Source organism: Impatiens glandulifera, chromosome 4, assembly GCF_907164915.1.
Source record: "Impatiens glandulifera chromosome 4, dImpGla2.1, whole genome shotgun sequence".
Lineage (NCBI taxonomy): Eukaryota > Viridiplantae > Streptophyta > Magnoliopsida > Ericales > Balsaminaceae > Impatiens > Impatiens glandulifera.
The window spans coordinates 17906160-17978248 of record NC_061865.1 but is presented as its reverse complement, the minus strand read 5'-3'; the positions used below and the strand labels follow the sequence as shown (position 1 = coordinate 17978248).

The following is a 72089-nucleotide window of genomic DNA, read 5'->3' as shown; positions in this document are numbered from 1 at the left end:
TCGCTTGGTCGGGTCTGATAAGGGGTTAGCCAATGATTTACTCTTGGCTGGGTCTGAAAAAGATAATTGAGTTGCTCACATAAGCCCTGGTGCTACTCACGTTTCTAGTCATACAATTTCTCCCTCTGTCGGTCCTAATAGATAGGATGATAACTCTACAATCAAAGTTATGAGCCACCAGTCGAATTAAAAGAACCAAAGCATGGATGTTGATTTGGAATCAGACGATAGCACCGACTATGATGAAACAATAATATGTGACCTTGAATATCATAAGTCCATGAAGAAGATGTCAGCAGCAAAGATCAAATCAAAAGTAAAGGGGCATAGTTCTTACAAAACAAGTGCTGAAATTGAAAGGATCCGTCAAGTAACAAGATCGAATAATTCTAAAACAGCTAAAAAGGGTAAGAATGGATCGAAAATCAAATAAAGGAAAAACATGAAGGCAAATAACTCAAGTTCCAAGAAGAATGCTGAAGTAAATCCCAAGGAACCCGTGATGCCCGAGGCTTACCCTAAGATATTGAACATGGGTGCGTTTTCTCCACTCGTTAATCTGAATCCTAAAATTCCAATTGATAGCATTCAAAAGAGGAAAATTGGTACACAAGAGAAGAGAACTTAAGGGGATATTCTAAAGAAGATTGAAGCAATTAAAGGTAACGGTTTTGTGGGAAATACAAGGGTTAGATGGGCCAAATAGAACAAACAAGTCAGGAAAGATAGCAACCCTGAAACAGTCATCTCCTCAGCTCCTCCTACTACTGCAATTCCTAACAAAGAAAATACTCAGGATGATAACAAGGATTTTACTGCTGGTCCAACGCGGTCAATAAGGAAAAACTAAATAGCAAATTTGGAAGGACTGAGAAACCAAATGAAGAAACTATTTTCCAAGTTAATAAACAAGAGATGACGACGCCCTAGGAAAGAAATGATCAATTGAATGCTCAGTTCAACAGTCACTATCTAAAGAATTGGAATCTCTTCAAAAAAGACCATTATTATAAAGTGATCAAGTGGACGATTGACGTCATGAAGGAAATTTTGAAATATAATAAAACAAAGGTGTATACAATCATTAGCAACCAAAAAAAAAACCTGGCAAGAAAGAAATATGTGGAATGAAAATGACATGAACAATTTAGAAAAAGGAAAATTCCAGATAGACACCTTATACCCAAAGGTAATTACACTTTATCATTCGCACCAATTTGAGCTCCCACCAGAAATTGAAGAAAAATGCATAAATGCATGGGAGTTTGTCATAGTTGGTCACTTTATGGGTAACATGAAGACACCATTTACTGAAGTTAAAAGAATGTTGATGGGTCAGTGGGAATCCTATGGTCTAGAGAGGATCACAATCAATGATCACGAATTCTACTTTCTATCCTTCAGGAATGGAATCGATATAAAGTCGATAATAAAGAGCGAATATACCTTTATCAGAGGAAAAAGATTCAAGCTGTACAAGTGGAGTGAGGAATTTAATACTAATCATAGACCGCCTGAAATTGAACAAATCTGGGTGAATCTCAAGAATGTTCCACCACACCTGTGCAGCCCAATGGGCCTGGACTATGTTTCAAGTATTATAGGAAAACTACTTATGTTTGACCCTACAATGGAAAGCTACAGCGTGCATCTGTGGCCAGAGTTAGTGTCGAATTCCATCCAAGTAGCTCTCTTCCAATCAATCTTGAACTTATAGATAGATTGGTAAATTTATTTGACATTGGAGTACAATACGAATAGAAACCAAATCGATGTATATGGTGTAGCACTTTCACACACGCTACGAATAAATGTCCAGTCAATAATAATCTAAAATCGAAGGCCAATAACAACGCTCAGGAAGGCGGTATCAATGACTATAACCAGGCTTAGGTTGAGAGAAATGTGAACAGGTCTAAACTTAACAGCAATGAACGCACTGAAAATGATAGGATGGGCAACCAAAAGCAAGAACAAATAAGGGTAAGGAAGAAGATAGGAAAAAAAATAAAGTGGGTAAGGGTACAAGCTGGCCCTGCTAATGATAATCTTATCGGTCATGTTCAGGGCACCGGTCCTAAGGATTCTGTTTTCTCAAGAATAGGTCCTGTTCAAAACGTCGGTCCTGGTCAAGTGAATAGGTCCTGATAAAGCTGGACATAGCCACACCGGTCCTAGAGCTTCTCATAATACTACTGTACCTAGCCATATTGACCATGTTAAGTTTGGTCCTAGACTTGCTGATCCTGATACTACCCAAACTACCGGAGTTGCTACTACCAATTTTGATGAAAAAGGTGCAACCATTGCTTGTCCCGAGTATATTGGTCCTGATACTAGCACAAGTCATAATATTGTGGATGATACTATTGTTGGTCCTAACTCCACTAGTCCCAATACTAATTAAAGAATTGGTCTTGATGCAACTATAGGTCTTGGTTCTAAAGTTTCTAGAATTCAAAGATTTATAGGACGGGGAATACTTGGCCCATATGAAACAAGAAAAATTGGGTATGATGGCACTCTAATAGGTCGTGAGTCCACTCTTCACAATTCCAGGAATGCAGGAACCAAAAAAATAATGTCATTAGAATTCGAAATGACCCGATCCATGGGCTTAGAGCCACCTTCCGAGATAATGAAAAGGAGAATCCTGGACAAAAAAACATTGAAAAACTAACAAGCAATAAGAAAGATTTTGAGAATGGACTAGGAAATCTTGGGTTTTGTGAAATCAAAAGATCAAGTGCAGAAGAAGACAATTTGGTCTTGAATAAGGCAGTGAGCCTTGGTTTTGAAGTAGAGCGAATTAAAATCGATAAAAAACATGAGTCCAATAGTGAAGAGGTTCAAAGTCAGAAAAGATCTACTAAAGAAGAACATGCTGAAAATTGAAGACAAAGCAAAAAGATCCTGGATCTAGAAGTCACTAACTGTATAACGGGAGAAGATGAGATCTATGTGAGGCAACCCCCACTCAATGACTATAGTATTCCATGTAATCAAGCTATAGCCATTGAGGATAACGAGGAAAGTGATGCTTACAATTCTCTGATGAAGAGGTCTAGGACAATTTAGAAAGTTAGGAACCCAACACTTATATCCATTCATTAATATAGTGACATGGAACATAAGGGGACTCAATGACCCTCTGAAATGCAAAGAAATCAGGAGGATCATTGAGAACAGAAGATCACTATTATGGGTATTCTTGAGACAAAAGTCAAAAGCCGGAACGTTGAGAAGGTTAGAAAGCTGTGTATTGATAGCAGCTGAGAAATTATTCACAAATCAAATGACAAAACAGACAAAATCTGGGTTATCTGGGATAATAAAGTTGCGAAGGTCAGAGCTCTTTTTTAAAATGATCAAGTCAAAATATAGATTACTAATGCATTTTATTAACTTTTACAGTATTTACTTAAAGAGTAATGATAGGGGAGCGAAAGATTCGTAGCGAATAAGGCAGCGAACAACGTGGAGCGCTGATTAGACTTGCTGACTCGGTATATGTTTATTTTTTTTCTTTTATCTTGGTTAATAATTTTCTCTCTCTTTCCACTACATACATTTTATCTCTCTGTATTAAATAAGACACATTCAATAAAAAAAATCAATTATTATTATTAAAAAACACTTAATAATTTAAAAAACACTTAACAATTTTTATTATTATAAATATTCTTTTTTAAATTATTGTATATGTCATTATAAACACGCATTTTAATTATTTATCTCTCTTTATTTTCTTTTATTTACATATAAGAGAACTAGATGAAGATGGGTCATAATGCACATCATTTTTGTTATCTTTCACTCCATTTTAAATTGGACCACTAGGAGACAAATTTTTAACTACTAACATGATTCAACTGAAACCACAAATTATTAATATTCAAGATAGATACAACTCAAATCACAAACAACTAATATTCAACCTAAATAAAAAAAACCACTAACAGAGAATAACTAACCTGATGTGCTATTAGTTGAATGTTGTAGAGTGAGCTTTTGTAGTTGATTGATCATTATGTAGTTGATTGAGCTTCAATAGTTGATTGAGTTTCTAATAAATCACATGCATGAAAAGAAAGAGACTTTTAAAGAGAGAAAAGAGATAAACAATAATTAAGAGTTTAAAAAAAGAGAATCAATCAGTTGATTAAAATACTTAATAATTTTATTTTTTTTATTATTAATATATTTTATTAAATTAATTGAATCAATTCTTTAGTTAATTGAATTAAAAAAAATATATTTTTTATTCTCTTATATATAAATTTTAAGTAACACAATGATTTATTATTTATTTTAATTTGAGTTATTTTTATTATTAAAATTAAATTTTAATTTTTTCAATAAATAAAAGAAAATAAACTATTGAGAGAGATAAATAATTAAAATGCGTGTTTATAGTAGCATATATAATAATTTAAAAAAGAATATTTATAATAATAAAAATTATTAAGTGTTTTTTAATAATAACAATTGATTTTTTTTATTGAATGTGTCTTATTTAATACAGAGAGGTAAAATGTAAGTAGGGGAAAGAGAGAGAAAATTATTAACGAAGATAAAAAAAAAACATATACCAAGTCAGCAAGTCTAATCAGCGCTCCACATTGTTTGCTGCCCCATTCCTCATTCGCTACGAATCCTCCCCCTATCATTACTCTTACCTAAAAAAAAAGAAAATATTATAGATTTGATTACTACTAAATTGAAATAATACTAGTTACTAATTTCATTACAATAATCATGTCTAATTGGATATTCTTAAAATTAAATCTTTACAAACATGTGGTCAAGAACTAACCCTAAATATAATATCCTCAAACCCTTTAATAGAGATTTTCATAAAGCTGTAAAAATAAATATACTCTTATAGCCTAGTGGAGGTGGATATTCTCGGTCTTCCTGCTGTCTTAGGTTCGAGTTCGTTAAATGGAAAGTTTCGCTCGGTTAGTTAATTGGTTAATTGTATTTGATTGTTATATGTTTAACCCGCGGAGATTAGTAGCTGTCCAGAAAAGAAGCGGAATCCGGCGTTAAAAAAGAAAAGTTGTAAAAACAAACCCTAATTTGATTTTAAATTCGTAAGCTTTCAAATTTCTAGACACTTTCAGTTCTCGAATATTTCATAATTCATTTTTTGAAAAAGGTCAATGAATTAAAATCATACTAGTTAATTTCAGATTTAATTTTGTGTTTCTGATTATAATTCTTCGTGTAAATTTCTTTTTCGTTCATCTGTAAAATGGCTAAAAATGGAGAAGGTGAGAAACGATAGATTGTGGAGGATAGAGTAGACAACACAAATGTTCACATCTAGCATTGGGAAGAGACCAAATGTATTGACAGGTCCAAGAATCTTCTATCCAAGCTCCCATCTACGTATCAAGTCCAAAAAGACGGTGCAACATATGTTAACATTCTCTTATTTATTAATATAATTTATTTTTTTATGAGCAAGTTTATTTATATATATATATAAATCCTAAATTCTAAACCTTAAATTCTAAACTCTAAATTCTAAACCTTAAACCTTAAACTCTATATCCTAAACTATAAACCCTTTTATATATATATTTATAAAAAAGAAGAATAGTTGATTAGATTTTTAACGATGGTAATAATGTGTGAAGTGAGAACACTGGAGACTTTTATTATATTTAATATTTTTAATTTGTTTATTTATTTAAAATCATCCTAAATAATAGAATACAAATTTTATATAAAAAATGTATTTTCATGCACGTTAGTAGTAGCATTCCCTTGTTAGTAGGAACTTCTTTATAATCACCTAAAATAATATTATATCCAATTAATAAATTTTAATTTAAGGATCAATTTAATTTGACCAAATTATACCGCCAAAATAATTTAAAATCCACCTATATTTATGGAATATTTCTTTTAGGATTAATTTTATTTTTAAATTAATAATATCCTAAATGATTAAGATATTCATTAGTTTATATAAGTACTTCTATTCGTTTCTTCATTTTCAAGTATCATTCATCTCTCCTTCATTCATCAATTTTTAGATTTCTTTTCTCTTATTCTCTCGTTTATTCATTGGCTTCGAGATATCTCTCTTCAATCTCGTGTTCATTCATCGACTTCGACATCTCTCCCATGGGAAATCTGTTGGTGTTCCTTGCCATTGCGGGCGGGTTTTAAATTCCGGGTAAACGGGTCAGGGTTTTCTTTTAGAAAACGGGTTAGAGTATAAATACATTTTTTGGGTATTTTTCTCATAACAGAGCAAATAGAGAGAGAGTGAATTACAGATCTAGGGTTTTCTGGTTTCCTTCTTCTTCTTGTTCTTTGGCTGATCCAGAGTGAGAGATTGGGAGAGCTTTTGATTGTGGAGTAGTCCAATCATTCCTAGTGTAATCACTTCTTTCATTTGAGAGCAGGGCTGTAAGTTTCTACTATTGACATTTGTTTGATTTAGTGAAACTTATCCCTCCCGTGGACGTAGGTCGATTTTGACCGAACCACGTATATTGTGTTGTCGTTTATTGCTTTGTGTTATTTCAGTTCTTGGTAATCTGTTTATCGTCATAGACGATTTGGAATCTGATTTGCTACAGGTTTTGATTTCTAAGAAGATCCATAGTTTTGCTGTTGCAAAACCCAACAGTGGTATCAGAGCAGTATTAATTGGTTATCTGTTTTAACATTGGAGCAGGGCATAGTGCTTTGCTGGTTATTTGGCGAAATTCATAGAAGAGATCAATTGGTTTCTCTGCTGGTGTTTTTGTCAGTTGTTAAGGCAGTAATAATGGGGAAATCTAGACCTGATATGGTGAGTCTAAATGGTACAAACTACAGGCAATGGAAACTGATGATCAGTGATCTGTTAGTTTCAGATGATTTGAATGAAGCAATTGAAAATGAGGGTGTTAGACCTGAGACTACAAAAGAGGCTGATTGGAAAAAGATAGATAGAAAGGCCTGCAGCTTTATTCGTTCCTGGGTTGGTGTAAATGTTGTGCACCATGTTGAGAATGAAACTACAGCGTATGGTGTGTGGAGCAAACTTGAAGCTCTCTATGCTGGGAGGTCAGCAGGGAATAAAGTAGCACTGGTACGAAGGCTGGTGAATCTGAAGTACATTGATAATAAATCAATTGCTGAGCACTTGAATGAATTTCAAAATATTTTGAATCAGCTGAGTAGTATGAAGATAAACTTTGATGATGAGGTGCAAGCACTTTTAGTCCTTGGATCTTTGCCTGCAAGTTGGGAGACACTTATTATCACTCTCAGCAACTCAGCACCAAATGGTAAAGTCAACATGGCATTTGTCACCAGTTCCTTACTTGATGAGGAGAATCGAAAGGGGGATAAACTCTCTAAGTCTGATATGTTGGTGGCTGATAGAGGAAGATCAAAAGATAATAGAAGTGGTTCGAGCAGGGGAAAGTCTAGAAGCAAGTCTAGAGCTCCAAAGAAGGATGGTGCTTGCCATTACTGTGGCAAAATGGGTCACTGGAAAAATGAGTGCTGGAAATTTAAAAATGATAAAGCTAAGGGTACAGTGAAGCCCAGAGAAAAGAAAGAACAGAGTGCAGATACATCTGCTTATGCTTCAGATGGTGAACTGACATATACTTCTAACTGTCAAGACTCCTGTCTTAGCACATCTTCAAATGAAACAGCATGGATTGTTGACACAGGTGCCTCATTCCATATTACTCCACACAAAGGTTACTTCCAGTCTTACAAAGCTGGTGATTATGGTGAGGTTCGCATGGGTAACAGTGGTGTGTCCAAGATAGTTGGTCTTGGTGATGTTAGAATCGAGACAAACATGGGTTGTTTCCTGACATTGAGAGATGTAAGACATGTTCCTGATTTAAGAATGAATTTGATTTCAGTAGGTATGCTTGATGATGGAGGCTACCATAATGTTTTCAGTGGTGGAGCATGGAAGCTAAGCAAGGGTTCATTGGTTGTTGCACGGGGTAAGAAATGTTGTTCCTTATACAAGACAAATTTGAAAATTGTCTATGATGCAGCATATTCTGTTTTGATGGAATCATCCTCTGAGTTGTGGCACAAGAGATTAGGTCACATTAGTGAAAAGGGGCTGAATGTTTTGATCAAGAGGAATGAGCTGCTGAATCTCAAGGATGTTCATCTTGAAAATTGTGAACATTGCTTGAAGGGTAAGCATAACAGAGTCTCCTTCAGTAAGTCAAAAGTGGAACTGAAGAAGAATGTCCTTGAACTGGTCCATACAGATGTTTGTGGTCCTATGAAGATTAAATCCATAGGTGGTGCTTCCTATTTTGTAACCTTCATAGACGATGCATCTAGGAAGGTTTGGGCCTATACTATAAAGTCCAAGGATGAGGTTGCAACAAGGTTTGAGGTCTTTCACAAGATGGTTGAAAGAGAGACAGGAAGAAAACTGATGAGGGTGCGGTCAGATAATGGGGGAGAGTACATAAGCTCATTTGATGATTATTGCAAAGAGCAGGGTATTCGACATGAACAGACTGTGCCCAAGACTCCATAACAAAATGGTGTGGCAGAGAGGATGAACAGAACAATGTTGGAACGGATGAGGAGTATGCTCTCCTATGCCAGGATGGCTAAGCATTTCTGGGTTGAAGCCATGAGCACTGCAGTGTATGTGATCAACCGTTCTCCCTCCAAGCCATTAAATAATAAGTGTGCAGAAAGCGTCTGGTCAGGTAAAGATGTTAATTATGACTATTTACGTGTTTTTGGTTGCAGAGCTTTTGTGCATATTCCAAAAGATGAGAGGTCTAAGCTAGATGCAAAAACCAGACAATGCATATTTTTGGGGTATGGTGATGAAAAGTGGGGATACAGGTGTTATGACCTAGTTGATAAGAAGGTTTTGAGAAGCCGAGATGTGGTATTCCTTGAAGATCATACTATTGAGAATTTTGAAGATGGTGAAAAGCTTGATGCATACATACGTGACCTTTCTGGTCTTGAGTTGTCTCATGATGTTGAGGAGACAAAGCCACATGTAGCTTCAGACTCAGATAGTGATGATGATGTTCCTCAGGGTCAAGCTGTAGGCCATGGAAATGATACTAATACTGAAACTGATCTTGGTGATAATGTTGAGGTTGATTTTGAAATTCAACAAGAAGATGGAAATCAACAGAATCAACAAACAGAGGTACTTCAGAGGTCTACTAGGGAGAAAAGATCAAGTTCTAAGTATCCTGCTACAGAGTATGTTATTCTAACAGATTGTGGGGAGCCTATATGCTATAAGGAGGCTCTTGAGGATGCTCATAAGAAAGAATGGTTAGCTGCCATGGATGAAGAGATGAAGTGATTGCTGAAAAATGGCACATATGATCTAGTTGAAAGACCAGAGAACAGGAAAGTATTACAAAATAAATGGGTGTACAAGATCAAGCAAGAAGGTGATGATAGCAAGACAAGATACAAGGCTAGGCTGGTTGTCAAAGGTTTTGGCCAGAGGCATGGAATCGATTATGATGAGATTTTCTCACCGGTAGTGAAGATGACTTCTATCCGGGTGGTGTTAAGTCTAGCTGCTTGTATGGATCTTGAGGTTGAACAACTTGATGTCAAGACTGCATTTCTCCATGGTGATTTGGATGAAGATGTTTATATGGAGCAACCTGAAGGTTATAATAAGAAAGGTGAGGAAAGCAAGGTGTGCAAACTTGTCAAAAGTCTGTACGGTTTGAAGCAAGCACCAAGGCAGTGGTATCTTAAGTTTGAGTCGTTCATGACCATCCATGGGTACATGAAGACGTCTACAGATTATTGTGTCTTTGTGCAAAAGTTTGCTTCTAATGATTTTATTATACTTCTCCTATATGATTGCCAAGTTGAAAAAGGATTTGGCTAAGTCTTTTGAGATGAAAGACTTGGGTCAAGCAAGACAAATTCTTGGAATGCAGGTCATTCGTGATCGGGTGAAGAAAAGACTATGGTTATCTCAAGAGAGATATATTGAGAAGATTCTAAAACGATTCTGTATGGACAAGGCAAAGCCAGTTGCTTGTCCATTGGCTACACACTTGAAAATAAACAAGACAATGTCTCCCAAGGATGAAGAGGAAAGACAAGAAATGTGTAGTGTTCCATATGCTTCAGCAATAGGCAGTCTGATGTATGCAATGGTCTGTACAAGACCGGATATAGCTCATGCGGTTGGAGTACTTAGTCGTTTTCTTTCAAATCCTGGTAAGACACACTGGGAAGCGGTTAAGTGGCTAATGAGATATCTTCGAGGGACCTCCAAATACGCTTTGTGTTATGGTACTGGAAAGTCACATGTTGAAGGGTTTTCTGATTCAGATATGAGTGGTGATATTGACACAATGAGATCAACTTCAGGGTATTTGTTTACTTTTGGAGGAGGAGCTGTATCATGGCAGTCTCGTCTACAGAAATGTGTTGCTTTGTCTACTACAGAAGCTGAATATATTGTCATTACTGAATGTTGTAAAGAAATGAGATGGATGAAAGAATTGTTGAAAGAAATTGGCATTGCACAAGACAGGTTTGTGGTGTTTAGTGACTCACAGAGTTCTATACATGTGAGCAAGAATCCAAGTTTCCATTCACGTTCAAAACACATCCAAAGAAGGTACCATTGGATCCGTGAAGTGCTCGAGAAGAAGGAGTTATACTTAGAGAAAGTGCACACAGATGAGAACGGGTTAGATATGATGACAAAGGGCTTGCCAAGAGGAAAGCATGAGATATGTTGTGCCAAAGCCGGAATGGTTCTGGCAGAAGCGTCACGATGATGAATGTTTATAGCAACATTCTCCCATGGCTCGGAAGGGGGAGAATTGTTGGTGTTCCTTGCCATTGCGGGCGGGTTTTAAATTCCGGGTAAACGGGTCAGGGTTTTCTTTTAGAAAACGGGTTAGAGTATAAATACATTTTTTGGGTATTTTTCTCATAACAGAGCAAATAGAGAGAGAGTGAATTACAGATCTAGGGTTTTCTGGTTTCCTTCTTCTTCTTGTTATTTGGCTGATCTAGAGTGAGAGATTGGGGGAGCTTTTGATTGTGGAGTAGTCCAATCATTCCTAGTGTAATCACTTCTTTCATTTGAGAGCAGGGCTGTAAGTTTCTACTATTGACATTTGTTTGATTTAGTGAAACTTATCCCTCCCGTGGACGTAGGTCGATTTTGACCGAACCACGTATATTGTGTTGTCGTTTATTGCTTTGTGCTATTTCAGTTCTTGGTAATCTGTTTATCGTCATAGACGATTTGGAATCTGATTTGCTACAGGTTTTGATTTCTAAGAAGATCCATAGTTTTGCTGTTGCAAAACCCAACAAAATCCACTTTTTTCTAATTCATTCCCAAAAAAGAAACGTACACCCATTCATTATTCTGAATTGATACGAAATCCTCCTCCTTTGCCTCTATTCTCAAATCCCCCTCCTTTGCCTCTATTCCAAAATTCAATCTCCAATGAGCCTATTGACGAAAATGAAGCCATGGCAATTTCGGTTTTACTTTCTCTTAAAGATCCAGTCAAGCTTCCATTGTCGATGATACTAAGGAAGATAGAAAAGATGGGTGGCTCGGACATTAAAATGGTGATAGAAAAAGATTTATACGCTTCTGATGTTAGCTTATCTGGCTGTCGATTTTCGATTCCTGTAAAGCAAATCAAGGCCGACGAGTTCTTGACACATGCGGAAATAACTTTATTGAATAAAAAAGTTAAAACTCCATACCGTATGCCCGTAATCATGATAGATACAACCGGACAAATGATAGACGGAATGCAACTGAGAAGATGGAGGATGGAGGATGGAAAAGAAGGATAAAGATGGTAGAAAAATTGTTGATGAAGATAGTGGAACATATAATTTGGCTAATTGTTGGATCAATGTAATAAGAAGCAATGGGTTGAAGAAAGGGATGCCGGTTCAGTTATGGAGCTTTCGCATTCAATCTCGTCTTGGTTTCGCTCTTGCTCGGTTAGACTAGTTGCTTCACTACTCTTATTATTGCTAGAACAAATGAATAAAAATAGTAGTTTATAAATAGGAGCTACACTTATTAGAAACTGGTTTTCAAAATATAAATTTTATTTACTTTTATTCTCTAACTATTCTAACTATTACAAATGACATATTATATACATACACATAATCAATTAACAAAGAATTGAAAAATAATTCAAAAAATATAAACAAGATTTATTAATAATATTTTTTTTCTCAACATATATATTAAAGCTTATAGACCTAACAATTTTAGTTTATATTTTATTTTTGAATTTTAAATATAGTTTTCCTCATAGATATGTAGACACTCACTTTTTTCACCCCAATTTTTCATAGTTTATTATTATCAATTATTTTGAAAATAAATTAATTTTAAAAATAATTAATTTCAGATTTTTAATAAGTTAAGGTAGTAATTTGTTTATGTGAGAAACTTAAGATCTTTATTATACACATATTTAAGGTGTTTATTTATATAAAACCACCTTAGATAATAAAATAAAAAATTTATATACAAAACTTATTTTCATGCATGTTAACGAATTTTTCATGTTATTATGTTTAAATTTTCAATTGCTTTGTTTATTTAGTTTTATATTATTTAATTAAATAATGTTATCATGTTAAGGGATTATAATCAATTGAATCAATTTAGACATAAAATAAAAAAATGTATATTAAACAAAATTTTCTATATATATTTATAGCAAAAAATTTAAAATTATTTTATTTGAATTTTAATGTTTTGTTAATTATATTTGATTTAATAATATTATCATGTTATTATATTTGGTATTTTCACTTTTATTAAATCATTTGTAAAGTTAAAGAATTAATTAGATTTTATGTAGGAAAATTAGTTAGTTCAATAACAAATTAGAAAACTAGTTAGTTCAATAACAAAATTATTTAACAAAAGATTGTTGTTATTTTGTAGAGAGCATGTAAATTTCGCAAGTCATGGGATTCATGGATCAAGATTAATCAAGAAGAGCAAGATCCATGAAAAGAAGTCCAATAAAATGATTAAGATTCATCAAAAATCCTCAAGGGTGGATCTAGATCCATAAAGAATCCAAGAATATGTTAAAGAAGTCCAAGATTTGTCAAGAGAAAGTCCTAATTATAAAATCATGAAGGTTCAAACCCATGTCATTGTCAAGATCAAGTCAAAGTCAAGACATGAGCCAAACCGTAGAAGCATAAACATCTACCCTATAAACCACTAATTATATTTTTTTAATTCGAATGAGTTTAATGTTAACATAAATCTATCCAATATTCATACTATTAATAACTAAATAATTCATTCTTCTAATCTAGAGTATAAGATTTAGAATATTCCTAGCCTTCTTTAGTCTTGGGTTCGAGTTTTTCATACAATATGTTTTTGTTCGTCTAATTAACTAGTTAAATATGATTACATAATATTATGTACAAAACTCAGGATGATTAGATGTACAGTTGTCCAAAGCCCTTATTTTAATAAAGTAAAATACAATCCATAAAAAGTTGTCCCAACTCAAAAATAACTATAAAAATAATAATATATCTTTTCAAATTTAAAGTAAATAAAGAGAATAATTTTATTGATTTTTTTAACAATATAAATATGATAGGTGTAATCTAAAAAAATTATAAATCAAAATATATATTAGTAATGCATTTTATTAACTTTTACATTACTTACTTAAAGAGAGAAAATATTATAGATTTGATTACTACTAAATTTATATAATACACGTTACTAATTTCATTACAATAATCATGTCTAATTGGGTATTCTTAAAATTAAATCTTTACAAACATGTCGTCAAGAATTAACCCTAAATATAATATCCTCAAACCCTTTAATAGAGATTTTCATAAAGCTTTAAAAATAAATCTACTCTTCTAGCATAGTGGAGGTGGATATTCTCGGTCTTCCTACTGTCTTGGGTTCGAGTTCGTTAAATGAAAAGTTTCGCTCAACTAGTTAATTGGTTAATTGTATTTGATTGTTATATGTTTAACTCGCGGGGATTAATAGCTGTCCTGAAAAGAAGCGGAATTTGGGGTTAAAAAAGAAGAGTTATAAAAACAAACTCTAATTTGATTTTAAATGGTAAGCTTTCAAATTTCTAGACACTTTCAGTTCTCGAATATTTCATATTTCATTTTTTGAAAAAGGTCAATGAATTAAAATCATACTAGTTAATTTCAAATTCAATTTTGTGTTTCTGATGATAATTCTCGTGTAATTTTTTTTTTCTTTCATCTGTAAAATGGCTAAAAATGGAGAAGGTGAGAAACGATAGATTGCGGAGGATAGAGTAAACGACACAAACATTCACATCTGGCATTGGGAAGAGACCAAATGTATTGAGAGGTGCAAGAATCTTGTCCAAGCTCCCATCTACGTATCAAAGACCAAAAAGACGGTGAGACGTATGTTAACATTCTCTTATTTATTAATATGATTTATTTTTTGTGAGCAAGTTTGGTATATATATATATATATATATATATATATATATATATATATATATATATATATATATATATATTTATAAAAAAAAAAAGTAAAATAGTTGATTAGATTTTTAACGACTGTTAAGTGAGAACACTGGAGACTTTTATTATACTTAATATATTTAATGTGTTTATTTATTTAAAATCACCTTAAATGATAGAATATAAAATTTATATAAAAAACGTATTTTTATGCACGTTAGCAGTAGCATTCCCCTATTAATATGAACTTCTTTATAATCACCTAAAATAATATTATATCCTATTTAATAAATTTTAATTTAAGGGTCAATTTAATTTCACCAAATTATACCGCTAAATTAATTTAAAATCCACCTATATTTATGGAATATTTCTTTTAGGATTAATTTTTTTTTGAAAATAATAATATCCTACATGAATGATTAAGATATCCATTAGTTTATATAAGAGGAGTGATAGAGAGAGGGAATTTGGTGAGCGAATGACTTGACATCACCTTCATTAGTTTGGTTGGAAAATGTAAAAGTGATAGGAAAGAGAGAAAATAAAGAAATTATTTTATTTTTTCAGCGAATAAGATTATGCAAAGTCATTCCCTCACCAAATTCTCTTACCTAATCATTTCTCTTTATATAATTATTTCTATTTGTTTCTTCATTCTCAAGGATCATTCATCTCTCCTTCATCATCAATTTTTAGATCTCTTTTCTCTTAAGATCTCGTTCATTCATTGGCTTCGAGATATCTCTTCAATCTCGTGTTCATTCATCGACTTCGACATCTCTTCCATGGGAAATAAACTTTTTTCTAATTCATTCCCAAAAAAGAAACGTACATCATTCATTATTCTGAATTGATACAAAATCCTGTTAGGTTTTTTGTTTTCCTTAGTCCATGAGGAAAAGCCCAGAAAATAGGCCCATTTTGGCCCCCACTTAATTCACTTATTTGGGAGTAAGATAAAAATGGGAGAAAGTTTCTTTTGCAAGAAAAATCAAGAAAGAGAGAGAAAAATCAAGAAATGAAAGAAGGAAAAACTTCAAGTTCCAGCAGTCTTAGTATTTTGATGATCGTCGGAGTTTGCACCGTTGGATCATCCTAATTTTTGGACAGCAGCTTCACAACTTCTGGGCCAAAATCTGGACGGTGGAGATCGGATTCTAAGGTCTGCAGGTCGGGGTTTCGTTGCCGGAATAGTAGCAGATATTTTGGTGATATTCTTCCTTTCTTGTTCTTTGATTGTTTCTATATCCTTGATGTGCATGTTTCCAACGGTATTATGAATTTGTATACCTCTAGTACTGTCTAGAGAAGACTTTTGTATTGTTCTCTTGCTGGTGATAGTGGATTTTAAGCGGCACTAGGTGTCCCGTGGTTTTTACCCATTAAGGGGTTTTCCACGCTAAAATTCTGTGTTGTTTGTGTGTATGCTTGTTTGGTGTGTTACTCACTGTTTTAGGGCTGTGTTGATTGCATTTGTGCATACCTATTTGTTATCTTCCTCACAGGTTTAAACGGTTTGGGAAAGTGTTGTCAAATGAATGATAAATTCCGCATTTGTTGTTTACTATTGTGGTGCATTTCCATCAAAGTGGTATCAGAGCATTGGTTGCTTATTTGTGAATTGAACTGTTTGAACGATGAAAACTAATACAAGTAGGATGATTAATTTGAATGGTTCTAATTATCATGTTTTGAAGGCAAAAATGGAAGATCTCCTATATGTGAAAGATTATTACCTACCTGTTTTTGTTACTGATAAATCTGAGAATAAAACTGATGCAGAATGGACTATTTTGCATAGACAGGTTTGTGGATATATTCTGAAATGGGTGGAGGATAATGTGCTGAATCATATTATTGGGGAGACACATGCTCGTACTTTGTGGAACAAGCTTGAACAATTGTATGATCGGAAGACTAAGAACAATAAATTGTTCTTGATTAAGCAATTGATCAAGTTACAGTACAATGATGGCACTCCTGTTACAAATCACTTAAATGCATTTCAGGGCATTGTGAATCAACTTTCAGGAATGGGTATCAAGTTTGATGATGAGATTCAAGGTCTATGGCTACTTGGTACATTACCGGATGGTATTATCACCATGGAATTGGATAAGGGCAGTGTTATGAATGAAGAGATGAGAAGAAAGTCCCAGGGTTCCTCTTCACAATCAGATGTCTTGGTCTTTGAAAAGCGAGGGAGAAGTCAGAGTAGAGGTCCGGGTAACAAAGGAAATCAGCGTGGTACTAGCAACTCCGGTAAAGGGAAGTATGCTAATGTTGAGTGTTACTATTGTGGTAAAAAGGGACACACAGTAAAGTTCTGTAAACAGGCAAAGAAAGAGAACAAGAAGAAAAACTAGAACAACCAAAACAACAATCAAAGGAAAGATGATGATGGAGGTGATAAGGTTGAAGTGAATACTATCACTAATGATTTTTGTGTTTGTTGTGATGATAATTTGGTGAACTTTGCACATGATGAGGCGAGTTGGGTTATTGACAGTGGAGTTTTATGTCATGTTACATCACGAAGAGATTTTTATTCATCTTACACTCCAGGTGATTTTGGGGATGTCAAGATGGTTAATATGGGGCTATCAAAGGTTGTTGGCATTGGAGAAGTTTATTTGAAATTTGATATTGGGATGGAGTTGGTTTTACAAAATGTAAAACATGACCTGGATATGAGATTAAATTTGATTTCTACAGGTTTACTTGATGATGATGGGTACAACAACTACTTTGGTAATGATTGTTGGAAACTCACTCGTGGTTCTTTGATCGTGGCAAGAGGTAAAAGGTGTTCAAAGTTGTATGTGGTACAACCGAAGATCTCCAAGAGCTTTGTTAATGATGTGGAGAATACTGACATGACTGAGATATGACATAAGAGATTTGGCCATATGAGTGAAAAAGGCATGGCTTTGTTGTCCAAGAAGGAAGTGTTATCAGGTGTAAATGATGTCCAGTTGAAGAGGTGTTCTCATTGTCTTGCATGTAAACAAAATAGAGTTTCCTTCAAGAGCCATCCTCCTTACAGAAGAGAGAACATACTTGATCTTGTTCATTCCAATATTTGTGGTCCTATGAAGACAAAAACACTTGGTGGTTGCTCATATTTTGTCAGTTTCATTGATGACCACTCCAGGAAGGTATGGTTTTATATACTTTGAAATTTAAAGAACAAGTTTTAGATGTGTTTAAGTAGTTTCATGCCTCAGTTGAGAGAGAGACTAGAAAAAAGCTCAAGTATATTCGGACAGACAATGGAGGTGAATACATTGGGCCATTTGATGCTTACTGTAGAGAGCATGGTATTCGGCATCAAAAGACTCCTCCAAAGACACCACAGTTGAATGGCTTAGTAGAGCGGATGAACAGAACATTGGTTGAGAGTCAGATGTTTGCTTTCACATTCAGGGTTGCCACGTTCCTTTTGGGGTGAAGCGTTGAACACGGCGGTACATGTTATTAATCTAACTCCTTGTGTTCCTTTGCAGTTTGATGTTCTTAACAGGGCTTGGAGCGGCAAAGATGTTTCTTACAGTCACTTGCGAGTCTTTGGATGCAAGGCATTTGTGCATATTCCCAAAGATGAAAAGTTAAAGCTTGATGTGAAGTCTAAGCTTTGCGCATTCCTCGGCTATGAAGATGATGAGTTTGGGTATAGGCTTTATGATCCAGTTCAGAAGAAGCTTGTTCAAAGCCGGGATGTTGTGTTTATTGAAGATCAGATTTTGAAGGATGTTGAGAAGACAAAGACAATTCCTCAACATAGTGATGATCTTATTGATTTGGGTCCAGTTCCTCTACAACATGTTGACACACAGGTTGGAGATGATGTTCCTATTGATGACCATGGTGCTGATGATGTTGATGCTCAAGAGCAAGATGTAGATGAAGTTGTTCATCCAGAGTTACCAGTTCCAGACATGCCATCATGTGTTCCACTCAGACGGTCTACGAGAGATCGTCATCCTTTTGTGCGTTATTCTGCAAATGAGTATGTTCTTCTCACTAATGAGAGGGAGCCTGAGTGTTATGCAGAAGCTATAGAAGATGAGCACAAGAAAGAATGGACTGAAGCTATACAAGATGAGATGAATTCTTTGTATAAAAACAATACTTATGAGTTGGTGAAGTTGCTTAAAGGAAAGAGAGCATTGAAGAACAAGTGGGTTTATAAGGTGAAGACCGATGAGTTTACCTCACAACCCAGATACAAAGCTAGATTGGTGGTCAAAGGATTCATCCAGAAAAAGGGTATTGATTTCGATGAGATTTTCTCTCCGGTTGTGAAAATGGGTTCTATTTGGGTGGTTCTCGGTTTAGCGGTCAGTCTTGATCTTGAGGTTGAGCAGATGGATGTCAAGACTGCTTTCCTTCACGGTGAATTGGATAAGGAAATCTACATGGAGCAGCCTGAAGGGTTTCAGGTAGAAGGTAAAGAAGACTATGTGTGTAGACTTTAGAAAAGTCTATATGGGCTGAAGCAGGCACCGAGACAGTGGTATAAGAAGTTTGAGTCTATTATGGGGGAGCAAGGCTACCGAAAGGCTATTTCAGATCGTTGCGTTTTCTTTCAGAGGTTTGGTGATGATGATTTCATCATTTTATTGTTTTATGTTGATGACATGCTTATCGTTGGCAAGAATGCAAGAAGAATTTCTAAGTTGAAACAGCAGTTGAACAAGTATTTTACAATGAAAGACTTGGGGCCAGTGAAACATATTCTTGGGGTACGGATCACTCGAGATAGAGCTGCCAAGAAGTTGAACATGTCACAAGAGCGATACATTGATAAGGTGCTTTGTAGGTTCAACATGGACAAAGCTAAATTGGTTAGTTCTCCTCTTACTACCAACTTTAAGCTAACAGGTAAAGATTGTCCTACTTCAAAGGAGGACATTAAAGATATGGATAAGGTTCCATATGCCTCAACTATTGGTAGCTTGATGTATGTTATGGTGTGTACAAGGTCGGATTTAGCTCATGCAGTTGGTGTTGTTAGTCGGTTTCTATCAAATCCTAGTAGGAAGTATTGGGAAGCAGCTAAATGGATTCTCAGATATCTGCGCGGTACTTCCAAATTGGGTATCACATTTGGAAATGAAAAGTTGGTGCTTATGAGATACACAGATTCTGATATGGCTGGAATTAAGGATAACATGAAATCCACTTCTGGATATTTGATGACATTTGTAGGGGGGTTGTTTCATGGCAATCAAGATTTTAAAAGTGTGTGGCCTTATCGACAATAGAGGATGAGTATATGGCAGCAACGAAAGCTTGAAAAGAACTATTGTGGTTGAAAAGATTTCTACATGAGCTTGGCTTTAAGCAACAGCGTTACGTGGTTCTTTGTGATAATCAAAGTGCAATACATCTTGCTAATAATTCCATTTTTCATAAGAGAACGAAACATATTGATGTGCGATATCATTGGATTAGAGAATCTCTTGAAAATGGGTTGTTTGAACTTGATAAAGTTCACACTGATGATAATGGTTCTGATATGTTGACAAAGGCATTGGCAAGGGAAAAGTTGAAGGTGTGTTGTTCGATCGCCGGGATGGCGAATTCTTCCTCATAGTTAGGAAAATGGGGAGATTTGTTGGGTTTTTTGTTTTCCTTAGTCCATGAGGGAAAGCCCATCAAATAGGCCCATCTTGGTCCCACACTTAATTCACTTATTTGGGAGCAAGATAAAAAGGGGAGAAAGTTTCTTTTACAAGAAATAAAAGCAAGAGAAAGAGAGAGAAAAATCAAGAAAAAAAAGAGGGAAAAACATCAAGTTCCAGATGTCTTAGTGTTTTGATGATCGTCCTAATTTTTGGACAGCAGCTTCACAACTTCTGGGTCAACATTCTGGACGGTGGAGATCGGATTCTGAGGTCTGTAGGTCGGGGTTTCGTTTCCGGAACAGTAGCAGATATTTTGGTGATATTCTTCCTTTCTTGTTCTTTGATTGTTTCTATAACCTTGATGTGCATATTTCCAAGGGTATTATGAATTTGTATGCCTCTAGTATTGTCTGTAGAAGACTTTTGTATTATTCTTTTGCCGGTGATAGTGGATTTTAAGCGGCACTAGGTGTCCCGTGGTTTTTTACCTATTGAGGGATTTTCCACGCTAAAATTCTGTATTGTTTGTGTGTGTGCTTGCTTGGTGTGTTACTCACTATTTTAGGGCTATGTTGATTACATTTGTGCATACCTATTTGTTATCTTCCTCACAGGTTTAAACGGTTTAGGAAAGTGTTGTCAAACGAATGATAAATTCTGCATTTGTTGTTTACCGTTGTGGTGCATTTCCATCAAATCCTCCTCCTTTACCTCTATTCTCAAATCCCCCTCCTTTACCTCTATTCCTAAATCCCATCTCCAATGAGCCTATTGACGAAAATGAAGCCATGACAATTTCAATTTTGCTTTCTCTTAAAGATCCAGTCAAGCTTCCATTGTCGATGGTACTAAGGAAGATTGAAAATATGGGTGGCTCGGACATTAAAATGGTGATAGAAAAAGATTTATACGCTTCTGATGTTAGCTTATCTGGCTGTCGATTTTCGATTCCAGCAAAGCAAATCAAGGCCGACGAGTTCTTGACACAAGCGGAAATAACTTTATTGAATAAAAAAGTTAAAACTCCATATCGTATGCACGTAATCATGATAGATGCAACTGAGAAGATGGAGGATGGAAAAGAAGGATAAAGATGGTAGAAAAATTGTTGATGAAGATAGTGGAACATATAATTTGGCTAATTATTGGATCAAAGTAATAAGAAGCAATGGGTTGAAGAGAGGGATGTCGGTTCAGTTATGGAGCTTTCGCATTCAATCTCGTCTTGGTTTCACTCTTGCTCGGCTAGACTAGTTGCTTCACTACTCTTATTAGTGCTAGAACGAATGAGTAAAAATAGTAGTTTATAAATAGTAGCTACACTTATTAGAAATTGGTTTTCAAAATATAAATTTTATTTACTTTTATTCTCTAACTATTACAAATGACATATTATATACATACACATAATCAATTAACAAAGAATTGAAAAACAATTCAAAAATATATAAACAAGATTTATTAATAATATTTTTTCTCAACATATTTATTGAAGCTTATAGACCTAACAATTCAGCTTGTCATGGCCGATTTGGATTTACAGCTAACCTTAAAATCGTAAGCAAGAATATCACCGACACTTATTTTTGTGTCGCCAAAATCGTAAGCAAGAATATCCCTATGAAAGTAGATTGCATTTCAACAATCTTTGCAGTAAGAGGCTCGACAACCGGCAGAGTGGGACCCTACTTAGATAATACAACAACAGTAGCAGACGTTGGAACAATGACCTGCTTTTTTTCATTGGGGTTTCAATAATACTGGCAGCGACAACAGTCGCTTGCACTTCGGGACGGATAGGCGAAGGAACCATGTCAACATTTTCAATAATTGGATCGACTGGCTCAACAGTCAGCCCTACAGCTTCTTTCATCACAGGAACATCACAATGGGCATAGAGGCCAAAGGAGAAGAGGAGGTTACCTTTTTGAACTTATTAGACGCCTTAGACATACCAGATGCTTTAGACGCCTTGGACGCCTTATTCTGATCTACAGAGGGACCAGATGATTTAGCCGGTTTCTTCAATGGGCTGGGGGATGGAGACAGAGATGAAATAGGAATAGAGGCAATGGGAGGAAGATTTCTTCTTGCCCTAGAGTCAACTACTCCAGAATCTTTCTTCAGCGAGCTCTTCAGGTTGTTCGTGTTCGTCGCGGACTCTATTACAGATTTGGTTCGTTTTGCCCCTGTAGACAGTACGGAAGTAGCATGTTTTTTACAACGAGTGACTGACTGGCCACCAGTCTGTTGGTTGGAAGAGCCAGAACCCATCTCCTTTGAGAGCTTCATTCTTACAAGAGCGCTCTTCACGGAGAAATTTGTGTATATGTGACTCGGGTTAATAGCCTCACCCTCGCCTATAGGGACATCCAAATGCTTTAGAAGTCGACTGAGTTGGGCTGTAAAGCCTACACTCTCCTTTTTCTTGGAGTAAATCGACTCACAAAGATTAGAAAAGAGTGTTGAAGCCTAGTTAACTTGAATACCTTTTGAAATGGATGTCATATAGTCGAAGCGATCCTGACTATATGAATTGAACGAACCTGCTCTACCTTGGAGATCCTTCACTACAATATCGTTCAATAGAATGAAGTGTGGCTTCTGTATTTCTTTAACTCAGATGAACATGTTTGAATATTTTGATTAATTTACTGTGTTCTAATTCGTTTTGATTTATTCTCTCAAATTAACTATTGATTATCTGATTTTAACATCATTAAAAAAGGGGAAATTGTTGGGAAAAAATAAAACAAGAAAAGAAAGAAAGTTAATTAAGAAAGAAATAGGATATTTAACTTTTATGATTTGGAACATAATTTTTCATAATGCAGTTTGAAAAAGACTAGTTTTGATGATGTAGTTATGAATAAGCTAAGTCGTCTATTTGTTTTGTGCAGGCACAAATATATAAGACTTTTCTACTTGGTCTGAAGCAGGTTCTCTTAGACATCTTACGTAGTTAGACGAGGTAGTCTAACTCCTTTAGACGCAGTCTAAAGGGAAACATAGTTAGACAAAGTCTAACTCCTTTAGACGGAGTTTAAAGGGAAACGTAGTTAGATGAGGTCTAACTCCTTTAAACGGAGTCTAAAGGGAAACGTAGTTAGACGAGGTCTAACTCCTTTAGACGGAGTCTAAAGGGAAACTTAGTTAGACGAGGTATAAGTCCTTTAGACGGAGTATAAAGGGAAACATAGTTAGACGAGGTCTAACTCCTTTAGACGGAGTCTAAATGGAAACATAGTTAGACGAGGTCTAAAAACGTAGTTAGACAACGTCTAACTCCTTCAGACGGAGTCTGAAGGGATACGTAGTTAGACGACGTCTAACTCCTTCAGACGCGGTCTGAAGGGATGCGTAGTTAGACAACGTCTAACTCTTTCAGACGCGGTCTGAAAGGATGCGTAGTTAGACGACGTCTAACTCCTTCAAACGCGGTCTGAAGGGATGCGTAGTTAGATGACATCTAACTCCTTTAAATGCGGTCTAAAGGGAAGCGTAATTAGACAGCGTCTAACCCCTTTAGACGCGGTCTAAAGAAGAACGTCTCATGTCTTGCTTTAGTAGTTGTCTAAAGGAAGCATCTGTCTACCCACGATCAATTAGTTGCATGCTCCACTTCTTTCAGTAGTCTGACAAGCCAGTTAATTTCATCAATGAATGAACGCCACGTACGCGATTATCCCTCAACCGTATTTCCAGTACAAGACAATATTAGAGGATATTCAGCGCACTACTCGTTCAATACGGGCACGATCCAAACATTCAGAGTCTATTGTACTCTCGTACTATAGGCGGTCGTCCAATGGACACATGCCACGTGTCCTCAAAGAATATTCGATCGTTGGTGTATCTCAACTATATATGGAAGCCAAATGACAACGGTCGAACTGCTTCACACATTCGATTCAAGAAAATTTCTAAAATCAAACATCTCTCTTACTATCAAGCTGTGATCTCACTATAATTGCATATTGTTTTTTCTGTGAGAAACCTCAGTGATGTAAGTTGAACAAAGGTTGTTTTGTTCAACAGAGAGTTAGTTAAATCAGTGAGTTGTATTTGTTTCAAAGTATTTAGTGGATATCCTTCCGGTTGTGGAAGAATGGGTGACGTAGGAGTTTTATCTTCCAACATCAATAAAACTTCTTGTATTTTTTACTTTTTGCCATTTGCATTCAGTTTTCTAAAGTTTCAAATCCGACGAACACATTCGCACTTGAATCTGTTTCAAGAGTTTGAAGAATTTGCGAAGAATAGAACAAATATTAATCCCTCACATGATTATTATCGAAAAATTTATCGTAAGCTGTTAACAATAGTCAGACCCTAGTCTCTATTGGTAGCACCGATCCCAACACAATCTTGTCACGATTTCCTCTTGTTCGGCTAGACTAGTAACTCCACAACTCTTATTATTGCTAGAATTTAATAATATTTTTATCTCAACAAATTAAAATTAAATTATATTGTCAAACAATAATAATAATAATAATAATAATAATAATAATAATAATAATAATAATAATAATAATAATAATAAGAGGTGCATAAACTCAACGAAAGTAGGTTCTACGTTGCATATCTAGGGTAGGAGAGAGAATTTTTTAAAAAAAATGAACCAGGGATATATCAGGACAAAAGTGTCCCGAAATGTCTCAAAAGTTTTTTATATATTATATTTTTTTTTTCTTTTTAACGTTGGCGTGAGGATAACGTGACAGAAAATGTTTTATTTGTTTTCATACTTTCGTTTCATTGCCCTTTGTTTAAAATATTATTTCTATAATTATAATTATAATAATAATAATAATAATAATAAATTATTTTTTTATTAAAAATAATGAAGACAAAGAGTTATTGCAAATTTAGTCATACGAACCAACCGGTAAATCATCTTCACTCGACATCTCCGACGACCCGACTTCAAACCCAATTTAAAATACCAAACTTGACCATGATATCGAATATACGAGAACCATTCGCATCTCTGACTTGTTTTTGTATGAAAATCTGAAACCATCCAAAAAAAACTCCTGACCGACCAGGTCTTATGATAAATACGCATAACTCACTTATATGGAAAAACCCTTCATTCTGTTCAGCGATCAGTCTGATGAAGGAAACTAAACGTTTGTGCCTTGCCCAACAATCCAACGATCCTGCCACCACCGGCGACACCAGTCGACGTCGGAAGGTCCGGCCAAAACTCAGTTCCAAATCCATCATCGTTAGGGCTTCCAAAACCAAACGTCGATCCGCTTCAACATCATCATCATCATCATCATTACTCGTTGACTTACCGATTGAAAACCCAAGAATATTAAGTTTCGATTTCTACCAAATCGACGCACTCGACCTTGCTCCCCTCCTATTAGGAAAGTATCTCAAAAGAGACGACGTCGTTCTCCGCATTACCGAGGTTGAAGCTTATAGACCTAATGATTCAGCTTGCCATGGCCGATTTGGAGTTACAGCTAGAACCGCCCCAGTTGTAAGATCCCCTGCAGTTATTTACTTGCATTTGCATATGAATTGACATAAATTGTGTGTTTGAAATGAACCTATAGTTTGGAGATGGAGGAAATGCATATGTTTACCTCTGCTATGGACTCCATATGATGCTCAATATTGTTGCAGACAAAAAGGATAATGGGGCAGCTGTTCTTATACGTTCTTGTTCTCCTGTGAATGGTAATTAGGGTTTCTAACTAATCCATTCATCATCCTATTGAAATGTCATATTCTTTAAAGTTTAATCATCTCATTAGGGTTAAAGACTATTCAGCAGCGTAGGGGATTGGAAACTGATAAACCTGTTCTACTTACTGGTCCTGGAAAGGTCATTTTTGCTGTTACTAACTTACTATAAAGTTTCTTAATTTGGTTTTTAAGTCTTTTGAAATCCATTTGATCTATAGGTTGGTCAAGCATTGGGAATTTCTACTGAATGGTCTAACCATCCTCTTTACGAGCCTGGTTAGTGTTAATTCATTAACTGAAATACTTGGGTTTTGGATTTTGATTGGTAATTTGGTATATATGACAGGCGGGTTAGAGCTGATAGATGGACCGAGGCCAGAAAAGATTGTGGTTGGTCCTCGTGTAGGCATCAATTATGCATTACCCGAACATGTAAACGCTTTGTGGAGATTTGCTATTGCTGATACTCCTTGGGTAAGTTCTCCAAGAAACACTCTTAGACCTCCTCATGATCCTTCTGTTGAGAATGAATGACTGGAATCTCAAAATGTTGTGGTTTGATGTGTCGTGGGGAAGAATGTTTTTGTCTGAATTTACTAGATTGTGCAGCTAATTTTGTATATTCGATAATGTGGAATGTAACAGCTTCGAAAATATTTGAAATTTGGATAAGATGTGTTTCTAATTTCAATTATACAAAAATACAATGTTATAAATGTTAATATACAAATGATCTCAATAGTGTTGTAATAAGATTGTGATGTTCACGGAATGCATATAACTGTTAGACCATCTCCAACCGAAAAACTCATTTTCAAACTCATTTTGGTGTAAATGTCACATCAAACAGTAATTCTACTCCAACCGAAAAACCCATTCTCAAACCCAAAAGAATATTCTTATAATATTCTTTCTTACATCAACTTTTATAACTTTTCAATATCACTCATATCTTTTACAAACTTATAAATTACACCACAATATTATAATATCATCCAAATATTTTAAACTTAAATATAAATTAATTATAAAAATTTATTAAAATAATATATATAATATATATATATATTAAAATATTTTTTTAATATTATTATAATTTTTTTTTAATTATATTATAAATTTATGTTATATAAAAAATATTATATAAATTAAATTAATAATTATATAAATAAACTTAATATAAAATATAAGATAAAAATAAAATATATAAAAATAAAACATATAAATAAATAAAACATATAAACAAATTAAAATATAAATAAATTAAAATATAAATAAATTATATAAGTAAGTTTAATATATAAAATTAATTAAGTAAAAATTAAAGGGCTGAAATGCAAAAAAAAATATATATATGCGTTTGTGAACAGTAGCAACGCATATTTGGATTTTTTGAAGAGGGAAAATGAGAAATCTCATTTTGGGTTTGGTTTTGCAGTTCGGTTGGAGGAGAAAACTCATTTTGGGTATGCGTTTGCAGCACTATTGGAGATGCTCTTAGAAGTTACAATATTATTTATATAAAAAAATTACTAGAAACAAAAATATTAATTATTTTATTTAATTAGGGATAGTATATCCATGGTTATTATGTCAAGACCATATAATACAATCATTCATTTCTACATATTTTAACTCATTATAAAATAACTAATTAAACAAAAATATGAATATAATAATAATTTCAAATAATTTTTGTATTAAACAAAAATGTAAAATCGAGTTGGTATATTTATAAATTTTCTTCAATAATTATAAAACATTAATTAATATATTACGAGGTTAGATAATAGAATTCGGTTTTATTCGACGAAATAATCATTTTCACTGTTGTAATTAATCTAATGCTAACCTATGTTATATACTCAGGATGTGCTTGGTACAAGGTATAGTTAGCTCTATATAATTTATATCTAATTTTTAGTATAAAATTGTAAATAGTCTCTTATATCACATAATTTTTAGGTAAACATTTTTCTTATATCACATCATTTTTAATTTTTAATTATAATCTTTATTAATATTATATAAATTTATTATTATATAATATATTAAATATATTTTATTTAGTTTTAATATTATTATTATATTTAATTATTTTTAATAATATATTTTTAAATAGTTCAATATTTTAATTAAAAAAAGATTTATTTATTTTTATAATGATAATTTTATTAATTATTAATTTATATATTTACTTATATTATAAATAATAATTTTATTTTATTACAATTATTAATAATATTTAAATTAAATAAACATAATTTATCGTTTATATTATAATTAATTTTTTTATATGTTAATTAAATTTATATTAACTATTAAATAATAATAAAATAATTTATAATAATAAACAATATTATTTATAATATAAATAAATATAAAATAATAATTAATAAATAAAATATAAAATTAATATTTATATAATTTATACTACATTCTTATATTATATATATCAAACACAAAATTATAAAACATATACAACTTATACAATTTCTTATAATTCATACCAAACATTAATAACATATACAATTTATACTATCATATATTATTTATATCTCGTTATAATTTATATCTCTATACAACTTATACCATATATAATTTATTAATAACTAAAATGTACTCTACTCTACATAAAGATCACTTGAAATCAAAAATAAATAATGAAAAATATCTTCAATAAAAAAAAATGTGTAAGTGATGAAATCCAAGATAGAAAGAAATTGATAAAAAAAAAATATCAAAAAATTGTATATCAGATCCATTTCATCCAATTCATTAGAAAATTTAAATATATATATATAGTTTCACTCTCTTTTTTAACTATTTTAGTATGAAAAAAAAATAAAAAAAATTGTAAGTCAAAATATAAATTACTTATACATTTTATTATACTTTAAATTACTTAAACAAACAAAATATTTTAGATTTCATTACTAAGAACACTAATTCAAATTAGTCAATATTATCCACTTAAGAATTAAACTCTGTTTGAAAAAATACTAGAGTTATACATTTTTTTTTTATGAATATCTGTTTAATATTGTGTTAACTTAATTTTTTTTACTTTCAATAGTTTAAATTAAATCAAGTCTTTTGGTTTGTATTTTATTATTATTATTTTCAGTTTTAATCGACCATTCTTTTTTCTCCCATCATGTATATATTTCATAATTAATTTTATATAAATATATTTTTCCTTACATAATTTTTCCACGATTATTTATATATTATTTGTTTATTATTTATTTTTATACAATTTACTTATATTATGAAACAATTAATAATAATTATTTTTTCTATTTTTTTCTCTAATTATATATATATATATATATTATATATTTTCTCTTCATATAAATATATTCTCTTTTATTAAATTAAATATTTTATAAAAATTTTGTTTATGTTGGGTTTCATACTGGTTTAATTTGTAACACGTATCAAATGTTACCCAAATCCATTTTATCCAATTTATTACAAAATTTAAATATATATATATATATAGTTTCACTCTTTTTTTACCCATTTTAGTATGAAAAAAAAACTAAAAAAATTGTAAGTCAAAATATAAATTACTTATTCATTTTATTATACTTTAAATTACTTAAACAAACAAAATATTTTAGATTTGATTACTAAGAACACTAATTCAAATTAGTCAATATTAACCCTTAAAATTAAACTCTGCCTACAAAAATCAATAATATCATAATTCAACCTATTTTAAAAGTAAATTTAAATAATAAACTTTACTAAGAGACAATAATGATCTCAACATGGGTTAAAGTTGAAATGGGGATTCCTAATTTAAAAAAAAATAAAAATAAAAAAATTACAAACTCGCCGTCAAGAACTAACCCTAAATTTGAGATCTTCAAACCCACTTCTAGAGTCTTCCATAAAGTTCTAAAAACAAACCCTAATTGGTTTTTAAATTTTCAATTCTCGAATATTCCAGACTTTCCTAGGCTCTCTAAAACCCTACTCACCTCTCTCTCTCCAGCATCGCTCGTCGTTAATTTCCGATTCAATTTTGTCTTTCCGGCGATAAGTTCTTCATCTTTCATCTGTAAAATGGCCAAATACGGGGAAGGTGACAAGAGATGGATTGTGGAAGATAGAGCAGACGGCACCAATGTTCATAACTGGCATTGGGCAGAGACCAATTGTCTTGACTGGTCCAAAAATCTTCTAACCAAGCTCCTCTCCGATCAAACTTTGCTCGACGGCGAAGGTAATCTTCGTATCAAAACCAAAAAGATCGATAAACTCAACGGTGAGGCGTACGTTAACATTCGTAAAGGGAAAATCATCCCTGGTTACGAGATTAGCGTAACTCTATCATGGGAAGGTGAAGCGAAGGATGCTGAGGGTAAAACTCTTCTAATTACAAACGGAACTGTTGAGATCCCGTATATCGCCGACGAGAATGCCGATGAAGATCCTGAAATCAGGGTTACAATTAAGGATGAGGGTCCGATTGGGAAGAGATTGAAGGAGGCGTTTTTGCTAAAAGGGAAACCATTCGTGCTTGAACAAGTTCGGGTTTATGTTGACGCCATGGCTAAGGGTGGACCTGCAAAGGATGATTTGGAGGTGAAGAGTAAGAAGAAGGTAACAGGGATGGAAACAGCTACTAAGTCGGCTGTTGTGGCGGCTCCAACAAAGAAGGTAAAGAAGCTAAAGGAAGGTTTCAAGACGATTACAATGAGTGAGAAGTTTAGTTGCAGATCGAAAGATCTATTTGAGATATTGATGGATGAAAATAGATGGAAAGGGTTTTCTCAAAGTAATGCTAAGATCAGTAAGGAGATTGGTGGGAGTTTTAGTATATTTGATGGGTCAGTGACAGGGACTAATGTTGAGTTGGAAGAAGGGAAATTGATTGTTCAGAAATGGAGATTTGGAAGTTGGGCTGATGGAATACTATCAACTGTAAGTTTTTTTCTTTTTCAAATAAGTCTTATGAATTGTTTGTTCTTGTTTAAATATATGTATGTTTGGTTTATGATTAGGTGCGTTTGACATTGGAGGAGACAGAACCAGGGATAACAGTAGTGAATTTGATTCATACAGATGTTCCTGAAGAAGACAGGTTTGTATTTGAAATTAGAATGGTACCAGGTTTTTCTTTATGAAAGATTTCTCATTTTGAATGAATGGTGTAGATATGGGAATGCAACAGTGGTGGAGAACACAGAAAGAGGATGGAAGGATCTGATTTTTCATAAGATTCGAGCTGTTTTTGGATTTGGAATATAACAAGTGTTTCAACAATAGTATACAACAACAACTGCTGCAATTGCTTCTTCTTCTTATTTTTCTTACAATCCAATGTGATTGATTGATTGATCATCCTATGATTCAATGTCTTGTTTCTATTGATAACAGTAAACAAGGTGAAGATGATGTTTGTTGCAAATTGGTGAAGACTTTGTTTGTTCATCTCAAATGTGAGTTTTACATTGTTATGCAGACATTTGAAACATGGTTAACTATCATATGATCATTTGTCAATATAAAAACTTTAGCCAGTTTGCTTTTTGATTGTTTGTGAGATCATTACTTTGGTATATGCATGAATGAACACAGTTTTTACAATGATAATATAGTATAAGATCCTTCAATCACTCATAAGCTTAATTGTTTTAAAATCTAAATAAGCATCAAAATGAAGCATTGGTGAAAAAAATCTGAAAGAGAAAATGAATGTAGAGATGGTTCATTTTTCAATATCCATTTAAAAAAATCAATCATAATTAATAAACATCACTAAATCTATTTTTTTTTTTTTTTTTTTATTAATCATATCATTTAATTTATATATATTAAAATATTATTTATTCTTTTCAAAAGTATATTATTTTATTATTATAATAATATTATACCCTTTTTTTTTTTTAAATATATATATATATATATACTTTCTCAACCACTCACATTTTTAAAATAAATTCAAATTTGTTTAAATAAATCTTTACCAAATAAGTTCAAGATAATAATAAGACAACTTTTCCTTTTTATGAACTGTTAATATTTTGCCTATGCTTCTAGTTGTTTATCTTAAAAAGAAAGACAATTTTAGGAGCACTTGTCCATGGACCACATGTCATATTTTTTTTTCCTTTTTTTAATTTTTTTTTTTAATTTTCAGAGTTGACTGTATTGGAGAATCCATAAATTAAAATACAATATCAATAAATAAAAAATTAGGAATGGTTAAGATGGAAGTTATTTAAAAACATTTAAAGAATATTAATATATAATAATAATTTTAAAAATAAAATAAAGATATTTAGAAGATAATTTAATTAATGTGATTGATAAAATATGATGAGTTATTTAAAAATTATTCAAATACTTTAAATAAAATTTATTAATATATAATAATAAAGATGTTTTGATATTGGGTTATTTTAGATTTTATAAGATTTTAAAAAATATATATTATTTTATGAAAGTGAAGGTTATTAAAAATTTTAATTATTTTTTTATATTTAAATTTAATAAAATAAAATTATTTAATATTTGAAATAATTTGAATGTTGTTTACAGTCAAAGTTAGCAAAGGTACAATTGTGTCTGTCTTGTGGAGAGTACTTTCCAGCCACTCTTATCTTCTATGACGTGTGGACCCAAATACTACTATTAATATTACCCATTTTTTATTTTAAAATTTGATATTTAATTAATAATATATATTTAATAAATGGAGATAAATATATTTAATATTTTTATTCCAAGGTTTAAAATTGAGTGTGTAACTGATTTGCCTTTAATTATGGAATTAATTTAGGCACTCCTCTTTTGATGATGTGGTAACCATGTCAGCAATCTCTTGCTGACTTGGCATGCCAGATGGATGTTCTTCAAGAAAACAGAGAAACAAAGCAATTACAAGTGATGAAATTGATTTTGACTTTGTTTTGAGCTTATTTAAATAACCCATTTAAATAATTTTGTTTGGGTTTAGTTATAAAAAAATTGGTTTATTGGTGAAAATAAATCATATTTGTTTAAAATAATAATAAAAAAATATTTTAATATTTTAATTAATAAATTTGATTAATGAAGAGATACATGAGATATAATGAAATTAAGTTGATTATTTAAATAAACTAATGTGTTATTAAATAACTTTTACTCATATCTTTGTTTCTATGAAAAATATGATTAAAACAATTGAAAAGTGTATACAAATTTGTTTTAGTTGATAGAATTTTGATGCATGAATAATTTTTTGATTTTCTTTTATCATTTTGATATAAATGGATGAAATTTTGTTTTTGTTAAAAATTTGTTTTTGCTTACTTCCTTATTTTGTTGCATGTCTATGTATATATAATTTTTTTTTAAATGCTTAAATTATTTCATGTCATATTTTTTTATATATACTAGCTCAGCTATTTGAAAGAAAATTATTTTAGTTAAATATTGAGATTAAAGAACATAAATACCTTTAGAAGTTAATTGAGCTAATCAATAAATAATGATCAAATTTTAAAAGTAAAGAAATCAAAATAAACTTGGCATTGTTTAATAAACAAAATGAGTATTTTATATATGTTTCTAAATGAATTTTTATCCTAAATTAATTATAGTTAAAGAAATTACATAAATGAAATCCTAAACCAAAAATAATAAGACTTCAAAGGGATAGTGAGTCTCAAAATTAAGACTTTCCCTATAAAACTCATAGTAATAGGAATAAATAAGTCTTTTTTTTTAAAGAGTATGATCTGTTTATAAAATGACTTTCTGTTTTTATTTTTATTTTTACATGATTTAACAATTATCATTTTATTATTATTATTTTTTTAATTTAAAAATTTATACATTTTTTACCTTATTTTTAACTTAAAACATCATTAATGAAAATTCAAATGAGATGACTCACTATTAGGGATAGTAAACAATGAATAATTCATATCCTGATATCAAGCGTCCTCGAAATTAGTAACACCAAATAATCGTAAAGGTGTGTAACGAATATAAATTGTATTGATCCAATAGTATAAATAAATCCTTCAAGTCTTATAGTCATAATAATTAAATCATATTAGTATTAATTAGAATTTTTAATGTAGTTAATTAGTTAGTTGGTTAGAAATTACCTTTATAAATAGATTTTGTATTAAATTTCGGAATTACGTTTGAGGAAATAATAGTTTTATTATTTTGAGTTGTATTCTAAAATTCTCATCTTATTCTTTTCGATCGCATCTTATTCTTCTATTGACATCACATCCCCTTCTTAATCATTCTTCATCTTTTTTCCGATCGTTTCTACGACCAACTTTGGGAGTGGCGTAACCTTGAAGGAGAATTGTAACAATGGTATCAGAGCGGTCAATTCTCTGATTGTGGTTTGAAAACTAAACAAAAAAATCTTTTCTCTCCATCAACTCTTTCCACAAGCATCGATACAATTTTTTTTTGTTTATGCAAGATCCGTCAAGAATAGTTCTTGAAGCACAAAGATTGGATACAAAATGGAAAAGACAATATTTATACCTTATTTTACGCACGAAGGTAAATTAGAATTCCAAAAATTCGACGGAAAAAATGTAGCTGAACTGATATGTGCAATGGATAAATATTTCAGGGTTAACAACATACCAACCGACATTCAAACAAAGAATCGCAAGATTGCATTTTAGAGATAAGGTAAAGTTATGGTATACAAATTTTAAAGCTCGTTTAGATCGAATTATGGTGATTACATGGGATTTTCTTAAATAAAATAATTTGGGTTATGTTTGGAAGATGAACAAGTGTCCGATCGACAAATTATAATGGAAGAAAATTAAGATGGTGTACATGGTGAAGAACTTTTTTCAGAAATTTTGGTACAAATTCTTGAAAGTGAATCGAATTGTCACAAATACAACATTATATTTGAACAAAAACTTCAAGAACGACATTCAGGCTCCGTTGTTGATTCTACCGAGAAAATAACACTAGAGAAACTTCAAATTGTAATAAAAGAATATTCAACAAATTATTTAAACGGTGAAGATGTTGATGCCTTGACAAATGAAAAATGATGCACGGTTGTCAAATTGTAATAAAAGAAAATTCAGATGGTGTACATGATGATTTTTTCCCAAAAGTTGTCGTACAATTTATTTATGTGAATTGAGTTGCCATAAATACCACATTATATCTCAACAAGGACTTCTAGCACAACCTCCGAACTTTTAGAGAGAAAATACCATGAAATAAGTTTTCTAACAAAGCTGAAGAAACGACTCCCCACTATCTTAAATTCTACAAAATCAAACACATACACCGAATTAAAAGATTGGCTATCTAAGCATAACAATGAGGATGACGACTTTAGATATTTTTTCTCTTTGGACTTTAGCGCGAATTAGACGACGTGAACATCGTCTTCATAAGAGGGAAGAAAAGTAACAAATATAAATTATATTGATCTAATAGTATAAATAAATCTTTCCAGTCTTATAGTTGTAACAATTAAATCATATTAGTATTAGTTGGAATTGAACAATTAAATCATATTAGTATTAGTTGGAATTTTCAATGTAGTTAATTAGTTATTTAGAAACTATCTTTATAAATAGCTTTTTAATTAAATTTTTAGATTACGTTTGAAGAAATAATATTTTTATTACTTTGAGTTGTATTCTAAAATTTTTATCTTATTCTTCTTGGTCGCATCTTATTCTTCTATTGATATCGCATCCCTTATTTTTATTATTCTTCATATTCTTTCCGATCGTTTCTACAACCAACTTTGGAAGTGGCGTAACTCTGAAGGAAAATCGTAACAAAGTGGTGTTACACTATTAATTCGTTATATAATGTTATAATAAATTAAATACTTCGCAACTAAAAAAACATTTGTGACCAAATTTCAGTTTTAATTTATATTTTTAAATGAAATATAATTATGTTACAGATTATATAATTAAAATACTCAACAATTTTGTAGATTCCTTTCTACCTTTCTAAAACTTGAATAATAAAAAATTATAATTTGTAAGAATGTTCAAAAATAATAAAAGTAAGACAGTAAACACTAGTTATAATATTGAAAGACTAGTAAAAAGAATTAGTGACAGAAGTTTATAGAGCCTATTTGACCATTATATACTTTTATTTGAGCTTGTTTGAAACATTTAAAGTTGAATTTAAATAAATAAATATTATGAAATTTGTAAATATATATATATATAATTATAAAAAAATAGTATATTATTTGATCTAAATCAATAACTCAATAATATATATATATATATATATTATTGAGTTATTGATTTAGATCAAATAATATACTATTTTTTTATAATTATTTGATCTAAATCAATAACTCAATAATATATATATATATATATATATATATATATATATATATAATAAATTTAATTTTTTATTGCCCAAACTCACTCCAACTCTGAAGCATTTCCAAACAAGGCCTTAAAATGATTATTCTAGCTAACTTTTATGATGTCCATTAATTTTTGAAATTGTTTTCATTTAAATCAAGATTGAGATTGATGTTAAAGTAGTAAAATACTACAAACTAATGTTATGTATCTTAATAATTATTAGTAATTCAAATAGAAAGAATATGGCTTACAAGATAAAAAGTCTTAAAGTTTGATTTATATTAAAAATTTTCTAAATTACAAGATGGTGTTAATTTTTAGATTAAAAAATTAACAATAATTGTGGGTATAATATATAAAAATTCATAAAATTTTGTTAACTTCTTTTATAATTTAAGCTTCTTTTAAATTAATTGTCTAAAACATAGAGACACAATTATAAAAACAAAATATATAAATTATGTTTGTTTTAAGATGGAATTGAAATGGAGGTCCAATTTTAATTATATTATATATTTGAGAGTAATATGATAGATTGGTACTAAATTTTCAATAAAATTTAAATATATACATCAAATGTATATTTTCAAACTTAATAACTTTCAATTATATTTCATTTCAACTAAAATATATAATTGGATTTTCATTTAGTTTGTATTATGTTCACCAAAAATATGTATAATAGGCGGTGCAATCAATTCAGTGGTAGACTCCAAACCTAATTATTTATTTAATATATTTAAATATTTGTTTATCTAATTATAAACGTGTGTCATGATAGAGAGTATTCTTCAAACTTTTGATAATTGTATCTTCTTATTTTTTTTTATTGTCTTAATCAAATTATTAGAATTTTATATAATTTTATTATTAGTGATGATATATATAATAAAATTAGATAAATAATTAGAAAATTTGCAAATTCTTTTTATATATTATATTTATAAATAATAAGTATATAAGTGTCCCAATTAAACCGAATTTATATGATTCATTCTAATGTAGTAGGGTCAATTATTATGGATATTATATTTAATTAATCATATTTAGATGAAAATCAGAACCTACTAACAAACACCACTCATATATATAAGGCCGTATTCGGTTGAGATTATTTAAATAACACAACCCACTCAAACATCTTTTCACTCCCCCTTTTATTAATCATATCACTCAATTCATTATCCAAAATACTAAAATACCATTTATTTTAAATTATTATTTATTATTTTATTATTATATATCAATACTTTTTAAGTAATTTTACCAAAAATATTCTCATCTCCTCAAAATCATCACTAATCATTACTCATTTTCCCTCTCTAAATTATTAGAATAACCCAAATCCGAACAAGGCCTAAGACTTTGTTTGTAAAAAAAAAACTTAAAGTTTGATTTGGGGGGAATTTCAAAATAATATGGATTAAAAATAGTGTGATCAAAATATTATTTTTAAATTAAAAATATAAAAATAAGTTTATTTTTATATTTAAGTAGTTGATTTGATGAATTAATTGACTAAATGACTAACCAAATTTATGAATGAACCAATTCATTGATATAGTATAGGTTATTATAGATATTAAATTTAGTTCAACCAACTAATATTTTAATATATATTTTGATGAAATACTAGAAACAAACACCACTATTTTATATGGTCTATTTCAAAATAATATCGTTTTTTCAAAATTTTTTTTTTTTTTTGTAAAAGTAACCGTTTGATCAAAATATTATTTTAAAATTAAAACATAAAAGAAGTTTATTTTTATATTTAAGTAGTTGATTTGAATAAATAGTTGACAATAAATAAATGAATTAATCGACTAATCAAATTTATATTCGAATCATCTGTTATTATGAATATTAAATTTAATATAATTGAATTAATTTATATATATATTTCCATGAAAAACCAAACATTACAAAATATATATAACTTTGTTTGTAAAAGAAACAAAATTTGATTTGGGTCTATTTTAAAAAAATCAAAATGTAAGGAAGTAAGTGATGAAAATATTATTTTGAAATTGAAAACATAAAGATTTTTATATTTAAGTAGTTGATTTTAATAAATAGTTGACAATAAGTCTTTGATGATGTTATATTGAATCATTAAATTAAATTTGCACAAAACTGACATTAAACAAGGTATATCTAGTATGTTTTTAAATAGATTTTTTTATTAGATTTTCTATGAATAAAAAAATAAAAAATATTTAAGTGCAAAAGCAAAGGTGGGAGTTAGTATTGCCTAATATAAATAGATATTTTTATTAGATTTTCTTTTGAATAAAAAAATAAAAAAATACTTTACTTGAAGTGAAAAAGCTCCTATTTCTACCGTACCCATATTTTCCTTTCCCACTTGTATCTTCTTCAGTCTTGCCTCCTCTCTCTCTCTCTCTACTTCTTGTTCTTGTTCTTCTTCATTTGCATCTTCAAACTGGAAAAGATCAAAGCTTTTAATCTATTCTGAATACAATTATCGATTTTATGTATGATCCAATTAGTATCTTTATATTATTTGATGTGGGTTCTATTCTATTATCTATTTTAGTTTCTCAAATCACTTCTTTTATCCGTTTTGCATTTCATTGCTTTTAGAAGCCATTGATGATAGCAATAAGAATCTCCGATTTGATTATTATTCATAGTTTCTTTACTGACTTGTTTTCTTTTTTTCCTATTGAAGATGGGTTTTCTCTTGAAGATGCAATTGTCTTTGGCGGCTGTTCATCATAAGGTTTCTTTATTTCTTTCCCATATCTCTAAATCGTTTTTTATGTAATTGTTTGATTGTTGTTTCGATTATGAATATCAGTTGCTTATATATCCCATCTGGGTTTTGTGATTTAACTTGAAACAAATGATTATTATTGTGGATTCAATTCAATTCAATCCCCAAATTTATGAAATAGTTTCGGATCCCCTTGTTTTGAATCTGGCTATTGATTTTGATTGTTGAATTTGGGGATCTGTTTATGTTTTTTTGTTTTGTTTTAATTCTATACTGGTTTCTTCTATGAATAGCTGCTAGTTGAGCTAAAATTAAAGTAAAAAGTTTTAGAAAATAGAAAATAGATTTGATACAATTCAAAATCAATTTTTTAGTGATTCAAAAAAACTTTTATTTTTGAATAAAGTTGATCTTTGATGATAATATCATTTGATATTGCAGGCATTGTTTTTATTTGCTTGAATCTTAATTTTGGAGATATAATTGAATTGGAAGTTATGGGAAGAGCCAAGGGAAAGGGGAAGAAGCAGATGGTTATTGAAATTGGAAGTGATGAAGAGAAGAAGGTTCCTGTGGTAGTTCAGAGGAGAAGAGGACGGCCATTGAAATCGTTGAAGGAAGAAGTTGAGGTAGTAGTTGAAAGTGTGGGTGAAGAAGAAGATGTGGAAAGCGTTAATGATTTGAAAAATCAGACAGGAAAGAAGAGGAAGAGGTCTTCGATAGTTAAGGAAAACAGCCCGAATTCAAATGGGGATGATAATGGTGTTGTTGTGGCAATTGATGAACCAGTTAGACCAGTTGGGTTTAGACAAAATGGGAGCAGGAGAAAAAGTAAGCCTCGTCGGGCAGCTGAAGTTGGTGTTGAGTGCAACTGATGATCTTGATCAAACCATGGTTTTTGTTTTGTTTTTGAGGTTTTATATAGTATTTTGTTTTGTGTTTCTGCTTAAATTTTCTATTTTCAAGTCTTATGTTTTTGTCTTACCAACAATATACATTTTGATTTTCAAACTTCTCACCTGAAATCTTGGGAATTTCTTTTGTTTATTGGATTGGTGGGTCTTGTTGAACTGCATTCATGATTCATCTTTACCGGTAGGAAAGATTTCATCATATAGCTAAACTGTTTTTGTCGCGTTTCTCTTTTTTAAAAAAGTTTTTCAACCTTTCTCAAGTCAAACACGCCATCTTCCCGTTGAGGAAATTTAATGTTCACTAAATGCTATCCGCATTCAAGAGACAACGAGATTTTCGGATAGGTCATGAAATTTGATTTGTACTAGTTTCAACTTCTTATTTTTTGGCTAGGAGTTCTAGTGATCCTCAATTGTGTTTCTATACTATATTAGGATGTTCTTCAAGATTCCAACTTGACATTTTGAAATCACTTGTAGCTTATTCAATGTTTTGTTTCTTTTCCAATAAACTGATATTTGAAAATAAATAATAAATTATTCCATATAAAAATGGATTATTTGAGAACTTAAGGTATCTAGGTTAAATAATTAAAAAATTAATGTTATACAAAATTAACTGTAATTTAATATTTAAATTGATAATTAAATAATGCATTGAATTGAATGGTATATGGAGTTATTTGGACCAACATATTTTATCAAAACAATTCCCAAGTTTGTATGAATAGAGTTATGTACTAATAATACACACAAATAGAACAATTCAACCTTCATGATCCCATTTACGACGTTATTAATGAAAATCGAAACTAGTGGCCAAGTCTCAAAACTATTACAATTTCAATATTGATATCCGATAACCAAAATTTTAAAGAAAGAAATAGTACAAGTTAGTATATAGCTTCAACTGCCAATAGTTTAAGAAACACGGGGCATCGTCTAGTCTAGTCTAGCCGATAAAATTTGTTTGCGATGTAAAATGTAAGGGCAGGAAAGGAAGAGAAGTGCATATTTATGAGGTGAGACTACTACTACTCAAGAGTGTGTTGATCTCCCCTATAATATTGACTGGCCTTCCATCAAACATGGATGATAGAGTACTCTCACAAAGCTTCTTCAACACCCTGGTTTTTGTCAAAGCTGTTTCCTGCATTTCAAAAACATTTCAATGATTTCAAATATCAAGTTTGTCAATTGATTATTGTTTTTTCTTAAACAAAAGAAACTGACCTGCTTTGGCCACAATGAAGATAACGAATTCTGCAGTTCCATTCGTTTAACAAACAGTTCTTTCAAACCATCCTTTAATTTTGCTTCATGATGTTTCTTTTCCTCGAGGGTACTCACAAGTCTGTCTAGGAACCTGGACCAACAATCCAAAAGCATCTGCATGAATATATATATGTGGGTAATAGCCGATATGTGATTTTAGTATATACCTTTTTGAGTTAAGAAGCATGATCATATCTCTGGTTTTCCTATTTGTAAGCAAAGAGATGACTGACGAAAGATCCAATAACATTTTCTCAATTGCATCAGCAGAGTATTGCTGCAATACGAAAGGTGCAACTGATTGGACATGATTTTGCAAGCTTAACGTTTCTTCACACCTCAACTCCAATATTCTTTGATTCAGAAATGCCTTAATCTGTCAAAAAAAAGAATGAAAGATTATAACACCTTATCCCATCATCAATCATCATCTATACTACTCTTACAACATTTTAGTCGTTTAACCTACATCAAACAAGCTCTACTACATATATTGACTTAATTTGCATGAGCCAGTTCATAGTACCTCAAAAAGATCATCAAGAATCTTATTCCTGTATTCAGTCTCCAACAGCTGGCTTCTTCCCTCCATGGCAACCTGATCATCAGCTATGGTGTTCAGTTGGGTAGATTGAGTTTCTGGCACTGACTGAATCAAGGTAGCATCTTCTTCCAGTACATGAACTTGAGGATTCTCGACACTGACATCCCAAGATAGCTCTGAACTGGAGACCTTTGGGATATGGCCACCATCATCATCATCATTGGGTGAAGAGTTATCTAAAACCTCATTTGCATCAACAATCTCATAAGGACCCAATCCGTTGCCAGAGTCTTCTGTTTCTTCAATGGTACCAATATCCCAGTCAATCTGGGAGCTATCAAGTGTAATATCCCAGTCAATGCCATCAGCAGCTATGTTAAAGTCTTCAACTGCATCATTCAATGCATTATCTCTTGATTGATCATTTATAGAATCAAGAACTTCACAACCCACAGAGACAGTAACAGAAGGGGGATTTTCAAGAATTTGCCTCAGATTTGACAAAACAAGCTGAGAAGTTTTCTGTAATCACAAGAGATGCAAAACATATGCCAATGTTACTTCAAGCAAAGCCCACACAAGAGATGAATACAAAAAAAATGTCTTACATCCTTTTCAGTGTGAGCCTCTCTAACAAAATTTGCATAGAATTCAATGGCATTTGAGACAGAATCACAGTTCAAAACTTCCAGAATTTTGTTAAATATGCTTGGAAGTGATCTCTGTGCAGATTCTAACAATTCAACCTTCACATTTACACCCTGAAATCATGATTCACATAGTTACAGATAAAACCAACAAAAGAAACATTAAACAAATGCAACCAAGTGAGAAATAATTCACGATTAGAACCTGCAAACCTAACTCTTGACAAGCCTCTATATATTTGGTAGCCGAGTGAGCAGCATTTCTTTTTATATCTGCTTCTTTACGTTCTAGTTCTACAAGTTGTTGTTGAGCTTTTTGGATTTGCTTTTTCTGATAAGGGCTTTAAATAGGAAAACATATCATAAATATCCAATAATAAGTCTCAAACTAAGCAATTTCAATCACTAGTTGAAACACTTACATTTCATAATTGACATTTTGAACCATAATCTGGGCAGCCTCACCTAAGTATATATGATCATTCTCGAAAGCTTTCACAATTGACTCCCAAACCCCCTGACAAATCGCAAAAAACTTACTTAACATTCATTCCTGAAATTAACAAACACAGAGATAATAGAAAGGATTTGTCTTTGTGAATCTTACAGCATCACCTGAAAGCCGTCCAAAAATAGTGCGGCTTTCTGGAGTTGATTTCACAAGAATTTCATATATTTGTTTAGCTTCCAAATAACCAATGCCTGAATAATAACATCAAAACAAGTTTCTTTATCTAAAATCGATAAATCTTAAATCTTAATCGATGAAAGAACCTTCAGAATCTAGGGTTTGGAAATAGGGATCGATATTCTTCGGCAGTGAAGAGAAAGCAGTTGATATCTTAGCTCTGACAGCTGCCAGTCGTTTCCGCCAATCGGCCGGTATTCTCTTCCGATCAACCAACCATTCTGAAAAGAAGAAAAGAGAAAGATCAGAGAAGTGATCTCACTATAAACAAAGAATCAATCTCAGATATAGATGATCATCATCTTGGCATATACATGCAATTAGTAATAGAGTGAGAGAGAGATGAACCTCCAAGACGAGCAAACGCGATATCAATCGGAAGATTACGAATGTCGTCTTGATTCTTCATTTTCAGCAGAAAATTTTCTTCCCGATTTCGGAGGAACTCAATTTTGTTGTTCAAGTTCGGTCGAAACTATCAATAATGAAACTGTGCGTGTAGTTCACGCTTTTCACTCGCGCGTGATGTATCTGCCGTTATTTCATTTGGGCTAAACTCGGTTAAAATAGCCCATCTTATTTTGGGAAATTTGATGAAATGGCCCCCATAACAGGGGAAATTCCAAAAAGGGCCCCCGCCTACTAAAGTTGGCAAAAAGGGCCCTTTTGCCCTGCGAAATGTCGGAAATACCCCTTCGGCGCCATTTCTTACGCTCAAAGACGCGAATTACCAATCACGCGATTTAATCTAAATCGCGTGAGTTCATCACCGCGATTTAGATGAAACGCGTGATTGGTAATTCGCGTTTTTAAATGTACGTGAATTACCAGCCACGCGTTTCTTCTAAATCGCGGTGATGAACTCACGCGATTCAGATTAAATCCCGTGATTGGTAATTCGCGTCTTTAGTCGTATATATAATTTTTCGGCCCTAATTTTAAACAAAACCACCCCGATTCTCCCTCCCACTCCGACTTCCAAAACCACGTCTTCTCAACTGCCGACTTCCTTCAACATCGATCAAGATCATCGTTCACTCAACATCGTTCCTCGTTCAACGTCATCGACTTTCCACTCTATTCGACATCATCGTCTTTTTCCGCCGTCTATTCGACATATTCCGGTAAGTTTAGGGCTTTCAGTGTTAGGGTTTAGGGTTTAGAAGTGTATTATGCCGTCTATATTGATTTATATTGATGTATTTAGGGTTTAGGGTTTGGTTCTCGTTTCGTTGATGTGTGTAAATGCTTTTAGTGTGTATATGACGAGTATTGTATGAATGTTCTTATTCTGCATGCATGCATTTCACGCTTATTCATTCATTTCTCGTTTAAGAAATGACATTTCCGTGTTTGTGAAGAAATGATATTTCTGTGTTTTCTTTGACTGTGTAGGCTTAGGGTTTATCTGTTTTGTTGCTTTACTGCTTCATTTTCGTCTGTTCTTATTCTGCTTTACTGCTTTACGTTTAATAGAATGCCAATGAGACAGGATGAGTTGTTGATCTAAGAAATGACACATCATATGTTTAATGTCTTTAGAAATGTCCATTACTGCACCTTAATGTATTACTGCACCTTAATCTATTAAGAAATTTGCAAGCATTTCTCAATGGTTAATTCGATTTGCTTATTCCCATCTTCTTCCTTGTTTTGTAGATGGAGTCCACTACAATACCCGAGTTTGCTGGGAGGGTATCCTGGAAAACCAATATGGGAAATATTGCTGCCAAGTTTGCCAAGATGAATCTAACTGAAAGGGTGGAGGAAACCCAATTCAGATTCTTATTCAAAGGGCACCCGTTACTGCGTTTCTCAGGAATGATTATACACCACATGCTCCTCAGGAAGTCCAGCTCAAATTCTATGGAGATGAAGTTCCTTGTGAATGGAGAAGAGCTGTGCTTCGGGATGAGGGAGTTTGCATTGGTTACAGGTCTCAATTTTGGGAGATTCCCTACTGAGCAAACAATTTTCAACCAGGTTGAAGAATCTCCAACTTTGGTTCTTAAATATTTTAAACGTATTCCACTTATTAGAATAGGAGACCTTCATTCAAAATTCCTGTCCTGCTCTGATAGGGAAGATGCATGGAAATTGGGGCTGGTATACCTTGTTTCCCATTATCTCTTTGCCCTTGACCCGATGAGGATAATAAATATGAAACTCTTCAGCATGGTCGATGACATCGACACCTTCCTCAATTTTCCATGGGGAAAGGTGGCCTTTAGAGCAACCATGAAGGGTTTGACCAGAGACCTTGATCGCTACAGGAAGCTGTATCTGCAGAAGAAGGATGCCGCCTCGGGGAAGAAGAACAAAGACAAAGACAAAGATGTTGATGTTTCTTATACCGTATATGGGTTCGCACTAGCCTTACAAGTGTGGACTTATGAGGTGATCCAAACGTTTGTCCTCAATCTTGCAATTAAAACGACGCTTCAAACTGAAGAGCCTGTCTGCCCAAGAATAATACAGTACAAATCAAAGAGGAAGAGCACTGCCTCTGATCTTCACACTGCCCTGCAAGGCACTATTGTTAAGAAAATGGAATTGTCTGAAGAAGAGATGATCTTATATGCTGGGGATGACTTTGAAGATATGGGAGGTAATGTTTATGATGTCTTTTTTGATCTTGACTGCAGAAAGAGGAAATTTGGAGATATTGACGATGGAGTTCCTCATAAAAAAACTGTCATGAGGAAGAAAAGACAAATTACTCCAGCCAAAGCCAAACCTTCCACAAGAAGAAGAACCCGCAACCCTACCCCCAGCACCAGCACCAGCACCAGCAGCTCTTATTCTGTCGAGAGCGCCACGAGTAGAAAAGACGAAGAAGAAGAAGAAGACGAAGACGAAGAATCCTCTCCCCCAACTCCAACAGCAACAACTCCCCACGATAGATGTAGATTGGATCAACTTTCGAAGGAGCTAAATGAATTCAAAACTGTAATGAGAAACGAAATGACTCTCTTCAAAACTGAAATGAGAAATGAAATAAGTCTCATCAAAACCGAAATGAGAGATGACATAATTCTCATTAAACGGATGTTAAAGCAACTACAACAAGGGGAGAATGATGTGGTGAACACTGAGGACAATGATGTGGTGATTTTGGAGAAAGACAATGCTGTGCTTGTGGAGGAGAATGAAGTTGAGGTATGTATTTCTTGTATTTCCTTGAATTTGGATAATTGGTGCATTTCTTGCATTTCGACTAATTGAAGGCTTTTCTGTTTATTGTAGGATGGACAAGAGGAAGACAATGATGTGCTGATTTTGGAGAAAGACAATGTTGGGCTTGTGGAGGATAATGAAGTTGAGGTATGTATTTCTTGCATTTCCTTGCATTTGTATAATTGGTGCATTTCTTGCATTTCGACTTATTGAAGGCTTTTCTGTTTATTGTAGGATGGACAGGAGGAAGACAATGTTGGGCTTGTGGAGAAAAATAATGTTGAGGAGGACAATGAAAATGAAGAGAAGACAGTTGAAGATGGTGTTAAAAATACTGAGGTATGCATTTCTTGCATTTGGTGCAATTCGCGCACTTTTCCTAATTCTTGCATTTGGACTAATTGAAGGGCTTTTCTGTTTATTGTAGGATGGACAGGAAAAAGACATTGTTGGTCTCTTGGAGAAAACCACTGTTGGGGAGGGGAAGGACAATGAAAATGAAGAGCAGACAGTTGAAGATGGGGAAAAAAATTTCGAGGTATGCATTTCTTCCATTTGGCGCAATTCGCGCACTTTTCATATTTCTTGCATTTGGACTAATTGAAGCGTTTTTCTGGTTTTTGTAGGATGGGCCGTTGTTGGAGATGGAGAATGTTGGGAATTTGGAGGAGAAGACAGTTGAAGATGGGCAAAAAAATTTCGAGGTATGCATTTCTTGCATTTGGTGCAATTCGCGCACTTTTCCTATTTCTTGCATTTGGACTAATTGAAGTGCTTTTCTGGTTTTTGTAGGATGGGCTTTTGATGGAGATGGAGAAGACAGTTCAAGATAGAGAAAAAAATTTCGAGGTATGCATTTCATGCATTTGGTGCAATTCGCGCACTTTGCCTATTTCTTGCTTTTGGACTAATTGAAGTGCTTTTCTGGTTTTTGTAGGAAATGGAGAATGTTGGGAATTTGGAAATGGAGAAGACAGTTCAAGATGGGGAACACAATACTGAGGTATGCATTTCATGCATTTGGTGCAATTCGCGCACTTTGCCTATTTCTTGCTTTTGGACTAATTGAAGGGCTTTTCTGGTTTTTGTAGGATGGGCTTTTGTTGGAAATGGAGAAGACAGTTCAAGATGGGGAACACAATACTGAGGTATGTATTTCATGCATTTCATGCATTTGGTGCAATTCGCGCACTTTGCCTATTTCTTGCTTTTGGACTAATTGAAGGGCTTTTCTGGTTTTTGTAGGATGGGCTTTTGTTGGAAATGGAGAAGACAATTCAAGATGGGGAACACAATACTGAGGTATGCATTTCATGCATTTGGTGCAATTCGCGCACTTTGCCTATTTCTTGCTTTTGGACTAATTGAAGGGCTTTTCTGGTTTTTGTAGGAAATGGAGAATGTTGGGAATTTGGAGGAGAAGGTGGAGGAGAAGGTGGAGGAGCAGGTGGAGGAGCAGGTGGAGGAGCAGGTGGAGAAGCAGGTGGAGAAGCAGGTGGAGAAGCAGGTGGAAGATAATGAAGATGATGTTGAAGAGAAGGTTGAAGAGAAGGTGGAAGAGGAGGTGGAAGAGAAGGTTGAAGAGAAGGTGGAAGAGAAGGTGGAAGAGAAGGTTGAAGAGAAGGTGGAAGAGAAGGTGGAAGATAATGAAGATGAGGTAATTCTTGAATTTGGATTAATTGAAGGGCTTTTGTTGCCTAATTCAATGATTTCTTTGTAGGTGGACGATGATTTCGTTGTGCAGAGGGGTAGGAAGGGGGTGCAGAGGGGTAGGAGGGTGGTGCAGAGGGTGGAGGATAATGAAGATGAGGTAATTCTTGCATTTGTACTAATTGAAGACTTTTGTTGCCTAATTCAATGATTTCTTTGTAGGTGGACGATGATTTCGCTGTGAAGAGGGGTAGGAAGGGGGTGCAGAGGGGTAGGAAGGGGGTGCAGAGGGGTAGGAAGGGGGTGCAGAGGGGTAGGAGGGTGGTGCAGAAGAAGGTGGACGATCATTTCGTTGTGCAGAAGAAGGAAGAGAAGAAGGAGGACAAGCGGATAGATGAGGATGTGGTGGTACTGGAAGATGCATCCCACATCCTATTTAAGAGAAAGAGGACGGCGTCGAAAGCTGTACTTAGTCCCTATGTCGTCCCTCGGCCAAGAAAGAAGACGATTGTTGTCGATCCTATGTCGACTTGTAATGAGCAACTGAGGAAAGAGTTCAGGAAAGAATTTGCGAAAGGGGCTACATTTAAAGACGTTCAACTCCCTGATGGTGCTGGAGACCTTAAGTTCTTCACTACAATTCTGAGGTTAAATAAGTGGCTAACTGATGTGGAGATGAATGCAGCAATTTGTCTGCTAAGAGCAAGAGCAGTCGCCTACCCTAAGTCGTACCCGGAGGATTTCACCATCTTAGATTGCCAGTTTGGCCCTTTGATTACTTCATACTATGACGATTTTGTTGCTGACTCGGTTGATCCAGAAAAACCAGAAGGCCATACTTTCAATCAAGTCATTTACCACTACTACTGGGGTAGAGAAGATAAACATATGCCCGGTTGGAGCAGTGTTGATGTTATTTACTTCCCCCTCAACCTCAACAACCTACACTGGGTACTGTGTGTTATTCGATTGCAAGAATGGAGAATTGATGTTTATGATTGCGATCAGACAATTTTCAATGATGAAGAATTCGGAAAATACATGAAAGCCATTTGTGAGATGGTGCCGCCCTTCCTTCATAAAGCAATGTCTGAAGTTGAAATGGCCAGGTATCCTAACATGATAAATGAAACTTTTAGATTTCAGAGAATCCCACACCCTGAAGTACCAAAAGCAGAATGGAGTGGGGACTGTGGCGTTTTTGTATTAATGTATTTAGAGTACCTGACTGCTAAACTTGGTCTAGAAAATTGCATATCAAAGAATATGCAAGTATATAGAGAAAAGTGGGCAGTCAGGTTGTACCACCAGATTTTAGAGCCATGAAGTTGTAAACACTGAATTATTGTTGTATATTGTTTTGTAAACACTGAATTATTGTTGTATATTGTTTTGTAAACACTGAATTATTTCACGTGTATTGTAATATAATTCACGTGGTAAATAGGTATCATAAAATTCACGTGGTTGTAATAGGTATCATAAAATTCACGTGTATTGTAATATAATTCACGTGAATTATATAAACACGTGTATTACGTGTATTGTGTTCTGGAATATCCCAATATAATTCACGTGGTTGTAATATAATTCACGTGTATTGTAATACGCGTGATTCATAACTCACGTGTATTACAATATGACTCACGCGTATTGTAATATTACAATACACGTGAATTATATTACAATACACGTGAATTTTATGATACCTATTACAATATATATGCGTGAGTCACTCACTGTATGGCCAACCTGTATGGAAATATCTGTATACAAATTTCAATCACCATACAATATTCGAAAACCAACAACAATCAATCAGCATACAATATTCGAAAACCAACAACAATCAATCAGCATACAATATTCGAAAATCAACAACAATAATCAGTATACAATATTCAAAATTGCACAGACAATATTCATGTTTGTGGCTGAGATGATGGCGGCTGAGATGATGATGCTCTTGCAGCTCTTGCGGTAGAGGGTGCAGGCATTACTGATTTGCATGTTGCCCTGTTGTGACCCTGACCACCACATGAGCTACATCTTCTCGGCACCTTACGAATCTCACCTTGGGATGACCTACGCTTTGTTTGAGGACGCCCTTTCTTAACCTTAACAGGTGGTTTAAGGCACACTCGTTGCTTGATATGTTCTGGAATATCCCAATACTCTTCATGACAAACTGGATATATTGTTTCCGCGTAAGCATTGACCCACATTTCACTTGAGTAATACCTGAAACATAACAATTGAACATGTGAGAAATAAAGTTAGTTAGATAAATTCAATAGCAAATAATCTAAAGTAAACCTTGAGCAGAACTCATAGGCATCCAATCTATGGGTACGTGAAGCAGCCAGGGCATGAGTGCAAGGAAGACTAGATACATCAAATACCCTACAACTACAACTCATTCCTCTCAAGTCAACTTTATAATCAGATTCACCGTCATGGACATAAAACTCGAAACGGTTAAGTGGATGAACGTTATATAATCTGGCCTTCTCAGCTTGATCACGTAAGAACTTTTCATAATAAAAAGATAAACGTTCATTGTGATTGGAAGCTTTTTCTCTTCGACTGTTAAACCAATCTTGTAATGTGAATCTTAAATAATTAGCTAAGATTGATATGGGATACTTTCTAGCTTCCCTACTTTGACTATTGAAGCTCTCAGCGTAATTACTTGTCATTTGATTGTATCGTTTACCCGGAAAAAATGCACGACTCCATCTCTCAAACCCAATATCTGCCAAATACATAGCAATACGAGGGTCCTTAGCATTGATCTTGTCAAAATGCTGATTAAACTTCAAGATTGTGTATGCTTGAGAAGCCAAACCAAACTCGGCGTGGCAGTGATCGGTTTTGAATTTGGCCATAATATTCATCTTGATATGATATGTGCACGCACCGTGGTCAGCTTCTGGAAAAACAGCACACAAGGCATTGGCGATGCTTGGGTGTCTATCAGATACAAACACGAGATCATCAACCAATCCAATTGCATCTCTAAGTTTTTGCATAAAATAAGTCCAGGAGTTGTTATTTTCAGAATCAACAATGCCGAATGCAACAGGATAGAGTTGTTCATTCGCATCTAATGCTATCGCCACCAATAGCTGACCTCCAACCTTGTGCTTAAGAAAACTGGCATCGACGCACAATACTGGACGACAACAGTTTTTGAAACCCCTAATTGAGCAGCCTAAGGACATGAACATATACCTGAAATGACCGTGCTCATCCGTCTGGATGTCTGTTATGGTACCCGGATTGTTCTTCTCCAACATGTACATGTATGATGGCAATTTACCGTAAGAATCTTCTACAGTTCCTCGCACCGCCATTAGGGCCTTTTCTCTAGACCGCCAAGCCTTATTATAAGACAACTTTATTCCATAAGTAGTCTGTATGTCTTCCATTATTTTCTTGGGCATGTGGTCATGGTGATGGTCCATGTACTTGCTCTTCATGCATTCCCCAAATACCCATGCTGGTGCTGGCCTTTGATTCTCTTGCCTCGTCACAATTGAACAGGTATGATCTTTTACGAATTTACGAATCTCAAACATTTCCGAGAAATTTACTCTGACAGCACGCAGTCTCCACTTGCAATTCTTATCCAAACATTTCACAACCCAAAGTTCTTTTTTTGACTTCAACACTTTGAATTCAAAATGATTAGTCATGGCATATTTATATAACCTCAGCTGAAGTTCTTTTTTATTCTCAAACAAAGAACTGACTTCCAATCCGATTCCGGTACTTACTGCCTCATGTAAAGGATTTTCACTACTTGGTATGTTACTAGCAACCCATTCACTGCAGCTTGGTTGAGTACGAACAACAATATTGTTTTGTTGTGTACTAGGAACCCAAGAACCGCTTGGATTTGGATTGGTACTAGGAACCCAATCAGAACTACTAGGTTGGGTAATAGGAACCCAATCATCATCAGCATCATCCCCCACATTCAGACGCAAATGTTCATCTTCAATGTCATTTTCAAAGAAAACCTCACGCTGCATCGGGAAGACGTCGGGGTCATCAATTTCTGGAACAGCTACACTTTCTTGAGTTGGTAGTGACTTCTCTACTAAGGATACACACAATGGAGTGCGGTTGTGGACTGAAACTGCTTCATGTAAAAAGAACTCCACATCCACATCTTTTTTTATATCAGTTATATAAGAAAATTTGGCAATCATGCCAGGAGCATTATACTTGGCTTGAAGCAATAAATCATATCTAGATTTGTCAACATCGGTAGCAGAATAAATTTGATCAACTAATTGGGCATAAGTAGAATTTTGGGGAACAATCATACCGCTGTTTGACTTTGCAGAAAAATGAGTAAGATCGTCCGTAGTTTTCCACTCTCCATCAAAGTAAAGAAGTACAGGTACTTGAGCTGCAATTGAAAACAGTTCAACAACATCACAAGAATTGAAAACAGTTCAACAACATCACAAGAATTGAAAAAAGTTCAACAACATTACCATAACCGAGGAGAGTTTGCTCGTAGAGTTTCAGGAAATCCAATGCCGCAACTTTTTACCATAAGTTTGCTTCAATGAATCTAATGGGATAAGAGCTCCCTATCCAATAGGTCCATTGAAGCAAACTTGTGGTTAATTCTTGGAACATTGTATCTCCACGAAACATACCAGTAAACTCTACCTCAATACTAGAATAACAAGATAGTATTGAGTGAAATCAGCTACACTATGCCAGCATGCAAACCCTAAACCTTAATACTAGAATAACAAGATAACTCAAGAACTGTGGAACTTAAACAAAAAGGTCTTGTAACTATAAGAACTGTGGAACTTAAACAACGTACTGATAAACAAATTCCAAGACAATAACTCAATAAGACTTTCTATGCACTAAAACGAAGCTAATACCCAAATCAAGGCCTCGTTTGAGGAAGGGTTATTTAGATTTAATCAAATCATTTCAATCATCCACAAATTACCCTTACTTTATTTGAATAGCATTTTAAATATTAAATAAACATACCCATTTTGAGAACGGAGAGTAGTGGGTAAGCTGCTGCTGCTCGTGGTCGAGTTCTTCAGGGTATCGTGGTGTCGTCGTAGTCGTCCGCTGCTGCTGCTCGTGGTCGAGTTCTTCAGGGGAGGGTCGAGTCGGAGTGGCGAAAGCGAGAGAAGAGAGAAGGGGAAATTAAGGATTCGTGGTTTTGTTATAAATTAGGGCACAAAAATAATATATACGATGAAAGACGTGAATTGTTATTCACGTGTTTCATCTAAAACACGTGAATAAACTCACGCGTTTTAATGTGAAATGCATTCACGTGTTTCATCTAAAACACGTGAATAAACTCACGCGTTTTAATGTGAAATGCATTCATGCGTTTCATCTAAAACGCGTGAGTTTATTCACGCGTTTTAGATGAAACACGTGAATAGCAACATTGTTCCTTGTTCCTTGTTGTTTGAGTTATGTGGCGAATATGCGTGAATAACAACATTGTTCCTTGTTGTTTGAGTTATGTGGCGAATAACAACATTGTTCCTTGTTGTTTGATTATACACAATACACGTGAGTTATGAGGATAAGTTATGATATTGTTAACATAAGTAATAAAGCATAAATAGAAGAATATTCAGTAATATAAACCACCATAAATCATAAATATCCAAATTAAGTATTGTTATAAACCATAAATATCATAAATATCATAAATAAGCCATAAATAGAAGAAGAACAATAAGTCTAAACAACTCCAAATTAAGTAAGCAAATGCTGCAAATCACAAGCAGCAACAGATTGAAGCAACTTTGTATGAGGAACAACATGTTCATCCAATATGCTTGACAAAGCAGCCGCTGTCTCAAAAAGCCAATTGTCGGGGAGAACATCAAAATCCTTTTCAATTGATCGATACCTGCTGTCTATCTCGAAGTATACTATTATAGTTTTCGCATCCCTTGGCTCAGCAAATGGATAATCTGGATTATCCGATTCTTTAATACTACCACCTCCAGCAACTATTAACTCAATGAGATCCTGTTTGTAAAGTGTGTTGAAATTCCCTACAAATATAAAAATGTAACCGTCGAACAGTTTCGAACGCTGAAAAACCAACAAAGAAGATAATTTCAGTTATCATGCAAAAAAAGAAAAAGTACAGATAGGAGGAATAATACCAAACTCACATTATTCAACAACAGAAGTCTGCCTTTTCTAGGACCACCTTGGGCTCCATGATTATCATGTTTAACCTCATAAGGTTCCTCATCAACACAGTTTTCGGTTTTCAATGATGATTTTATCCCTAAACAAATGTGTATGAAAATAATTTTTAAACTAATTTAACAGACATATGTATGAAAATAATCGTGTTAACAGAGACTCACAATCAATAGTAAGGACCCATTTCCCGTTCAGAATTGCCTTCAATACTTTTTGAGTTCGGCCGCATACACCATTGGGATCAGTGTAAGCAATAACATGAGTTACATCTTCTCTCCACTTCGGAGACACCCTTGCACCAAAAGTGCGAGCAAATTCAACTATCAACAACTGTATAAAACAATAATATAATGGTTATTACATACAAAACTAGTTAATATGGACATAGTAGAGAGAATAGAACATACATTATTTTCAGGTGATAATTGATTGGGACATAAGGTCATAACAATGTTTGTTGCCTGCATATTATAAAAAAAAAGAGTTGAACGAACTGAGAAAACAATTTTATTAACAACCATTTTAATACATACCATTTTGTTGAACGAACTGAGAAAACCACAACGGCAGCTCCTGATCTAAATACTACAATATCCATCATTATAAACAGCAGAATATACATCAATAGCTAACCATACAATATTCATGTAATTGAAAATCAACAATCAATCAGTATATATAGGAAAACCAAACCTTAAACCCTAAATACAACAATATCCATGAATATAAATGGCAGAATATACATCGAAACCTAACCCTAAACATAAATACTATAATATCTATCAATATAAATGGCAAAATATACATCAAAACCTAACCCTAAACCTAAACACATCAATATCCATTATAAACAGCATAATATACATCAAAACCAAACCCTAAACCTAAATACATCCATATAAATGGCAGAATATACATCGAAACCTAACCATAAACCCAAATACTTCGATATACATAGGAAACGGCATAATATACATCAAAACCAAACCTTTACCCCTAAATACACCAATATCCATGAATATAAACGGTAAATATACATCAAAACCTAACCCTAAACCTAAATACTTCGATATACATAGGAAACGGCATAATATACATCAAAACCAATCCTTGAACCCTAAATACATCCATATCCATGAATATAAACGGTAAATATACATCAAAACCTAAGTCTAAACCCTAAGCCCTAAACTGACCTGATGATGTTGAAGAACGATGATGTTGGAAGGATCTCGATGATGTTGAGGAACGATGATGTTGAGGAACAATGATGTTGAGGAACGCTGATGTTGAGGAACGATGATCTTGATGGATGTGGGAATGGAAAGTCGGCCGCAGTCGGAGTGGGAGGGAGAATCGGGGAGGTTTTGTTTTAAATTAGGGCCTGAAAATTATATATAAGACTAAAGACGCGATTTACCATGCACGCGATTTAATCTAAATCGCGTGAGTTCATCACCGCGATTTAGATTAAATCGCGTGCATGGTAAATCGCGTACATTTAAAAACGCGAATTACGAATCACGCGTTTCATCTAAATCGCGGTGATGAACTCACGCGATTTAGATGAATCGCGTGATTGGTAATTCGCGTCTTTGAGCGTAAGAAATGGCGCCGAAGGGGTATTTCCGACATTTCGCAGGGCAAAAGGGCCCTTTTTGCCAACTTTAGTGGGCGGGGGCCCTTTTTGGAATTTCCCCTGTTATGGGGGCCATTTCATCAAATTTCCCCTTATTTTTAGGCTCGATTCATAATATGATAATTTTATTTTATTTTTTTATAATAATTTTACTTTTTTAATTTAAAAATAATAAACCAACCCACACATAAAATAAAATTTATACACTCGTATAGTTTGATTTTTAGAATTGATAAAATAAATAAGAATTATTTGATTGAGTTCTTGAAAAGAAAGATTGAAATAATATTATTGAGGTAATATTTATAATAGTTTATTATTGAGATAAGTTATATATTTATTTATTTAATTATTAGTTTATACCAATAATCTTTATTTTCTTATAATTACATATTTAATATTTTCAGTTTCAAATAATACTTTATAAAGTATTTTTTTTTTAAGTTGTAATATTAGTTCAATGACTCATTTATAGTTTTTACCATATGAGGATCGGATATGTCCCGATCCCCAATTCTTAGATTCACAATGTAACAAACACTTTGGATTTTCATCAATCAATACAACTCACTGTTCTTCATCTTTCTTTCTAGAATTCTTGTTTGATTTCTTAGTTAAAGTTCAACATTTATTTATTTATAATAGTAATAGAGAAATAACTAAATTAAGAAATTATAGGAATTAGTTATTATATTTAAGATAAATAAATAATTTCTTTTATTTATTTAATACTTTATCATCCCATTCAAGCAAAAAAGTGAGACAAAAAACGTGAGTTTACTACGTAAAATAGCAAATCGATGAAAAGAAAGACCTTTGGTGAAGATATCAGCCACTTAATCTTCAGTAGGAATGTACTGGATGAGTAGTTATTTACGAGCAACTTTTTCTCGAACAAAATGAAAATCGATTTCAATTTGGTTTGTGCGAGCATGAAATACCGGATTTGCTGATAATAATGCGACACCAATATTATCACAACATAGAACCGGGGAAAAGAAAGTGAAACTCGAAGTTCACTAAGTAGAGATTGAATCCAACAAAGATCAGCAATTGTACATGCAAGAGAACGATATTCAAATTCAGTACTAGAGCGAACAACTACTTATTGTTTCTTAGAATTCCAAAAAATGAGGTTGTCACCTAGAAAAATACAAAATCCAGTTGTTGAACGACGATCATTGGGACATCCTGCCTAGTCAGAATCAGAGTAGACAGCAAGAGTGAATTGTGAATTTGGACGAAGAAAGATCCAATGACGAGGAGTATGACGAAGATATCGAAAAATACGTTTAACCGCTCCCCAATGAGAAGATTTAGGAGTTTGCAAGAATTGACAAGCTCGATTGACAGCAAAGGCTAACTCAGGACGAGTTAGTGTAAGATATTGTAGACCCCCTATTCTATTCATTTTATTTTAAAGAGGTCTATTATCATAGTGTTGCTTTTTTGAAGTCAAAATATTTGGTTGGTTGGATTATAATAATTTAAATGTTTTATCAGCAAAATAGTGCTCTCCAACTCTCGACTTTCAATGAACTTAGGAAACGGGCATGTAGATACCATATGCCGTCTCTCACATGGTATCGGCGCCACGGGGAGTCAACTGAGATAACATACGACTATGAACATGAGTCTTACTATTTCTTTGATATCAAGTTGGAGTCTGGATGGTATTACCTACTCAACTTTTTACTCTATAATTTGGAGATTACTTGATGTCTAATTTGTTTGATTTATTTAAAATTATTAATGGTTTCTGTTGAATTGTTTGGTAATTTTTACCCAAAGTACTTGAAAAGATATCTTGATTTTACTTTACGATATATAGATTTGGAGGTAGGACGAACTTTTGATCATATATAGGAGTTGTGAGAGTTACATTCTATTTTTCTTGAATAATTGTTGAGAAGTCCAAGACAAAAACTTTGAATAATTGTACCCTCTTGGGCTAGAAACTCTATTAATTTTGTGTCTTTGTATTTCATGGTATGGCATTATAGTCTTTGTTGTGATCTGTGCCGTCTTTGTTTTTCCTGATCATTGATGATCTGATTGATCCAACATGATTGATTCTCAATAATTCTGATGACATGCTAAAGGATTTGAAGCTTTTCTTCATAATATAGGAGCAATTTTTTTCTTTAGTGATTCTGACATGTTATAACACTTTTCTATTGGATATTAATTAACTCTCAAGATAAATTTTAAACCTATGTAGTGATTTAAAATCATTTTCTCTTTATGTCTTTTATTGATATTGTTGGGATAGGTTAGTATTGAATCTTGGTTAAGTTGGGATTTTAAAGAGAAATATTATATATTTCAGTTGAGTTCAAATTAGCTGAATTTGTATGCTGTTAGTTCTTCTATATGCAATTTGATCATTAAGTAATACTTTATTCAACTTGCACTAACACATTGATGATTAAAGGACACAAAATAGTAGTGCAATTCAAGACAGAATATTACAGGCAAAAATGAGACATAAGTGATAAGTTAATAAACAAAAATGAGATTAATTTGCTTCAATTCACTTATCACCGAAGCTTGCCCTTAAAAATGAGATAAGTTATGGTAAAAGATTTGATTCATTCCTGTATATGAATGTAAATTTGCATCATTTGATATTGTTTGTGGGCACATAGGTTCATTTTTTCTTCATTAAATCCTTTCTTTTGACGATTGGCATGTGTTCATTCCTGCTATAAGAAAATGGTCCAGCCATTTCTTCTGAATACCATCTTTTCTTTTGACTAGTTAAAACATTAGGTTTGGCTAAATTCACTTATTATAAACTGCATGATTTTAGAAGGGCTTGAGCGAAAGTGAAGATATTGTTGATTTAACTAGAAGGATTTGAGTGAAGGTGGAGACTAATATATGACTCATGTATTTTCTTTTTAACTTGGTATCTGTGGATGTAGAGAAATTTTTTAACATTGAGTTATTTAGACAATTTTTCTATGTACATTCAAGTATATATGGAAGCATTGGAATGGGACTGGAGGCATATAAATATGGTGCTTTCTTTAGTTCTCTCGATGTTTAAAGTAGAATAAAATTGGACTAACAATCTTTATGGCAGCTTGCAATGTTAAATGGCTAGGAATTCGAGATGATTTGGAACTCATACCTGAACAATCTTTCATTCTCAAACCACGGGACCTTCAAATAGCGAAAAGCTTGTTGTCCTCGGGAATTTTACAGGTTTAAAATTGAATGCCAGTTTTTAATTTGTTAGCCTTAATTTGAATTAAAGGCATGTCATTGATGAGAAGTTAGTTCATTACTTGCAGGAGAACTATAGAGAAGAAGTTGTAATGATGGTTGAGAGGGGTCAAAAGAGCAGAGATTGAAGCTCTCTACTTCCATGGATTTGATTTCTTGGGTAAGTACTTGGCAAAGAAAATTGTTCAAGCAAGCTACATTTGATATAGAATATAGGAAAGATATTGCTCCTTTTGTTTTATTACCTTTTATTAAAATAGAAGGCTTACTTTTGGTTGTTGATTTGTATCGGTTAGTTAACCCACTAGGATAATTCAAATGGTTAGTGTCTCTGGTGCCTAATAGACTCTAGTTAGAGGCAAACATGAATATCATTCAAAGCATGCAATTCACATTCAACACATCGAAGACCTTCAAAGAATGTTTTCATGATATCATGTTCAACCAAGATATGAAAGCATGCCATCATTCAAAATATTCAAGCATTGACATCATTCAAAGTGAATCATCAATTCAATTAGTTATCTTTCTCAATTTGAATCATCATGCATTATCTTCATTTAGTTCATGGCTATTTTAGAAAGAAAAAGAAAATAAGAAGCTCAATTCCAATTCATTTCAAGAGAAAGAAAGTTTAAGAAATCAAGTCATGCCAAATAAATCAAGCATTTTCACATTGTTTTGATTTTTAAGCAAATCTCTTGTTAATGCTTTATTGTAATTCAAAAAGTTTTCTCTCATTTCATTCTGGTTTCAAACATGCATAAAAGCTGGACCCTATTTTAGACATGGTTTATTCCTCTTTGTTTGGTTTTGTATTAACTGATCTCCGCGATAGAGGAGCAAAGTTCGGGATCTTACATCACTTAACAACCTGAAGAGCGGTATTATAAAAAAAAATTCAAGTTTATGAATTTCAGAAAACTGATTTGAAATTCATTTTTTTAGTTTAGCCTTAGGAAGTGACTCATAAAAAAATTTCTAACCTACATTAAATATCATATGTTAGATTTCTTGCATGAAATGGTCAATTTTGTTTTCAATTTTTGCAGAAGAATGCAGCAGACTATCCAGAATTTGGTACTAGATTTCTTTATTTAGATTTTGATATATTTTTTCAAACCAATTACATTGAACCAACGAAAATAAATGGTTTAAAATTTAACAAACCAATGTCAATGTTTGGATTTATATTTTGGTGAATAATTAAACCCTTTCAACTATTTATGCATTTTTCATATAACATTTCATTTTGTTATAAATGTATAGCCTGCAATTGAATGGAGTCTCTGTTTGTTTTTAATTTGTAGTTGATTTTGATCATTTATTTTGTATTATAATTTTGATATAATATATATCTAAAATACCATCAAATCTATCTTTTAACTAATACAATTTATCTAATTCATTTACATTTTTAATTTAAACATTTGGATGAAATTTAGTTGATGATGAGATAATAATATACTAATTTAGTTGATGATGAGATTATAACATTTAGATTCACTAATCTAGCCACTAATTTAAAGATCTCTAATATATTAATTAGTCCAATCATATATAGAAAACTCAAAATAACTATTAATTATAGGGAAATTTGACGAAATAATCCTCGTAATAGGGTTATTTCCAAATTTAGCATAGGCTAAATAAAATTTTCAAATATAACTTTTTCTCTATGCAAAAAGATATTATTGCCCTCAAATAATAATAATAAAAAAACAGTCTCTTTCCTTTCTCCTTCCCTTCTCCCCTTTAGTTTTCACTCTCTCTCCTCTTTTGATATTTCTAAACCGCCTCCTCTCCGACGACGACCGATCCAAGTCCCCGACCCACCTCTCCCCGACGACGATCCAAGCCACGAAATCCCACCGCTCCCCCGACCCCCGACGACTGTCCAAGCCCCCGACGACATATCCGAGCCCCCGACGACGATCCAAACAGAACAAAGAACGATCATCGCTACGAAGATCGATCCAACAAAACCAGGCTTCAAATGCATCGTCGAAGGTTGACTGAATCGTTTTGGGTTTAAAATACATTTGTCGAAAGCTGTTGCAGACGACGGTGCATCTGTCGCATGTGACTGCGCATCTGTCGCAGGCGAATGCGCATCCGTCGCATTCGACAGATGCGCATTCGTCTGCGACAGATGCGCATTCGCCTGCGACAGATGCGCATTCGCCTGCGACAGATGCGCATTCGCCTGCGACAGATGCGCATTCGCCTGCGACAGATGCGCAGTCGCATGCGACAGATGTATATTCCACCGTAAAATCAATCAACCAAGCTCTAAAACCATTCATTCACGACCTAACTTACACCCTAGACTCTAAACGACGAAACCCTAAACATTCTTCCATTTCAGCGGTGAAACGATGAAGGCGACGAAGGCAACGGAAACACAAAAAACTAACCTGAATGTTGGAGACGTTCCGGTTTCCTTGGTTTTGTTGGATCGTTCTTCGCAGCGATGATCGTTCTTCGTTCTACTTGGATCGTTGTCGGGGGCTCAGATAGTCGTTGGGGGTCGGGGGAGAGGTGGGGTTTCGGGGGCTTGGATCGTCGTCGGGGAGAGGTGGGGTTTCGGGGGCTTGGTTCGTCGTCGGGGAGAGGGGGCTTGGATCGGTCGTCTTTGGGGAGTGTTTGGAAATATGAAAAGTGGAGAGGGAGGGAAAACGGCTGAAGGGGAGAAGGGAAGGAGAAAAGAAACTGTTTTTTTTTAATTTAAGGGCAATAAGGTCTTTATGCATAGGGTAAAAGTTATATTTGAAAAAATTATTTTTCCTATGCTAAGTTTGAAAATAACCCTTTTATGAGGGTTATTTCATCAAATTTAAAGATCTCTAATATATTAATTAGTCCAATCATATATAGAAAACTCAAAATAACTATTAATTATATATATTTGGAAAGGTGAAAAATGTATACAAATTGTAAAAGGATAATAACGTCCATAACAAAGTCTCATTTGTTGTTTAAAGGACATACCCAAACTCAAAAAATATGACAAACATAATTGAATGATAAATCAAATGACCCATTAACAACTAAGATTTCCAGCCAATGTCTTCAAATGTGGTTTTGCTGCCATTGTTTATCATGTATGGGCCGAGAGAAACGCAAGAGTATTTGGGAGAGTTCGTCGCGACGTTGAGCATGTATGGAGGGATATCGTGTTTGATTGCGGTGCGCTAATCGGTACGTGGAGGCGGGTTCCCAAAGGTGAGCGTGAATGGACCCTTTGTCGGGAGTGGAAAATCGATTATGACAAAGTTACATCTTTTAATTTTTCGAAAGCTAGTTAGTTTCTTATGATTGATTGTAAGTCTCGTGTTTGCTTTGTTTGAATGTTTGTTTACTTGAACCTAGCTTTAACTTTCTAGGTTTGTTAGAAAGTTAAAGGAGACTATGTCCGTTTTTTTTCCCGTTTTTGGTTTTTTTAATGAAATGACAATAAGTCGTTTTCCCAAAAAAAAAACTACAATTGACACGAAAATTTTAATTTAACTAAATAAAATATCAATGAACAAAAACACAAAATTAACTCATATATATTTTGAAAGAAATTTATTTTTTATACTAGTATAATAGAATTTTTATGTTTAGTCAAATACTAAACACCATTTCAATTCAACTTATTAGCCTAATATTAAGGCAAATTATTAGCTAACCTGATTAATTATAATTATATATTCATGATCATAGTCCCATTCTCTCTCTAAAAAAACACAAACCCTAGAAACCCTAGAAAGAAAAAGTTGTTGAAGGACGGCCGCGATGATGATAACTGATCTTCCTCTAGAGTTGTGTTGTTTAATTATGTTAAAACTACCGGTGAAGTCTCTATTGCGTTTACGTTGCGTATGCAAGTTGTTTCGTTCCATGATCGATGATCCCCACTTCACCAAACTTCACCATTCACGGTCCCTCGCTTGTCCTGAAAGCAGCACGCGCATCCTCGTTTACAACATCAACGACGATGACAATGTGGATTTCTTCTCCGTGGAAATTGGAGGAGACCAACAAGCGGTTCGCTGCGCTACGTTTCCCATGCACTGTTTGGTTTCATTTTTCTACCGAAAGAGTGACAACGTTCGTTCTGATGTTCATTATGACCATTATGGTGAATTGAATTTAAGGTTCTGTCCCGGATACGTGATTACTTGGATCATCAATTCGCCTCAGGTTGTGAAAGGCTTGATTCTCCTTAAGGACCAAATCTGGAATCCGCTAACCGGTCATTTAATCACTCTTCCGCATGCAGAAGAGGATCTTCCCAAATGGAAGCCGCCAACTAATCATTTCTTAGGTTTCGATCCACATACAAACCAGTATAAAGTGCTCTACATAAGGCATTATTATTACCAAGAAAAAGAAAGTTATTCAACTGTTTGCAAAATACTGACAATTGGAATAGACGGCATAATTGGCTCATGGAGATTCATCAAAACCTATCCTAAGGAGATGCCAACACTCCAATCCCCTGTGCTAAGGGGTTGCGGCAACGATATGTTGTACCTGAGCAATCCAGACTACTACCCCGGCGGTGTCCTGGCCTTGGACCTTCATACGGAGGTGTTTCATACTCCCTCTTTTCCTGTGGACAACATTAGCCAGGGATGGTCTATATACAATGCGTTCCCAGGGAGATCGGTGTTCAATCATAATACTAATTTTTGGCTATCGAACGGTAAAGGCGGATGGGACCAGAGATTATTAGACATTCCGAGACCCCATACGGTGTATGACACTTTGGGCAAAGGCGAGATACTTCTTTGTTACGATAATGATACAATGTTGGCAGGATTTAACTTGGAGACTGGATTCTTAAGAGAAATTCATACTCCTAATTTACAAGATTATTTATCAGATTGTTATGTGTTTAGAACTCATGTAGAATGCTTGATTCGATTTTGAATTATACATGATAATTAACCAGTTTTTCTGATGAAATAAAAAAAAAGTATTTGTCTTTGCTTTACTCTACTTTTGTTTTGATAAATAGAATTAATATTGTTTTTAATTGATATATGTTTTGAAAAATATCAACATTATCATTAATGGATCTTATATCGAAATCTAAAACTAAAATTGATTGAATCAAGATTTTCAATTAAAGACTTTAGTTGGTTTAGAATACAAAGTAAATGTGGCATAATGTGAATCTATCAAATGAAATACTTGATTATTTGAAGATAAATGTTTAATGGCTTTAGAAACGAATTTGAGAATCCAATCAAATATAGAAGGATTATCGAGTGAAAACAAGATATTAAATGTTGTTAAAACTGATGATAGAATTTAACTTAAAACATAACAAAATAAACCTAATATTTTAAAAAATGACATTGAACAAGATGATCATCATCTTAAACACAAAATGTAGTCAAATATCTCATGGATGTTTTTGAGTGTTTTGTTTTTAATTTTAAGATTAGCAAAACCTAATTTCAACATAATGAAGATATTCAAACTATATCTTGTTCAAGACAATAAAAAATATTATTAATTGTTCAAGAATCCATATACACATATATATTAGTACTTTTCAAATTTAGTACAACTCTAAACAATAATCTTTCTTATCCGTTTCTTCCCAAACAACATTAATGACAACAATGGCCTTCCCAATTCTTAATCTGACTTCACTTTATATATATATATATATATATATATATATATATATATATATATATATATATATATATATATATATATATATATATATATATATATATATATATATATATATATATATATATATATATATATATATATATATATATATATATATATATATATATATATATTAATTCATACTAAAAATGGGTTCGATTGAAAATAAGAGCGGTCAAGTGTTACTAACATTTTAAATTGAAAAAAGAAAAAGTCTAATCAAACTTAAGCTAATCATTTTTTAAACTAATTAACTATGATATTACAACTTTTTAATTTTGTTAAATAGTAATTTTAATTGATAAAATTTTTAAGTTAGTTATCTTAATTTAAAATGGTGAGAACTATGTTTCATAACCAAATAAACTATAATAAAAAAATGTCAATAACAAAAAAAATTATTTCCTAAGTAAGCATTCATAAAATGAGTAATACCAATTGTTTTGTAAGGGTTTGGTATTGAATAATATGAACCATTTTGTAAGAGATAATTAACTTTTTGTATTTAAAAAGATGAATCACAGTATAGATAAAAATAAAATAAATAATAACTTATTATGATGATGTGTTATAAGGTAAATAAAATATTTTTAATATTAATATAATCAATTACCAAGTTTGAGTTTTGCACCTTTTTCATCCCGACATAATTCAATTGAGTACATTTTTCTTTTTTTATTCTTCGTCACACCGAACTCAATTTAAAATATCTGTTTTGATCACTAAATCTAATCACAACCAATCTATAAAAATAAATGATATTACAAATGTACTGAAATAATGGTTAACACTAAAATCTCAACCAAATATCAGTAATGAGGATTAATATAATAAAAATAAGATAGTAGTACTCATAGCAAAACATTTGCCTAATGGAGTGTCTAAGACATCATTGAGCCGTTTCATTTAAACATACTCAGATCAATAATTCAAAAAGTTTTGTCTGCAATAAGCACATGTCAAGTTGGATTTTCAGAAAAGACATTCAAAAGTAGAGTAAAATGGAAGGATATCTATATATATATATATACTCAAAAAATCACATCCTACATCAATGATCTTCAATCTCTACAGCAATGATATATAATATAACCTTTATTTTACTTTGAAGTGCACTGACTCCATGTCAATATTTTATCTCTAGATGTTTAAGTCAGTAAATATTATAATTATTTAATATTCACTAGTAAAAAAAAGACCATATAGCGATTGGTAAATCAATCGGTATTAACCTCCAAACAGATCGTTATAGGCCTATATCGATTGGTCATATACCAATCGTTCTCAATCGGCAGAAGCTTTCTCGTTGTTGCCTTAATTGACAACGACGATTGGTAAATGACCAATCACTATAGTCTTATAACGATGAGTCTAATAACCAATAGCTATTACATAAATCATATAGCGATTGGTCTAATAACCAATCGCTACTACCCAAATATTCTATAGCAATTGGTTAACAAACCAATCGTCGTTTCCTCGTTAGTCTATAACGATTGGTCTAATAGCCAATCACTATAGACTAATGGGAATTTGGGTAGTAGCGATTGGTTATTAGATCAATCGCTACATGCTAATATAAATAAAAATATTTAATTGAATAATATTACAATATCTAATAAAAACTGAAAATTTAACTATAACCATAATTAAACCATAAACATCAAACTCTCAATTGAACCAAAATCATAACCAATGCTATTAAACAAACACACAACCAAAGTATTATACAAACATTAACCAAAATTATAACAAAAGAAGTTCTTAACAAAAACACATAATAAAAGTACTACACCAACATTTGAAATCTAACCCAAATCATAACAAAAGTTCTTACTTAATTTTCGTCTTTCCCCAGAATCATCGTCGTCTTGTGGTTGGGGCTGCATAGGTGAAATTGTTATTGATGACCCTTGACCTAATGATTGACCGCCAATATTAGTAAATTGGGCAAATAATTGGTCTAATAACCAATCGCTACTACCCAAACATTCTATAGCGATTGGTTAACAAACTAATCGTCGTTTTCTCTTTAGTCTATAACGATTGATCTAATAGCCAATCACTAAAGACTAATGGGGAAACAAAATGTTTAGGTAGTAGCGATTGGTCATTAGACCAATCGCTACATGCTAATATAAATAAAAATATTTAATTGAATAATATTACAATACCTAATATAAAAACAAAAATTTAACTATAACCATAATTAAACCATAAACACCAAACTTTCAATTGAACCAAAATCATAACCAATGTTATTAAACAAACACACAACCAAAGTATTATGTAAACATTAACCAAAATCATAACAAAAGAAGTTCTTAACACAAACACATAATCAAAGTACTACACCAACATTTGAAATCTAACCAAAATCATAACAAAAGTTCTTACTTAATTTTTGTCTTCTCCGGATTCATCGTCGTCTTGTTGTTGGGGCTGCACAGGTGGAATTGTTATTGATGATCCTTGACCTAATGATTAACCGCCAATATTAGTAAATTGGGCAAATAATTGGTCTAATAACCAATCGTTACTACCCAAACATTCTATATCGATTGGTTAACAAACTAATCGTCGTTTCCTCTTTAGTCTATAACGATTGGTCTAATAGCCAATCACTATAGACTAATGGGGAAACATAATGTTTGGGTAGTAGCAATTGGTCATTAGACCAATCGCCACATGCTAATATAAATAAAAATATTTAATTGAATAATATTACAATACCTAATATAAAACCGAAAATTTAATTATAACCATAATTAAACCATAAACACCAAACTCTCAATTGAACCAAAATCATAACCAATGTTATTAAACAAACACACAACCAAAGTATTATGTAAACATTAACCAAAATCATAACAAAAAAAGTTCTTAACACAAACACATAATCAAAGTACTACACCAACATTTGAAATCTAACCAAAATCATAACAAATGTTCTTACTTAATTTTTGTCTTCTCCGGAATCATCGTCGTCTTGTTGTTGGGGCTGCACAGGTGAAATTGTTATTGATGATCCTTGACCTAATGATTAACCGCCAATATTAGTAAATTGGGCAAATAATTGGTCTAATAACCAATCGTTACTACCCAAACATTCTATAGCGATTGGTTAACAAAATAATCGTCGTTTCCTCTTTAGTCAATAACGATTGGTCTAATAGCCAATCACTATAGACTAATGGGGAAACATAATGTTTGGGTAGTAGCAATTGGTCATTAGACCAATCGCCACATGCTAATATAAATAAAAATATTTAATTGAATAATATTACAATACCTAATATAAAACCGAAAATTTAACTATAACCATAATTAAACCATAAACACCAAACTCTCAATTGAACCAAAATCATAACCAATGTTATTAAACAAACACACAACCAAAGTATTATACAAACATTAACCAAAATCATAACAAAACAAGTTCTTAACACAAACACATAATAAAAGTACTACACCAACATTTGAAATCTAACCAAAATCATAACAAAAGTTCTTACTTAATTTTCGTCTTTCCCCAAAATCATCGTCGTCTTGTGGTTGGGGCTACATAGGTGGAATTGTTATTGATGACCCTTGACCTAATGATTGACCGCCAATATTAGTAAATTGGGCAAATAATTGGTCTAATAACCAATCGCTACTACCCAAACATTCTATAGAGATTGGTTAACAAACTAATCGTCGTTTCCTCTTTAGTCTATAACGATTGGTCTAATAGCCAATCACTATAGACTAAGGGGGAAACATAATGTTTGGGTAGTAGCGATTGGTCATTAGACCAATCGCTACATGCTAATATAAATAAAAATATTTAATTGAATAATATTACAATACCTAATATAAAACCGAAAATTTAACTATAACCATTATTAAACCATAAACACCAAACTCTCAATTGAACCAAAATCATAACCAATGTTATTAAACAAACACACAACCAAAGTATTATACAAACATTAACCAAATCATAAAAAAAGAAGTTCTTAACACAAACACATAATAAAAGTACTACACCAACATTTGAAATCTAACCAAAATCATAACAAAAATTCTTACTTAATTTTCGTCTTTCCCTAGAATCATCGTCGTCTTGTGGTTGGGTCTGCATAAGTGGAATTGTTATTGATGACCCTTGACCTAATGATTGACCGCCAACTTTAGTAAATTGGGCAAATAATTGGTCTAATAACCAATCGCTACTACCCAAACATTCTATAGCTATTGGTTAACAAACTAATCGTCGTTTTCTCTTTAGTCTATAACGATTGGTCTAATAGCCAATCACTATAGACTAATGGGGAAACCGAATGTTTGGGTAGTAGCGATTGGTTATTAGACCAATCACTACATGCTAATATAAATAAAAATATTTAATTGAATAATATTACAATACCTAATATAAAACCGAAAATTTAACTATAAACATAATTAAACCATAAACACCAAACTCTCAATTGAACCAAAATCATAACCTATGTTTTTAAACAAACACACAACCAAAGTATTATACAAACATTAACCAAAATCATAACAAAAGAGGTTCTTAACACAAACACATAATCAAAGTACTACATCAACATTTGAAATCTAACCAAAATCATAACAAAAGTTCTTACTTAATTTTTGTCTTCCCCAGAATCATCGTCGTCTTGTTGTTGGGGCTGCACATGTGGAATTGTTATTGATGACCCTTGACCTAATGATTGACCGTCAATATTAGTAAATTGGGAAAATAATTGGTCTAATAACCAATAGCTACTACCCAAACATTCTATAGCGATTGGTTAACAAACTAATCGTCGTTTCCTCTTTAGTCTATAACGATTGGTCTAATAGCCAATCATTATAGACTAATGGGGAAACCGAATGTTTGGGTAGTAGCGATTGGTTATTAGACAAATCGCTACATGCTAATATAAATAAAAATATTTAATTGAATAATATTACAATACCTAATATAAACCGAAAATTTAACTATAACCATAATTAAACCATAAACACCAAACTCTCAATTGAACCAAAATCATAACTAATGTTATTAAACAAACACACAACCAAAGTATTATGTAAACATTAACCAAAATCATAACAAAAGAAGTTCTTAACACAAACACATAATCAAAGTACTACACCAACACATAATCAAAGTACTACACCAACATTTGAAATCTAACCAAAATCATAACAAAAGTTCTTACTTAATTTCCGTCTTTCTCAGAATCATCGTCGTCTTATTGATGACCCTTGACCTAATGATTGACCGCCAATATTAGTCAATTGGGCAAATAATGTAGGATCTATCGATCCACCGCTTAACATAAACTGTGACATAAGACGCATTATCTCGTCTCTTTCCATCCTCATTCTCTTTTCCATTTGAGCCTTCTCCATCCTCATCCTCTCTTCCATTTGAGCCTTCTCCATCTTCATTTCACGTCTTTTCCATATCATCTAATCTTCTTTGCATTGTCAAAATATTACATATTCAACAATAATAAATGTTATTTCTCATTTCAACTATAATTCACACCTCATTAAGATAGTTTAAGAAATAAAACTATTACATATTCGATTATCATTTATAACACTTAAGTTTAAATTGAGATCATGATTATGAGAGGAAGACATGCTAAATTTTTAGATTATAACAAAATCCAAAAGATCGGCATCCAACTTTTATCTCTTGAACTCCCTGTTCAAATTAAGTTTCTCAAATTAATCGGCATCCAACTTTTATCTCTTGAACTCCCTGTTCAAATTAAGTTTCTCAAATTAATCGAGTTATCTCCGATATTTACCTCATGATCCAAGGCATCCTTGTTTCCTCGTCCTTTCAAACAAGTTTGTTCACTCTCTACTTCCTTAAGATATTTAAGGAGTGGGAAGTGATTATAATGTTAATTTTTATTTTGGTTTTTATAATTAGTAGCAGCCCCGAGGATTAGGGTGCTTTAAGCGGAAAAAAAATTATTTTTATTTTCAAGTTAAAAATAATTATATTTTATTTACTATTAAATAAATATAATAAATTTATATTATTTTAAGCAAAATTAACATAGTTTAATTGTTTAAAATGATATATAGATATAGTGAATTTGGGATCAAACCATGCTAGTGCTACGGTTTATTATTTTTTCGATTTTGAATAAAATTGTATTAACAAATTTAGAGAGTTTTTGGCAAGGAATTCATGATTGTAAGGAGTGAAGAGTTTTCCTTCTAACTATTAAATGGATATTACCATAATCTGAATTTGAAAAAAAATATTATGGTTAAAAATATTGTTAACAGTAAATTTGCATAGAGTATGGGATACTTAAAAAAAATTAATTTAGGTACAAATAAATTAAAATTAGGAAGAAAATAAATGACTAGTTAATTTGAGTTGTAACTATAAGAAATCTATAATAATAATATCTTTTATAATCAATTTTTCTAACAAAAACCAAGATTTTATTATTTATTTGGTGTTTATGGAATTCAAATAGTTCTGCAAATTTGTTTGTTCTTTTTCAAAAAGAATTTCAAAAGTAATATTTGATTAAATTAGTAGTTTATGTATAATGTTTTTCATGATTAAAAGTATTTTATTACATTTTGTCATATTTTAGCATGAATATGACTAAAATCTTAAATTTAATAAAGTATTTTTGAGAGGTTTTTTTTTTTTTTTTTTTTTTTTTCTGTTATTAAGATTAGATTGGTACGTAATTACTAGTTTGAGATAATCCGATTATTTATAATTAATTATCATAAATAACAAAAATTTATGTATCCTCTAAAGAATAAATTTGTTCGAACTTGTAATATAAATATTTATTTTTCCGTCACAGTTTTATACTTGTTAGTGAGCAAAATGAGAAAAGACAACACCGAGTTTGACTACGATGAGTTTCTTGAAAAAGGTTTCATGGATCTTGACGAAGATTTTCTTAACGAACATTTTGGCAATCCAATCGAGCTTGAACCGACAATACCTGAAACAAGTATTGAAAGGTCAATTTCGTTAGTCCAAGTCAAGAAGCCCATCCGACTCTCATTCACTGTGACAAATTTTAACCAAAACGTACTGAAATTCCTTCCGACTGCCGAAAAGAATGCCCTCACGGAGAAAGATGGACCTCATCGCATTACTGTTCGGTGGTTTGACGTAGAGACAGGGGATTCCTACATGGCAACTCTGATTTTTGAGAACGATTTATACTATGTGGAGGGAGTTGATGAACTGATTCGTCGAGGAACAATCGCTCTTGACAAGAAGATTGGAGTTTGGATGAAAGATGGAAAATTGTACTTCAAGAGTTAGAATTTCTTATAGTTAGTAATTGTTTTCATGTATTATCTTCTAATCACGTGCTATGTGACCTTTATTTTTATATTATGAAGTTGCAATTTGTTTTTTTTAATAAATTAGTTAATAAAACAATTAAGGGATATATATGAGATAACAAAAT

At 32.7% G+C, this 72089-nt stretch overlaps 5 protein-coding genes across 5 annotated transcripts; 4 read left to right on the top strand and 1 right to left on the bottom strand.

Annotated features, from left to right (window-relative positions):
- The first annotated feature begins 25198 nt into the window (after positions 1–25198).
- On the top strand, positions 25199–26521 carry LOC124936295 (DNA-3-methyladenine glycosylase). Its single transcript, XM_047476783.1, has 5 exons — positions 25199–25638; positions 25715–25838; positions 25916–25986; positions 26066–26123; positions 26194–26521. The coding sequence occupies exons 1-5, from the start codon at positions 25261–25263 to the stop codon at positions 26379–26381; spliced, it is 819 nt and encodes a 272-aa protein (XP_047332739.1). The 5' UTR covers positions 25199–25260; the 3' UTR covers positions 26382–26521.
- Positions 26522–29816: 3295 nt separating this feature from the next.
- On the top strand, positions 29817–31391 carry LOC124933980 (activator of 90 kDa heat shock protein ATPase homolog). Its single transcript, XM_047474436.1, has 3 exons — positions 29817–30782; positions 30863–30942; positions 31016–31391. The coding sequence occupies exons 1-3, from the start codon at positions 29922–29924 to the stop codon at positions 31107–31109; spliced, it is 1035 nt and encodes a 344-aa protein (XP_047330392.1). The 5' UTR covers positions 29817–29921; the 3' UTR covers positions 31110–31391.
- Positions 31392–38553: 7162 nt separating this feature from the next.
- Positions 38554–40028, top strand: LOC124935966. Its single transcript, XM_047476411.1, has 3 exons — positions 38554–38700; positions 38898–38948; positions 39384–40028. The coding sequence occupies exon 3, from the start codon at positions 39440–39442 to the stop codon at positions 39815–39817; it is 378 nt and encodes a 125-aa protein (XP_047332367.1). The 5' UTR covers positions 38554–38700; positions 38898–38948; positions 39384–39439; the 3' UTR covers positions 39818–40028.
- Positions 40029–40616: 588 nt separating this feature from the next.
- Positions 40617–43492, bottom strand: LOC124933955 (CDK5RAP3-like protein). Its single transcript, XM_047474407.1, has 10 exons — positions 43359–43492; positions 43097–43231; positions 42930–43024; positions 42745–42839; positions 42528–42663; positions 42284–42436; positions 41658–42197; positions 41299–41507; positions 41090–41222; positions 40617–41006 (listed from the first exon to the last, which is right to left on the bottom strand). Exons 1-10 carry the CDS (start codon positions 43417–43419, stop codon positions 40872–40874), a joined length of 1692 nt encoding a protein of 563 aa, XP_047330363.1. The 5' UTR covers positions 43420–43492; the 3' UTR covers positions 40617–40871.
- A 19226-nt stretch (positions 43493–62718) lies between these two features.
- Positions 62719–63858, top strand: LOC124934844 (putative F-box protein At1g50870). The gene has a single exon (XM_047475342.1). It carries the CDS (start codon positions 62719–62721, stop codon positions 63856–63858), a length of 1140 nt encoding a protein of 379 aa, XP_047331298.1.
- Positions 63859–72089: the final 8231 nt, after the last annotated feature.

Excerpts from the sequence above, each read along its gene's own strand:
- LOC124936295 (XM_047476783.1), top strand. The coding sequence starts at position 25,261 with ATGAAGGAAACTAAACGTTTGTGCCTTGCCCAACAATCCAACGATCCT. Across the intron at positions 25,639-25,714 it reads CAGCTAGAACCGCCCCAGTT|TTTGGAGATGGAGGAAATGC; the intron begins GTAAGATCCCCT and ends ATGAACCTATAG. Across the intron at positions 25,987-26,065 it reads TACTTACTGGTCCTGGAAAG|GTTGGTCAAGCATTGGGAAT; the intron begins GTCATTTTTGCT and ends TTTGATCTATAG.
- LOC124935966 (XM_047476411.1), top strand. The coding sequence starts at position 39,440 with ATGGGAAGAGCCAAGGGAAAGGGGAAGAAGCAGATGGTTATTGAAATT.
- LOC124934844 (XM_047475342.1), top strand. The coding sequence starts at position 62,719 with ATGATGATAACTGATCTTCCTCTAGAGTTGTGTTGTTTAATTATGTTA.
- LOC124933955 (XM_047474407.1), bottom strand. The coding sequence starts at position 43,419 with ATGAAGAATCAAGACGACATTCGTAATCTTCCGATTGATATCGCGTTT. Across the intron at positions 42,437-42,527 it reads GTCAAGAGTTAGGTTTGCAG|GGTGTAAATGTGAAGGTTGA; the intron begins GTTCTAATCGTG and ends TCATGATTTCAG. Across the intron at positions 41,007-41,089 it reads CTTCATTGTGGCCAAAGCAG|GAAACAGCTTTGACAAAAAC; the intron begins GTCAGTTTCTTT and ends TTTGAAATGCAG.
- LOC124933980 (XM_047474436.1), top strand. The coding sequence starts at position 29,922 with ATGGCCAAATACGGGGAAGGTGACAAGAGATGGATTGTGGAAGATAGA. Across the intron at positions 30,783-30,862 it reads CTGATGGAATACTATCAACT|GTGCGTTTGACATTGGAGGA; the intron begins GTAAGTTTTTTT and ends GTTTATGATTAG. Across the intron at positions 30,943-31,015 it reads GATGTTCCTGAAGAAGACAG|ATATGGGAATGCAACAGTGG; the intron begins GTTTGTATTTGA and ends TGAATGGTGTAG.